The following is a 72,089-nucleotide window of genomic DNA, read 5'->3' on the forward strand; positions in this document are numbered from 1 at the left end:
GTAGTCAACCAAGCATACATCTCAGTAAAAGATTACCTCTAGTCACAATGAACAGGTAGTTCAGTTAATGATTTTGTGCTTTTCTATGCATGGGAAGATACAAGAATCTAGTTTCATTAAAATTCTTCCTCAGATATGCATCTAACTGTCTAAAGGCCTGTTTTTCCAAAGCACATTTCATCCTGTTTTTCATCCTGAATTCCTTCTGGGGTACACTGTTGGTCAGGGACTGCAGTGGCTAAAGACTTGATCCTTGTAGAACTGAAGGGTGGGCAACACTCTTTGTTGTACAGGTCTATACAGCTCTGTTAGGGTGGGGGACAGTGTAACTTTTTTGCATGTGTGAATCCCTCTAATTCAGACTCTCCTAGAATAGAAAGGTTGAGGAACTGATCTTTCACTGGTTCTTTTATCTTTATTTTTTCATCCCCAAATCCCTCACCTTTTCCCCACACACTCAGACACACACACACACACACACACACACACGCACACATGCACACACACACACAATCACACTCACACACAAGCAAGAAAGGTGATTTTTGTCCAAGTAACAAAGACACAATCTCACGGTGCCTTAAAAGAGATAGAAGTAAAAATCTGCTAGAAAAAAATCAGGACAAACCTTCCACCCCGTTAGCACCCTTTACAACTCCATTCCTCAGTGCATCACTCTAGCCACATCACCTGCAGGTTAGTCGGCAGGAAGGTGAGGGCAGAAGGATGGGGAAAGGATGGGGAACGGAGACTCTGTCCTTGAAGGAAGTTTCCTAGAGCTTCCATACAACACTTCAACTTGCATTTCTTTGGTGTGAACCTAATAACATGACCACACTCCACCACAATGAAACCCCAGACACGTTTATATGTCACTATTGAGAACGGAGGGGAGAATAGAGACAGGGAGACAACCAGTAAGCTCCTCCCCCGTAGAATGTGTGGGGTTTCATTCTCTGGAGTGTTCTTGCATGTTCCTTTCCTTCTCCACACACCCTACACTACCATTCTCTCTACCCCTTAATCCACTCAAAAAATATTATTCTTATGTATCCATACATACTTCTCCTGCTCAAAGGAAAGAGGGTGAACAATTAGAAGAAGACAGGCTGACTTTCAGTATTAAAGCTACTGAGTACCATGGATTTGAGTTAGGAGGATCTGAGCCATATTCTAATCCTGTGCCTGCGTGTTTGCTCTCTCAGCTAAGACCACAGTTGGTTTTAATTGAACATAAAATCTCCTATTTGATTCTAAGCAGTGGAATAGGGTTTTTATTTGCTAGTAAGTGGATTTTGAATTTCCTCCCCAAAGAAGCTAAACTTTGCTGATAGTTACAATAGTATCTCATTCACACAAAGGTCTAGAACATTTAAGATTCTCTGGGGAGATACCAACTTCTGTGGGCAGGGGACTCGGTAATTTAAAGACAATTTTAGCTGAAAACATTGCCCTGGTTATCAAGGCAGTTGTTTTCATGCTCCAAAAAGCACCAGAGGTATCTTTGAAATCTCCAGTTTCAGAGTGGTACAAACGAGGCAGAGCCCACCCACCACAGCCCATCCCCATTCCATCCGTATTTTATGAATTCGGCTTCTATATGAGATACTGTTTAAAGAAACATTTTCACTACTTTCAAATTTTTAAATATTTGACCTCATTGTTCCCAGCTCAAAATCTATTTCTTGTGGATTTGTTTCTTGTGGACATTACAGCCTTGAAATTCCTTGGCCTTTTAGGAGCTGGTGATGAAGGGTAGAAAGAGAAGGGACATATGTGAAAACTTCTGCTAACTTGTCATCATGACATATTTTTGTAAAACTTAATTAACTCATTTAGAAGCATCACAATGATGCTTGCAAAATAGACCCTCAGAATGCATTGATGAGTGAGATTATATTAGCGGATATCTTTGTTTTGCTGGCAGTCACAACCTATGTGTATGATTGAAATTACTTTGTTTTTTTTTAGTCATTTAAATTTTGCATTCTAATTCTTAAGTCTTTTTAATTGTGTGAATATATTTGTTGCTCCCACAAAATTGAATATTCCTATCTAGGTCAACATACGCGGAGGCAATGACCACTGAGTGACAAGGTTTGCTGGTTTTCACGTCACAGCTGCACCACAACTTTATTGTTTGTTTCTGAATCAGAATCCTCTCAGCAACCCCACTTCATCTGTCAAATACTCCATGGGGACAAAAAAAAGAGAAAGCATTTGTAGTCTTGTTGTTGTTGCAAAAATCCAATCTTTTCTTTCTGGCAGATCAACTACTTAAGTCAAACTCACATCGTTAAAGGAATAGTTAAGTGTTTCACACTAAATAAAATACTCTAAGAATTTATTTCTCTCAGCATCTGTTTTTTCACTTTCCAACTCATATTTCTTCATGGCAACAAAATATCGAATAAAAGTTTCCCCTAGAGCCTGTCTCAGACATTGATCTTCCTCCAGTGCCATGAGGGCATCTTCTAGTTTCAAAGGGATCTCAGAAAGTTTGGGCTGATGAAGGTCTGTGCTGTCCTCTGGAGCAGCCAAAACACCATCGTTTCTTTGAAGTCCATCCAAGCCTGAAGCCACAGTGGCGGCCAGCACCAGGTAAGGGTTTGCCGTGGCTGAGCCCAGTTTATTTTCTATTCTGGTGCCTTTCTCACCATGGCACTTGATATTAAAAGCACAGCTGTTATCGTTGTATGCCCAGGTTGTCGGCACACTCTCCTTCAGGTCTTTACTCTCCTTGGAATAGCGCTTCCGGCAGCTCTCAGCAGGAGCCATCAAGCAGCTGAGAGCCGCGGAGTGCTTCAAGAGACCTGCCAACCATTTTTTCCCAGTGGTCGTGAGCTGCTCCATTCCAGAACTGCTACAGAACATGTTTTTCTCTCCATCGACATCCCAGAGACTATGAGACAAAATTCCTGAATTGCAGAATCCAGTCTCGATGAAAAAGCTGGTGATGTAATTATATTTCCTTGCCACTTCTTTGACAGCTGTTCTAAAGGTAAATGCGTTATCAGCTGAACTGATGCCAAATTCAGGCAGAAAGCAGATTTCCATCTGGCCAGGCCTGGTAGAGGAGGAAAAGCTCTCAACATTGGCCCCAGTGTGATACAACCCATCCACGAGGTCCTGGATGAAAGGCTGGTCGTGATCATTTAGCAATGCTGAAGCAGGGAGAGATATGGTCTTTGAATTGATAATTTCAGGTATACCAAAAATGCAAAAATCATAGATGAAGGCAGAGAACAGGGAGAAGCCAGAGTCCTGCAGCCGGCTCAGCTGCCTCTTTGCGATGTGCCTTGGGGAAGTCATCAGAGGCTCGCCAGTCACAGTGAACGTGTCACAGATCACCCTTGCAGTCCTCTCGGCCCACGGCAAAACTCTGAAGGTCGATAGCTCTGGCATCAGGACTATGTCACTATTAAAACATGTTGCTCTTATGTGATCCACTTCATTGTCCTTAGGATTTGGTATCAATTCAAGATAACCTCGGGGCATGTAAACACCATGGATCACTTTTTCCTGAAGAATTAAAGGATAGAGCAATCAAGTTTTGAAACTTGAAAACAAACAAACACTTGGGGGGTGGGAGAACGAAAAAAAATATTTAACATTTGTTGGTTAAAGCTAGCTTAGTATCAGACAAATTTTAAATAGTTTAAAATAGACCCCCCAAAGGTAATTTATAAACAAGGCTTAATAGCTTTAGCCTTGGAGACTTTACATGCTCATGTTCATGAAAACAGCACTCATAAAGAAAAGCTATAATGATAAAGAAAATGTCTATAGCAAATGACAAAGGTAAAACCTAACAGAATTATTTGAGCTGATCATAACCAAAAATGTTTTTTAAAGCACTTTTTATCGTGTGGCATAGTGGCTAATACTTCAGATAGGGCTTATTCTATTGTAATCCCCACAGGTAACTGACTCCCCAAAGTCTACAGTAAAGAATCCTCAGTCTTCCTCAGAGAGCTGAGGATTGTCACACCCGGGACACACAGGACAGAAGAGCCGGGACTGCTGACAGCTGCACTCCTCTCTTCACTCACCTTTACAACCCACTAATGAACAAACTACCTCACAGGTGCAGAGTTCCAGAAACCTTGCCCGTGAATGTGGACCTATGTTATAGTTTCCAAAATGTCGCAGCCTTCAAGTCATCAGTCCTAACTCTGTCATTAATTCCTTGTGTGAAGTTAAGCAGGTCACAGAACTATGTTATGTGCCTCATATGTTATGTGCCTCAGCCTCCATATCTGTGAAACAGAAGTGTTAGAGTAGATGGTTGCTAAGGCACTTTCTAGTCAAATACCTCTTGGGTGCAATGGATTTAGCTTTTATTTAACTTTTCTATGTGCCATACAACATGGAAATAATGAAGTTATAATGTTGAACAGACATATAAAAATGTAGAAATTGTGTAGTAGGAATATCAATAAGGTTTCATGTGTTGACGTTTCCATTAATGGGTGGAGAAAAAGCTGACTGTAAAGTTTGGTTCCTATGATGTCAGTGAACACCGTGAGGGTAACAAAACCTACTCACATTCTGCAAGCCAAACTCTTTGTTATATTATTTCCAAATCTCAAACAGGGTGGCTAACAAGGAGGGGCTGATGCTCGCAGAAGCGACTCTTCTGCAGGTGCCGGTGAGCCACTTCCTCCTTCACTTTCCACCATCTCTGCACATTTCCAAGTGCCATTTGACCTGGATGATCTAAATCTGCTTTTGCCAGTAGTAAAGTTGAGTAAGTCAAGCACCGTTTATTCAGTGCCTGCTTAATTTTCAACCTACTCAAGGACCTATGTACATAAACTTCGTGTGTGTGTGTTTGTGTGTGTGTGTGTGTGTGTGTGTGCAGGCAGATCTAAAGAATTTTTGAAGAAACAGATTTGAATCTTTTGGAATTCTTTAACAAGTGTTTTGAAGATGCCCAGTTTTTCCCAATATAAAGCAAATGAGAAAAATTACAATTTGATATTGAAGTAATAAGTAAGATATATTTAAACAATAATCTTAGAGGATGCTTAATTTTTATACTTTTGTATATAATACTGATGTCCCTTCCTAAGAAATGATGTTTCAGTAACACAGTTATTAAAGTAAATACATGACATAAACTGAAAAATACTCAGAAAATCTCAAAACATATCTAAAAATATATTTCTCGATATCACTATTTTTGAGAACTTAATAATATTTATTGTCATCCAACAAAAATAGGATATAGTCTTTTTTTTATTTTTTATTTTTTTTTGCAGTACGCGGGCCTCTCACTGTTATGGCCTCTCCTGTTGCGGAGCACAGGCTCCGGACGTGCAGGCTCAGCGGCCATGGCTCACGGGACCAGCCGCTCCACGGCATCAGCAGGCAGACTCTCAACCACCGCGCCACCAGGGAAGCCCAGGATATATTCTTATCAGAATTAGAAGCTAAAAGGGATATGCTTTTTATCTAGCAAATTCTATTTAATCTTTTTTTTTTCTCTTTGTATTTACTCCTGGGTCTTCTGTTGTAATTTTCTCATATCAAACAAATTATAATCTTCATAATTGCAATAAGAGAAAAAAGGGAGTGAAATTATTCAAGGCAGAAGGATGAAAATTACCAGTCTTAATTAGTTTTATATTTATATTGGGTAAATGAATTGCTGTTTGGTAGCTGAAAGTATACATTCAGCTCTTAGGGGAACAATAATGTGTCTGGGGAGTGGCAAGGGAAGAAGCAAAATGAATGATTGGTTTTCAACTAGAATTTCTGTACAGATTACAATAAAATAAGAAAGAGCAATAAGGACCATGTGCTTGCAAATGAATTGAATGAAATTATATTCAATCATAACTCTACTTGCAAAACTCACTTGGAAAAAGTGTGCAGGGATACTCTTAGACCTGGACACACCATGCAGGTCTGTTGCTTCAAATCGCACAAACTGAAGTTGATTTTTGGCCATTTCTTGTTTAATGTGTTTCATTCTAGAGGAGAGTTGAGGTGCAGTAGGAATTGGACTGCTGTTCCTGGTGTTATCTGTAAAATAAAACATGGTCTAAATCATTAGATCATGATGAACTGCGAGGTAAGATGAGGCTAGAGAATAGTAAATTATTCATTATGATCATTAACAAAAGCATCATATGTTTCCATGTCTTTGGCTTATTCCTGAGAACATTGTTCCTAAACAGTCTAGGAGATTATCACCTGGGACGAGGTGAAGGTTAACTCTATTTGCTTAAGTAAATAGCAATATTATATGTAAGCACTTACTGAAAATGTCTTTGCTTATGGAAATTAGAATATATTTACATCACTGCTTTGGCACCATATAAGGCTGTATATAGATGAGTATCATTGAAAAGAATTTGAGCTTCTTGAACTAACTGGTTTTACCCAAATAAAAAGTTCCTGTATGATTAAAGGTAAAATTATTTGTTTGTTTTTATTTTCTGTGCGTTTGCTTTTTTGTTTCATTTTCTTTGCCAAAAGAGCTTTATATCTTTATAATGGCATCTGAATCTAAGACATCTACATCTCTGTCAAATTTAAAATTTGTATAAATGAGCATATAAAAGTGTTTTTCAAGAATGAGAGTGTAGGAGATAAAAAATCTAGACTGAGTACTCCATTTTAAAAAAAATAGAAAACTTAAAAAAAAAGGTTTTTTCAAGACTTTTAAGATAGTCTACAAATTCGAAAACTCTAGAGTTAGAAAAGACTGGAGATAACATCTAATTCAACCAACTCAGTAGCTTAAGTCCCAGAGAAGTACAACCAGGTTCCCTGAATCACACTCTCAGTCCATCACCAAAATTGAAACTGGAACCCAGACCTTTTGATTCTCGGTGGGTGGCTCAATACCATAAAGTGACTGAATGTATCTAAAGTGTATGGGAGGATCAGGCACACAGTGCGCATCACAGATCTTGGCTACTGTCTGACTTTTAGGAGACGCAGCAGATTGTAGTCATTCAGCACAAACACTGAAGCTCATCTGCCTCCCTACAAATCGTGCCTTTGCCCTGGCAACTTTCCTTATCTTAGCTTTCTTATGTGCCTCAGCTTTCTCACTGACACAATATTACATATTTCATAGGCTTGTTATGATGATTAAACAAGTTATTTAACAGTTCTTGGCAGATAGTAAGCACCATATCAATGTTTCTTAAATGCATCAAGTGAGCACAATTACTCTAACCCTGGTAAATGGTACCATGATCATGTCTGAATCTGAATACCCATCAATCTGTCGCATCACTGATGTTGAACAGATGTAATTTTAAAGTGATGCTTGAGTATCGTTTTTTGAGATATAATTATGCTTTCAAAACATAAAGATTGACAGTTTAAAAACACATATTAAGTAGATTTTAAGTACATGAAGCACGTGTAGTCATTTGATTGGTTCTACCTATGCAATGACTGGTTCTACCTATGCAAATATATTAGGGATGCTGTCCCGTCACTGATAAATTTGGCTGCTCTGATGCTCCATAGGCTTTATAACGACCTTCCATTTAACAGAAACAATTAAGCTGTAGCAGTTACGGTGTTTTATGCCAAATTAGCAGTTGCTGTGTTCCCAAACTTATTCTTAAGTATTGGGTGTTCTGTCCAAGATGAATAATTCTCCTTAAAGAAAATAAAATTTATAGGCATTTTAAAATATGGAAAATTTCATATAATCAGTATTCTAAATGTAATAAACAATTACATGTAAACCATAAATATATTAATAACATAAAAAAATCAGAAGACATCTCCTATTAAAGGAATAGTCATTTTACTGGTTCACCAATAATACAATCACAGGTAATCATTAGTTCTTTGCCTTATCTGTATCTTCTACAGTTACTACAATAAATGTGTGTTATTTTAAAATAAGAAAAAGGTTTATCCACTCAATATAGATATTTTTTGTTACCACATACTATTTATACTGCACATATATTATAGGGGCAACCAGAAAAGGGCTGGGCACCCTTAGAGAGCTTTATATTATTGAGTGAGGAAACTATAGACAATAAACATGCCACCAAATGCAAAGGTGGGATAATTTATCATGGTGAAAGTGCTGGGGAAAAACCCCATAATCATCTGAAATATTAATTCTGTGAGATTTGATCACAATGTGGACAGGTCCAACCACTGATTCTCTCTAATATCACCAAGTTGCACTATGGCTGGACAGTGAGTGTATATATTAGTTTGCTAGGGCTGCCATACAAATACCATAGACCAGGAGGCTTAAACAGAAATTTATTTCCTTACAGTTCTGGAGAGTAGAAGTCCAAGACCAAGGTGTCAGCAGGATTGGTTGTTTTCTTCTGAAGACCTCTCTCCTTGGCTTGTAGATGGCCATCTTCTTCACATGGTCTTCCTCTGTGTGTGTGTTTCCTAATCTCTTCTTATAGGGACACCAGTCATATTGGATTAGGGCCCATTCTACAGAACTCATTCAACATTAATTACCCCTTCTAAAACTCTGTCTTCAAATACAGTCACATTGTGAGGTACTAGGGGTTAGAACTTCAACATATGAATTCTGGGGAGACACAATTCAACCCATAATAATATACTGACCAGTTTCCATTTTCTTCAGGGTCCTAATCACCACCTGCCATGTTGTTGTGTAATACCTGTTTACTGTCTTTCACCACTTGCATGTTAGCTCCAGGAGAGCTTACTTATTATGTATTTACTTACTTGCTATTGTATCCCCAGTACCTCCAAGCAGTACAGACATATCATAGGCACTCACTGGCTATTCCTTTAATAATTTAATAATTAATGTGATTTAATTATTTAGTTAAGCAATTAATACATTGTGTGATTTGACCTTGTCTAATTAAAAAGTAAAGATCAGCATCACATTTTGATATGTATCCTAAGTATCAAATTTTCATTTAAAAGTTTAATTCTTTCACCAAATATGAGAGCCCTATTCAATCAAATTTCATTTTCATGGCATCAACTAATCTGAATTGTCTGACTTTCTTTTCTTCAAATAAATTGTACTTCTTAGTTACAATTAAACCTTTTGGTCAGCCCTTCCCAGATGTGTATGATAGAGAATACATGTGTATGACAGAAGAACAGACAGATATTTGCCAGTTCAGGGGCTCATTTGTTTTTCTTATACTGTGGCTCCTGAGAGGTGCTCTCCTTTCCCATCTCCTCAGAGAGTTAATAAATTAAATCAATGTGCTTTTATAGAGGAAGTTTTATGGCTGTGAGTTTTTAAGGGGAAAAATAAGAAAACATGAAAAACCAAGCAAACCTCAAAGCTCTATAGCAGCTAGAAAGCCTTGGAGAAATGTCCATGTTCCATGACAATGAGGACATGTTTCAGTTATAGAGAACAAGCCATAGTCACTTATAAAAGGCAAATTAAATAGGTGTTTGGGCTTTCAGAAAACTCATTTCAAAAGAGGAAAAGTACATTTGAGAGTACACTCTGTAATACATTCAGCTTAGGGACGGCTGCCATGTTCCTTTCCTTCATCGACCTGGCTACCCTGAGAGCCACACTGTTAATGCAGATGTGACCCCACCTTTGGCCACATCACATTAGCCCAGCAGTATTGGAAAACACGGGTGGCAGAATAACTTGGTATAAAAGCTGGGACAAAAACAAAAACAATAAAAAGTGAGGGTAGGGGGAGCTATTCTTTGAAAAAATACATTTTTAATAAATTCAAAGTAGTTAATACAGAGAAGAAAATACCACATTGAAATTCCTTACACTTATCTTGGAGATTTATTTTTATATTCATTTTGAAATTATTTATTGGTTGTTTGTTTGGAGTTGGATACTTTCTGGTACTTGGGGCCTGTAAAAAATCTAGCCCTGGGCCAAAGAAGAACACTGTGAATTAATAAAGTTGAATCAATCAATGGTTATACCCACACCCCTAGTCATATTTGATTGGTGAGAAGAGAGCTCATGACACAGTTCTTTTCTCAGATATTTTGACTTGAGACTAAATAATGGTAAATTCCATTTCTCCTTTATGCCTGAAACTATATAAAACAAAGGTCACAAACTGTGAAAGAGCCAGCATAATCAGCAGATATTTTCTCATTAGCCTTCCCAGTGTTTGGAAATTTTTAAAATTAGTTGACACTTAAATATCAGAAAATTTCATATAAAAATCTTGAGTTCAACCTTCTCTTGAAAAAAGAGAAAGATTTGGCAACACTGCGTGAACATTTCTCTGCAGCAAGCATTGGCTGGAACTCTGAGGTGGACTTCAAATGGGGTATGTATGCATCCTCTAATTCATGGGTTGGCAAATGTTTTCTGTAAATGACCGGACAGTAAATATTCACAGCTTTGCAAGCCATGTGGTCTCTGAGTGAGTAGCACTCACTACTTTCTCACCAGCACACCTCACTCATTGGCATTATCTGCCTGGCCCCTGTGGCATTTCTATTGATAGTCCCTGATGCTTAGAGGCTGCTGGTGCTCATGTTCTTCACTTCATGGAGAAATTCGTGAAGCCAAACACAGAAAGAGACATTCATGAAGCCACGGAGAAATGCAGACATGAGAGATGGTATGAATTGCCCCCGAGGATGTTGACACCCTAAACCCTGGAACATGTAGAATATGTTAAGCTGCGGGGCAAACAGGACTTTGCAGATGTAGTTAAGGTTATGGACCTTAAAACAGGGACATGGTCTTGTATTATTCACATGAGCCCTTAAAAGCAGAGAACTTTCTCCAGCTGTAGGCAGAAAAGAGGTGTGGAAGACGAGGAATTCATAGAAATTCCAAACATGAGAAACATCTGAGGCACTACTGGCTCAGAGATATAGAACCAAAGGCTTCCAGGAGCTAAGGGCCACCCCAGCTGGCAGCCAGCAAGGAAACAGGAACCTCAGTCCTATGACTGCAAGGACATGGATTCTCCCAACAGTGTGAATGATCTTGGAAGTGTATCATTTCCTAGAATCTCTAGCTAAGAACTAAGACGGCCAGCACCTTGATTTTGGCCTTGACATACTTGAGCAGAGAAAACAGCTGTGCAAACCTAGACTTCCGATGTACAGAACTGTGAGATAATGAATTGTGTTCTTTTAAAATGCTAAATTTGTTATGGTGGCAACAGAAAATTAATATATAAGGAGCCTGACAGTGTTCACTTTCAGCCTCTGTGTCCTTCTTAAGCCCTGTGTGTGGTAAAGAATTTCACCTTGCCCAAAGAGAGCTCTGGCCTTTACCCTTGGCCCTGACTGGTAATCTCTAAGCCCTTAGAATGTCCTGCCTGACAAGAGTGCCTTTGTTTTCCTTGTGTCTCTGGTCACACTAGAAAGTCCAGCAATGTCATTTATTACTGAGTCATGTGGCATCAGCTTGACCCCAGTGGAGCTGGAGACTGAGGTCAGCCGTGTGGCCAGTTGACTGTGGAGCTCCAATAAAGACCTGCACACCAAGACTAAGGTGAGCTTCTCTGGTTGGCAATACTCCATTTACATTGGCACACACCTTTGCCAAGAAAATAGTGTTTGTCCATGACTTCAGTGGCAGAGGACAAGTGGGAGTTCCATGCTTAGAACTTCTTTGGACTCTTCATCATGAAACCTTTCCTTAATTGAATTTAATCTGTATTTTTTCATTGTAATAAACCATAACCTTGAGGATAATAGCCTTCGGTGAGTTCTTATAGCTAATTATCAAAACTAAGGTTAGTCTTAGGGAACTCCCAGTCTTGAAATTGGTTTCAGAAGTGAGAGTAGCCCGGTAGACAGTGTATCTTTAACCTTACACCCTGCTATATTTCTACCTTTCCAAACCTTGTTTGTTCAATCTTTTCATCATGGATTCCTATGTGGAATAAATAATTTTAAAATTAATTTCTATCACTTGGATCCCACAGATTTTTGACCAATACACTCATAGGCCAAAATAGCTATATCACTATTGATAACCCATAAATTTAGAATAACATAATTTTTAGTATCTGGTCTTACATTTAGGTCTTTAATTCATTTTGAATTTATTTTTGTGTATGGTGTTGGAGAATGTGCTAATTTCAGTCTTTTCCATGTAGCTATCCAGTTTTCCCAGCAACACTTATTGAAGAGACTGTCTTTTCTCCATTGTATATTCTTGCCTCCTTTGTCATAGATTAGGTGACCATAGGTGCATGGTTTTATCTCTGGGGTTTCTATCCTCTTGCATTGATCTATATTTCTGTTTTTGTGCCAGTATCATACTGTTTGATTACTGTAGCTTTGTAGTGTAGTCTGAAGTCAGGGAGCCTGATTCTTCCAGCTCCGTTTTTCTTTCTCATGATAGCCTTGGCTTTTCAGGGTCTTTTGTATCTCTATACAATCGTAAAATTTTTCATCTAATTCTGTGAAAAATACTACTGGTAATTTGACAGGGATTGCTTTGAATATATAGATTACTTTGGGTATTATAGTCATTTTGACAATGTTTGTTCTTCTAATCCAAGAACATGGTATATCTCTCCATCTGTTTGTGTCATCTTCAACTTCTTTCATCAGTATCATAGTTTTCTGAGTACAGATCTTTTGCCTCCTTAGGTAGGTTTACTCCTAAGTATTTTATTCTTTTTGATGTAAATGGGATTATTTCCTTAATTTCTCCTGATCTTTCATTGTTAGTGGATAGGAATGAAAGAGATTTGGGCATATTAATTTTGTATCCTGCAACTTTACTGAATTCATTGATGAGTGGTAGTAGTTTTTTGGTAGCATCTTTAGGATTTTCTATATATAGTATCACGTCAACTGCAAACAGTGACAATTTTACTTCTTCATTTCCAATTTGGATTCCTTTTACTTCTTTTTCTTCTCTGATTGCCATGGCTAAGACTTCCAAAACTATGTTGAAAAACTCTTAGAGGAAAACATAGGCAGAACACTCTCTGACATAAATTGCAGCAAGATCCTTTTTGATCCACCTCTGAGAGTGATGAAAATAAAAACAGAAATAAACAAATAGGACCTAATTAAACTTAAAAGTTTTTGAATAGCAACGGAAACCATAAGCAAAATGAAAAAACAAACCCCAGATTAGGAGAAAATATTTGCAAATGAAGCAACCAACAAGTGATTAATCTCCAAAATATACAAACAGCTCATGCAGCTCAATATCAAAAAAACAAATAATCTAATCAAAAATGAGTGGACGATCTAAATAAACATTTCTCCAAAGAAGAAATACAGATGGGCAAGAGGCACATGAAAAGATGTTTAACATCACTAATTATTAGAGAAATACAACTCAAAACTACAATGAGGTATCACCTCACACCAGTTAAAATGACTATCGTCAAAAAAGTCTACAAACAATAAATGCTGGAGAGGGTGTGGAGAAAAGGGAACCCTTTGTTGTTGGGAATGTAAATTGATACAGCCACTATGGAGAACAGCATGGAGATCCCTTTAAATACTAAAATTAAAACCACCATACGACCCAGCAATCCCACTACTGGGCATATACCCTAAGAAAACCATAATTCAAAAAGAGACATGTACCAGAATGTTCATTGCAGCACTGTTTACAATTGCCAGGACATGGAAGCAACCTAAATGTCCATCGACAGATGAATGGATAAAGAAAATGTTGCACACATATACAATGGAATACTACTCAGCCATAAAAAGGAAATAAATTGAGTTATTTCTAATGAGGTGGATGGACCTAGTCTGTCATACAGAGTGAAGTAAGTCAGAAAGAGAAAAACAAATACCATATGCTAATGCACATATATGGAATATTAAAAAATGGTACTGGTGTACCCAATGGCAGGGCAGATATAAAGACACAGACGTAAAGAATGGACTTGAGAACATGGGGGTGGGAAGGGGGAAGCTGGAATGAAGTGAGAGAGTAGCACTGACATATATACACTACCAAATGTAAAATCGATGGCTAGTGGGAAACTGTTGCATAGCCCAGGGAGATCAGCTCGATGCTTTGTGATGACCTAGAGGGCTGGGATAGGGAGAGTGGGAGGGAGGCTCAAGATGGATGGGATATGGGGATATATGTATACTTGTAGCTGATTCACTTTGTTGTACAACAGAAACTAACACAACATTGTAAAGCAACTATACTCCAATAAAGATATAAAAAATAAAATAAAATAAAAATAGAGCTACCATATGATCCAGTAATCCCACTACTGAGCATATATCCAGAGAAGACCATAATTCAAAAGGATACATGCACCCCAGTGTTCACTGCTGCACTATTTACAATAGCCAGGACAAGGAAGCAACCTAAATGTCCATCAAGAGAGGAATGGTTAAAGAAGATGTGGTACATATGTGCAATGGAATGTTACTCAGCCATTTAAAAGAACAAAATAATGCCATTTGTAGCAATGTGGATGGACCTAGAGATTGTCATACTGAGGGAAGTATGAAGGGCAGAGAAAGACAAATATCATCTTATATGTGGAATCTTAAAAAAAAAAAGGTACAAATGAACCTACTAACAAAATTGAGTTACAGGTGTAGAAAACAAACTTACATTTACCAAGGGGGAAAGGGGGGAGAGATAAATTAGGATTAACATATACACACTATATATATAAAATAGATAACTAATAAGAATCTTCTGTATGACACAGTGAATAGTCAACACTCTGTAATGACCTATGGGGGAATAAAATCTAAAATAATAATAATAACAATTTTACTTTTAGAAAAGTCTTGAGAGATCATATATTGCAACCCTCCCATTTTCCAGATGAGCAGCCTAGTGGGGAAAGAAAACTGTAAAGCATTTTATAAATGATAGGTGTATAAATTATTTTAAGTGTTCTGACTTTCAGGCTAGCATCTTCAACCAACAACACAATGTCACTAATTCAAAAACAAATCTGGGATTACCAACTAGACCCATATGCCAGTTTGTCCCAGAGTCCTTACCAGTATAGCTGGAGTTTGGGTGAAATTCACCACCAGGAGCACTAGCTGATATTTTGAGGGCCAATGGCTTTATCACTATTGTCTGATCTTTGGAGTCCTTGTCATCTTCTGGCAAATGAGATTCAGCAGAGTCAGGTCCCATGACTGGTTTGTTGGTATCTCCCAATTTGTGGCACACCATTTGGTTTCTAATCCTTTCTGTAGAAATAAAGAAAAATGTTAAGGTCTTCTGCCCATTTTTGATTAGGTTGTTTGTTTTCTTGATATGGGGTTTTATGAACTGTTTGTGTATTTTTTATATTAACGTCTTCTTGGTCTCATTGTTTGCAAATATTTTCTCTCATTCCATATGTTGTCTTTTCGTTTTGTTGATGGTTTCCTTTGCTGTACAAAAGCTTTTAAATTTGATTAGGTACCAATTTGTTTATTTTTGCTTTTATTTCTTTTGCCTTGGCCTAAAGAAAATATTGACTGATATAAGAAAATATTGCTACAATTCATGTCTTCTAGGAGTTTCATGGCGTCATGTCATATTTTGGTCTTTAAACCATTTTGAGTTTATATTTGTATATGGTGTGAGAGAATGTTTTAATTTCATTGATTTCCATGCAGCTGTCCAACTTTCCCAACACCACTTGCTGAAGAGACTGTTTCTTCTCTATTGTATCTTCTTGCCTTCTTTGTCAAATATTAATTGACCTTAGGTATGTGGATTTATTTCTGGGCCTCTATTCTGTTCCATTGATCTATATGATGCTTTTGTGCCAATACCATGCTGTTTTGATTACTGTAGGTTTGTAGTATTGTCTGAAATCTGGGACAGTTATACCTCCAGCTTTGTTCTTTTTCCTCAGTATTGCTTTGGCAATTCTGGGTCTTTCGTGGTTCCATATAGATATTAGAGTTATTTGTTCTAGTTTTGTGAAAAACGTCATAGGTAATTCGATAGAGATCACATTAAATCTGCAGATTGCTTTGGGTAGTGTGGCCATTTTACCAAAATGAAATAGACATTTCTCCAAAGAAGACATACAGATGGCCAACAGGCACATGAAAGGATGTTCAATATCACTAATTATTAGAGTAGTGCAAATCAAAACCACAGTGAGGTATCACCTCACACCAGTCAGAATGGCTATCACCATAAAGTCTACAAATAAATGCTAGATTTAAAAAGGGAACCCTCCTACACCATTGGTGGAAATGTAAATGGGTGTAGCCACTATGAAAAGCAGTGTGGAGGTTCCTTAAAAAACTAAAAATAGAGCTACCATATGTTCCAGTAATCCCACTCCTGGGCATATATCCAGAAGAGATGAAAACTCTAATTCAAAAAGATACATGTACCCCAATGTTCACAGCAGCACTATTTACAATAACCAAGATATGGGAACAACCCAAGTGTCCATAAACTGATGATTGGTTTAAGAAGGTGTGAGGTGTATATATATACACACACACACATATATATATATACATACATATACACAATGGAATATTACTCAGCCCCAAAAATGAAATATTGCTATTTGCAGCAACATGGATGGACCTAGAGATTATCATACTGGGTGAAGTAAGTCAGACAGAGAAAGAGAAATATATGATAATCACTTATATGTGGAATCTAAAAAAGACAAATCTATATACAAAACAGAAACGGACTTATGGTTTCTGTAGTAGATTTAACGGTTTTCATAGAAACAAACATATGGTTACCAAAGGGGAAAGGGAGAGTGGGGAGGGAAAAAATTAGGAGTATGAGATTGACAGATACACATCACTATATATAAAATACATAAACAACAAGGATTTACTGTATAACACAGGGAACAATATTCAATATCTTGTAATAACCTATAATGGAAATTAATCTGAAAAAAAATGTATATAACTGAATCACTTTGCTCTACACTTGAAACTAACACAATACTATAAATCAACTATACATCAATTTAAAAAAAGAAAGAAAAATGTTTAAAAATATTGGCACTGTTTTCAACTGTCTTTCAATATGATGTAAAGAGGAATACTTGAGAAAATAATTTATTCCTAGGCAGTGACATACCAAATAAAGGGAAGTGGGAGTAGTTCACCCTGGTTTTCAGCCATATGGGGTTGCATTTTCTGAAGAGAATTTTAAAACAATAATAAAGTTTACAAAAGTCTAACTGCATTTTATTGTTGCCATGCACTGGCCATTTGTACTGCCCCTGCCTTGGAACATCACTCCTCCTAGAATTGAGACTGTTGTCCAAATCAACTCCTAGTTTCAGCACTGTTTCAAATCCACTGGAGTCTAGTTGGAATTCCAACATGTGTTATGAAAACTTGATCCACATCTTTATTGTGGCCTCTCTCAGTAATGATCTTTGTACTCATTCTCAGAGCAGAAATATGCTTCTCTTCTTACTCATATGTTCCTTCTGTTCTGTACTCTCTTTTGTTCACACTACTATTTTCCTAGTTCTACTCCCTTTAAATTCTAAATATTTTTATTATTTTTATATATTTATACTGCAAGCCTATATTTTCCATTTTTTATGTTGCCTATGTAGGAATAAATTTTCTTTCTTTCTTTGCTTCTCCCATAGAAGAGAATAAAAATGTTTTATGAAGAAGAGACCAAATAGAGATTGTCTTTGACTACATATTATTGGGGGATCATAGTAGCAAGATACCTTTTGAGTTGGCTATATCCACTTCTCCTATTTCAGTTGAAAACATATGTAGTTTAGTGACTTCCTTTCTTGTCTTTCTTAAGTTACTCATCCTGCTGGCTTTAGTCTCATTACCTTCATCTCTGATGTCCTGTAATAATTAATAAACAAAAAGTCAAATAACAGATCATGCATACAATGAAATTTGGAGGTCAAGAAAGAATGATGGTATAAAAATAACTCTAGGAGATTTTAAAAACAAGGTAAATTTGCTTCCACATCCACTTGAATAATTCAAAATTAAGAGGCTCAACATTCTGCTGACAGGATGGATTTTCTGTATATCTCCTTTTATATGTGGTACAAAAAATATCACCAAATAAATTAAAATCTTGCCCAACTAGTCAAGATTTTCTATATCTTTTACTCTGGGATATTTTGCATTATTTATTCTTAAGTAATTTTACCAAACCCATTTTAGCTTCAAAAATCCCTCTTTTATAATTTTTCTCTCTCTTTTTTTAGGATCTCTGATGTTTTTGACCAGAGATATAAGTATTATACCTAAGGAATTAGATTCTCCTCTTCTTACCCTCATCCTAATTGCATCAATATTTACTTCAAAAAAGCACATGCTTTCATAAAATTCTATTTTGTGACTGTATTTTATGTGTGTGAAACAATGTCATGTTCAAACTGTTTTATAGCTTGGGAAAACCTAAAGAAAAACATATTAAAACAAAATAACCTAACTTCAACACTCTAGTTATAATCTTTGACAGGATCCCTTGACAGAGGTGTCAAGGGCAATTCCCCCGTGGGGAGCTGGACAGTGAGGCAGGGGCTGGGGATGGAGGGCTCTGGTGTCTCTGCCCGATCAGTGGACAGAATCATCCCTGCAGTCCTGAGTCACAACTGAAATAAATAAGAATTCTTTAAAATAAAAAGCTGACATTGATTTTTTTCATTTATCCACTTTTATTTTTAATTCACTGAAATAATTTTTAAAAGAATCAATTATTTTCTACTCAAATGGCTTGATACTTTATACACATCATAATGTACTGACTACAGATTCTATTCTAAGTTTTGTGTAGGTGTCATTACTTCTACCAAGTCAACTTTTCTGATTTTTTTAATGAAGTGTAATTGACTTAAAATATTATATTAGTTTCAGGTGTACAATCTTAAATATTTTTATAGAGTATACTCCATACAAAGTTATTATAAAATATTGACTATATTCCTTGTGCTGCACATTACATCTTTGTAACTTATTTATTATCTGCCTAGTAGTTTGTACCTCTTAATCATCTACTCTTATTTTGCCCATCCCTCCCCACACCTCTCACATTTGGTAGTTTGTTCTCTGTATCTGTAGGTCTGTTTTTGTTATATTTTTTCATTTTTTTAAATTCCACATATAAGTGAAAATATACAGTACTTGTCTTTCTCTGTCTGACTTATTTCACTAAGGATAATATGGCATATATATATATATATATAATGGAATATTATTCAGACATAAAAAATGAAGTTTTGCCATTTGTAACAACTTGGATGAACCTGGATGGAATTATGCTGACACTGGTATTTTTAATTTTTTTTTTTACAAACTCCTCATTGTGGTTTGAGGTCAGAGGGTCAGGGTCAAAAACTATATTCTAAAATGTTTCGAGCTATTTTCTTTTTGAAGAGCTATTTCTGAAGTTTCCATCCCTGGAGACAAGTTATAAATACATGTCCAGAGTGGTTGCTGGGGAACAGCTGTACCATTTGTCAATTAAATCAATTCAATCTCTGAAGACTAAAAGAAGAAACATGAATTTAACTGTTTTGTGTCTATGTGTAGTTATGATACATTGTTCTTATTGTTACCATGTTTTTGAAAAAGATATATTTCATAGGATAAAGTCTTTGTGTGATTTTTTTTCAAGGAACTAATATTTATTAAGCACTTAATGTATACTAAATACCAACATTATACTTTAAAATTTTTTAATTTTATTATGGTAGGAACACTTAACATGAGATCTAGCCTTTTAAATTTTGAAGCAATTTTTAAGTTGGCCATACTGTTTTTTTCTTTTTTTAACATCTTGTGTGATTTCAAATTTCACTTTTTAGAAAATTGTGGTCTTTCACTACAGATAATCTTATATTTGGATCATGTGATATTTATTGTTATAGTCATTTATTTTTTTCTAGTAGTTTATAATTTTATTCAAATATTTGTGTAATTTTTCCCTATGCACTTTGGATAGGATTCTGACAGTGACATACTAGCCTTATTGTATATATTCACAATTTCTAAGATTGCATTGCCAGAAATATACATTATATAGTTGTAATTTGGGTAAATGCTTTTGCATATTTATGTCTCTAGTTATTTTTAAGAAGTCTTCTTTAGAAAATGACGTATTAGGCCAGTTACACGAATTTCAAAGGAAACTGAGCAGACTAATATTTGTGTTAGTTTGATTCATTAGGGATCCTCTCATACACAGATTGATGGAATCAAATGAAACAAATTTTAAGATTTCTTCCAGCTTCAAAGTCTAACTGCAACCAAATAACAATGTGCTACAATTGAGCACTCTGTCAGGCACATTTCTTCAGCATAACCCTCAAGATGTTAGAATCTCCATCTTACAAATGAGAAAAGTGAGACCCTGAGTAACTTGCCCAAGGTCACGAAGGTGAATGGAAAGTAGAGAGTATTGATGCAAACAGGTCCTCTGGTTTCCAAAATGCCATTCTGCTTCCTAAATTTCAGAGACTCAAACACAGAGAATGTTTATTTTAGTAATTTTCACCTGCCTTTATATAAACCAGACCAAAAGGGGAAGTTTATTAAGAAAAACAAGGACAATTTATCGAGTTCCTAAAATGAGAATTTCACCAATAAAAACCCTAGAACTAAGTCACAGTATGTGCCTCTGACTCCAAAATAGATGCTCAATTTTTTTTCAAATGAAGAATACATTTAGTTCAGTCCTTTGATTTTCCTTTATATACTAAAATGATCATTTCTATAATAGCTCAAACAAATTTAGTGGATCTCTGATTTACCTCACCTCCAATAAGTATTTGTATTCTCTTTAATCTCTTAACTACATTTAGTTACAATGTGAATGATGTTTCAGTAAAAAAAAAAATCTACTAGTCAAGATTCATGTGATTTGAGTCCTAATTCTGACTTTTCCACTAAGTAGCAAGTCCTCGGGAGCCTTGGCATTTTCATCTGTAAACACTGCTATAAGTACAATTCCCAAAAGCATATTAACATTTTACAAGTATTTTTATAACCAAAAAATGTTATATATTATTTACTACTCACAACTTTTAGGGAACATTTATTATCACCTAAGTTTTGCCAAGGCAGAAACAGGTTCACCAGGGTTAAATGATTTGTTCAAGGTCATATGACTGCCAAGGAAGAATGGGAATTATCTGGGGAGCTTCCCAAATTACCATAGCAGACAGCTGAACTACATGAAATTCCACTTCTATTTTATAAGATTATCTGTATGACTTCTAAAAATTTGTTCACTCAACTCCCTTATTTACATATTCTTCTACAATTTTATTGTGTTTTAATAACTCTTTCCTGAATAAGGGTTAAAACCATCTTAAGTCACTATCAGCTTAAACTTCATCAGTCCAAACAATGAGGACTATGGATAAGGCAAAATCAAAGACATAAAAATAAACAAAACATGGTCCCTTTCATAAAGAATCTTACAATCTAGTATAGGCAATAAAGTGTTGTTATTGAAGTTGAAGGCTCCCATGTTACAAAGAAAGAGATAGTTAGGCTACCCTAATTCAGAGGCAGCAAACTCAATGCTGAGCTGGTAACAGAGACGCAGTGGGCTGTACGTTGAACACCAAAGCTGACATCCATCCAAGGAAGGAGCCAACGTGTGGATCTAGCCAATAGTTGCCATAACAAAATATGGCCCTAGTGATGACAGTTTTCCAAATTTCCAAGGAATGCCAGAAATCTGGATTTTCATATGAAATTTTATGATTTTTTTAAATGTTGGCAATCAATTTAAAGTATAAAGTAGGAAGTAAAGAAGAAAAGAAAGATATTCAATTCCCATATAGCCAGATCTCAAAAAGACTGGAATGTTGTTCAAAATATTCAGCAGTGCTAGAGGCCCTGGGCACAATGATAACAGCAGAGACCACCTATTTTTCCCCAGCAGTGGTGGCTAGTGCAGATGGTCAAGATATTTAACCATTAGTACAGATAATAAAAATAACAAATACTTTTATTTTACCTACTATGTGTCAGCTCTCTTCTAAATGCTCTGCGTTTCGTCTCAGAACAACCACTTGAGATAGATACATTGTCATCTCCATTTTAGAGATGAGTAAAACTGAGTCAAAGAAAGACTAATTAGCCCACACATCTTGTAAGTGGTAGAGCTAGGACTCGAACCCAGGTAATTGGCTCCAGAGCACAAGTGCTTAATGCATTGTTAATGAATACAGTCAGTCAGAATGCCCCAGAATCATTGCTGGGGTGCTGGGAAGCCAGAGCAGGATTCTAGAGGGTCCCTGCAGGACCAGGTGTTAACTCTTTAGTAGATGGATTATGGAGAGGTCTAAGGGCCCCAGGGAAACAGTAGGAGAGCTAGAGAAGTTCAGAGGGTTGGGGTACCTTTAAGGGACTCTTGTCAGCAGCTGTTTACCAACCAGTTTAGAAAAGTTTTATCAAGTAGTTGACATTACAGGTACAGCTGACAAATTTCCTGGTTACACCATTAAGTCGGACAAGCCGTGCCTGATGCGTAGTAAGTACTAAATAGATGTTAGTCATGATTATCTTAACCCAGGCACTGTGCATTACTGAGGATCTTTGCTTCAAAGATACCTCTTTCTAGGCTACCTCATGGGCCCTGAACTCATGAGAGATGACTCCTATTCAGTCAGGCTCTAATCCCTCCCTTTTCTAAGCATCTCTAGACTCTGAACATAGTAAACTAGTGGAAACTCTCAGAGAGGTGAGGGTATGTCAAGTAGTCTGAGGGTTCTCAGTGGGGAGCCAACATACTCATGCTTGTAATCTACAGCACTGCTATTAAACAGGCAGACTGTTTTATAAATAGGGTCTTCAGAGAGTCTTCAGGGAAACTAGGCCAAGCTTAAACAGCAGAGGGGACACTTGAACTAAAGATAGAAAGAAGTCAATAAACGAAGCTGGAAAAACCATGAGCATAAACACAGATATGTGTGAACATTCAAATCTAATTTATGCTTAATTTGGACAGTCTCAAAATTCTACTACAACAGGTTGACTCTGATTTCTTTTGACATTTCCACCAGAGAAGCTTTTCACACTTCAGATACTTTTCTACTATCATTCTATCAGATGACTTCAGTTCATACACAGGAATGGCCTTTAAAGAATATTTCATATTACAAGATATTTTCATAATTCATGTTTTTCTCATCACAGCATTTCCTTTGAACATTGTTTATATGGCTTAATGTGTTTGTCATTTTGCATTTCCACTCAGTGGCTGATCAAGTTAACTAAAAGATTTAACCTAAAGGGGTACTGCCAAGCATTAAATTTAGGCATAATTTTACCTAATAAGTTTCTTTCCAGTAAAGTAACCAGTGTTATTTAGATTCTGTTCATTTACTTTTAATTTTCTCTGTTACCTTTTCAATGTCAATACTTTAAAAATCCTTGTTTTAACCCCTGTATACTGGCTATAGTCTGTGGTATAGTTATTAACGCATTTACCATACACTCTGATTTTGTTGATGAGGGGAGATGCATGAAACAGCCAGCAAGAAAAATAAATAAATAAATCCCACATCCCTACATCAAGTTGCTTTGGGTTTTTTTTGTTTCTTTTTTAATTTTTGTTTTTGTTTTTGTATTTGCTTGCTTGATTTTTCATGTACATACCCTCATTAATAAAATCAGAGTTTGGGGTTGACATGTACACACTGTTATATTTAAAATGTATAATCAACAAGGACCTACTGTACAGCACAGGGGAAAAAAAGTCAGAACAAGTTTTAACCTGTGTTAGAAATAATGTTAAAAAGGATCAGTGATTATCAAATTTAAAAGAATATATCAAAGAGAAAAAAATTTCAGTTTCCTTAAAATGTATTCTTCAAAGAAAAGGGGAAGAAATGTGTTCAAAATATTTGTAGAAAAGATATTTCAAAGAACACATTCTAAACTTACATCAGCTTATCTAAAAATATCCATACCTATTAAACCCTTTTCCTACTTCCAGCAACTTGGTCTAAGAAAATAATTCAAAATATGTAAAGTTATATGCATGTCCAGTGCCATCTTTGTTATAATAGTGAAAACTTGAAAGCAGCATAAAGTAGGAAGAGTTAAATACAGTGTGGTAATTCTGTTCAATAATTCCCCATTTAAAAGTATGTGCTTCCATTTCCCACATTTTTCTTAGATTACCACAGTCATTACCAACTTTCTCTTTATCTTCAGTGTTACCGTTCTCCTATCCATCCTCCAGACTTCTGCCCATATCACTTCTCTAAATCACAATTTTGGTCTTGTTATTTCTCTGCATAGGATACTTCCACAGTTTACCTTCTCCTTCAGGAAAAATTCAAATTAGTATTCTCTGAGGCCCTGCATAACCCAGCCTTACCAACCTCTCCAAACCCTAAGGCAATGATTAGTTTAGCCCAAGTATAATGATTCCTTAAATGCCAAGTATATACTTAGGTGCCCCTTCTAGGATTAAGAACTTCTGCAGCCATAAACCAAGGAACTACTTAGACCTCCCAATATCCACTTGGGCAATCTAGGGTAGAGATTACAGTGATCTGAACTAGGATAATGGCTGTGGAGATGAGGCAAAAAATGAGCATACTACAGATATATTTGGGAGGTAGGTTTGGAAGGTTGGTGATTGACTGGATATAGGAAATAAAGTAGACAGAAGGATTTAAGATAGCAGTAAGGTTTCTGACCAGGAAACCCAAATGAGGAGGAGACCTGAGAGGAGAGTTTCTGGGTTCTATTTTGGGTATAAAGAATCTAAGATAAGTGTGTCATCTGGAGGTATGCAGCAAATATTAGCCATATGGGTCAGAACCAAAAGATGAAACAAAAGGAAAAAAGCAAAGGCCTGACAGTGGTTGGAATTATTAAGGAAAAAAAGAGCAGAGACTGAAAAAAATAAGGACTAAGATAAAAATGAGAACAACAATATTTAATGATTAAACATAGAAATTGAATCCCTGACAGTAGTCAGAGAACAAAGGATGAGAATGTGAAAGAAAAAACTGGGACAGGATGACTTCATTGACATAAAAAGATAAAAGCTGTATTTAAAAGAAGGGAGCACCAACAGGCCATGTTACTGAAATGATAAATAAAGTTAGTATTAAAACTTGCCCATTGTTTTTTGCAACCAGGTCACTGGAGGCCTTGGTAAGAGCAGTTTCAGTGGAAGAATGTGAGCAGCAGCCAGGCTGCAGTAAACTGAGGAGGACTGAGAAGTGTTCAGTCCTGGGTCCACACACAATAAGTGCACCAGAGATGTCCACCACCATCGAGTGGGGACAGGCAGGACATACAACTCAAAAATACAAGAGAAGAAGACAGAGGATGGCCACTGGAAGAGTGCATAGGGGTCCAAGAAAAGTTTAAGTTGCTTTTAGGAAGAAAAGACTTACATGAATTGTATTTAAATATTAATGAAAGGAGTCTATAAAGAAGGGGGTGTTGAAGAAAGGAGAAAAAGGCTAAAGTGAGATCCCTGAAAGGGCAAAAAGTATGGAAACTAGAGTTGAAATGAAGGAATAACTTTAATATATCTCCTTCCATAAGAGGAAGTAAAGAAGAAAGAAGATAGAAGGTTAGAGGAGGGGAGAAGAGGAAAAATCTGGAGGAAGAGGAGAATTAGGAGTAGGAGAGAAAGAAGGGAATCCTCAAAGTTTAATGAGTGCTTTTCAGATGACATAACTATACCTCAGTAAGATTAATTGCACCTAATGAGTGGCAGAATCTGAATTTAAAACTAATTTTAAACTTTGATCTTTCTTATCCATTCTGGGTGTGCTCAGACAGTAAGTATATGGAAAACTAAAGGTTTAAGAAGAATGGAAGTGGTTTGACATAGACATAGCAGAGAACGAGAAAAAGCCAACTCAGGAAACAAAAATGTCTAGTGTCTAAAAGAACTGAAGACTTTAAAGTTTTAGTGGCACCAATATTCACAGGTAAATTATTTTTCTCCAGAAAACCTCTGTTGGGGTTGTGAAAAACACAGGGTTGAGGTTTTGTGATGATACAAACTCAGGAAGACAATGAGAAAAATAAGTTGAAGATATTGGCAAGTAAGAGGCTAAAATAATGAGACATGAAATCCAAGACAGATGGCATAGGAAGTGAAATCAGGAAAGACTGACAAAGAGAACCTAGTCAAGGGATTGGAGAGTCCTAGAAGGGGCCATTTTAGATATACCCTTGAGCTTAATACATTGACTAGAATAAAATGGAAATTGATTAAGTATTTTCTAATAAAGAATGAATGAATGGCAACCAAGGTCTACCATGTTGAAACACAAGGCCAGAAGGGACATTTGATTCATATCTCTCCTTCATAAATAATACCAAATGAGATTTCTTTGAATGTCCAACAGGACCTGATAGTAATCCAATAGGTTGACATAATCAAAACAGCTTTCCTAGATAAAATATTATGTGGAATCCTTCAAAGTTTTCTCGAGAAGGGCTTAGAGAAAGAGAAACTTCTGCTGGTGACAAGCTGCTCCACAACTCTGTCCCCTCTCCTCACTAATTTCACCTTTCCTTCAGGGTTTTTTTCACCATATTTATCCCCAAAACGGCACCTTATCTCCAGGGTTATGATTACACCCTTTAAAATATAGAATCTTATTTCCAATGCTTCCTTATAGCATAGCTGAAACATGCTAATATTTCAAAAGAATGTTCTAAACATTAAAGAAGTATATGAAAGAAAATAAAGAAAACTCAGAAACATTAAAGAGAACCAAAATATTCACTTTCTGTAGTCCTGGCTGTTAACTATGTTTGTATACTCTGATCTGTTCCATGTCTTATTTAAAACATTGGTCAATTTATTATCCGTTTAAGTTGTCTGGCTCCCCAGATAAATAAACATCATTTGGAGTTTATTTTAAAACCTCAGGGATTTCCCTGGCTGTCCAGTGGTTAAGAATCTGAGCTTCCACTGCAGGGGACACAGGTTCGATCCCTGGTAGAGGAACTAAGATCCCACATGGCAATAAATAATTAAATAGAAAAAGAAAAACTTCAACACCTTTTTATGGCCTAGTGAGTAATTCATTCCTTCCACCAAGCTGTTTCTGCAAAGTCACTTTAGTCTTACACTAAATTAGAGAGTCCCTGAGATCATTATGCACAAGGACCCAACTTATAGAAAATAAGATATTCTTACAAAGACACTATCCACATATCTACTTATTCTAAAAACTAGACCTTCATCTTTACATTTTAAAGAATTTTCATCCTTAAACTGTGTTGCACTTTAGGAGCCTTCATCTGAATACGTGAAAAGCAATAAGAAATTTCAGTCTTTTTTTAAAACTTCACATTCCAACCTAAGAGTGCCATCTCCATCCTTTGAAGTGAAATTATGCATCGACGAAAACTACAAATAAATTTTTGGAAGTTACAGAGAATCCAAATTTTACTTAATATAATGGGCTAAAATGGGATGGGCTATTTGGAAAAGTGTCAAGTTTCTTGTCCTCAAGCTCATTTGTGGAGAGGTTATAGAGTCAAATGTCAGAGATGACCCAGATCATTTCCAGTTCTACCACCATAGATACTCACCACCTTTGCAATAAAATAATCTAAATACTAGTTGGCAGATTAGGTGGAACATAATATATATCCACATCCGCCCAAGAATTATAGAGAAACTGTCATTATAAAAAGCCTCTGTGTGAAGCAATTGTCACAGTGTAAATGATATGGCTGCTCCTCAAGTGAAGAGTTGGGATCTTGCTTCCATTCCCAGCAAGATGGCAAATAGGCAACATCAGCACCAAGCCCAGAGCAAATCGCAACCTTGGGGGCAAAGCAAAATCTGTAACAGTACATTCTATACAAGAAAAGAAAAGCCTAATCAATAGTTTCAGAGAAGGGAAAAAATGCTCTTATAAAGGTCTAACAACATGTTATTTTCATAACATGAAACTAAATAACAAAGGAAGCTGAAATAATAAAGGAAGCAAAACGTTCGGTCAATTCTCTGGGCTTGGTGCTGGTATACCAGTCTTACTTTGCTTTTTCATAGTGAACCAAAAAAGAAATCTCCATGTTTTCCAGAGAAATTAAGATTTTCACCTAAAAATATATTTATCTGTGTAGATAGGATCAAAGTAATTTTTGAAGGCTTTGTGGATGGGCAGAAAAGCAACAAATATACTTCAATAGGAAGAAAAGACTTGTAGAAAAATTTTAATGTACATTTAGCATATAATATAATACATATAATATTTATGATAATGGATTCTTGTAATACAGTTGAAATAAGATCCAAGAACATTATAGAACTGTTGGTGAAAATATCAACTGATAGCCTGCAGTAGATAAAAATACTGGGTCTCATCAAAAATATTTTAAACATGACAGGAGAAGGCATTCTATCTTTGTAAAAATATGATGTGCCTATAACTAGAATACTAAATATAGTTCTCATCACTATACCTTAGGAAAGACTTAATGGGATAGAAGTGAATAGATGTTTGTTTATATAAAAGTATACCACATATATTTTTTTCATTATGACAGAAAAGCAAATGAAGTTCTACCATGTAAAGAAAAAGTGTAAAACTCTTTAAGGCTGTAAAAATGAAAACTTAGGGAAGATATTACTAATCAGTCTAAAATATACTAAAGCATGTATGATAACTAATTCCTGTTTCATGAGTGCTCACTGTGTTGTAAGCACTATTCTAAGCACTTTGCATGTATTAAGACATTTAATCCCTCCACAATACCTCTTCCATTTGGTAATATTAATGCCCAAATGAAGCACAGAGAAGTCCAATAATTTGCCCCATGTGACACCGATAGTAAGTAATAGAGCTGAGATTAAAACAGAGACATTTTGGCTTCAGGGAATGTACTCTTAGCCACTGCATTTGAAACACAAACCTAATTTTTAACATTGAGAAAGGCACTTAATGAACTGGAAGGAGGTACATTTGAGGCAAATGAAAATAAGTATAAAATGAGATAAAAACCTTGAAATCTGAAAACAAGACTTTGAATCCTAAAAGACAAAACACATTTAAAATATAAAAATAGAATCAAGAAGTCTTTACAAACTTGCACACCCAGTAGCATAGAGCAGGAAAAGTAGGGTAAGTTGGGGTAGGTGAATCTCTAGCCTTGAGTGCGGCCTCAGTCAGTTACAGCTTCCCCTGGTGCCACACTTGCTGCCGACATATACAGAGGCTGCAGAGGATGAGAAGCCTCTGGTCTCACCCCACCTGGCACCCATTTCTCTTCCACATTTCAATGTGGAAGGCGCAGCCTTTTGTGTCCACCTGGGTGGATGTTTTCTCTATTGAGCCATAAGCATCTACAGGGCAGCGAGTAGATCTTACCCAGGTCTCTTGGCATATCATACAACTCAGTGCCGCACTCAGGTTTTTGATAGATAGATTTTAATTTTGGTAACTTGATGTGCTGCTATTTTCCTCAATTTCACAATGTCATACACGCATAGGGTGTATTTTGAGGAATAAGAATGTGTTTTTGATCTATATTCTTTTCACCACTGATAAGAATTTGGCTGAACGCATGACTTCATGACATTGGAGTAGGGAATGTCAGTAAAACATTCTTTAGGGACATACCATATCTAAGGTTAATAACAGTTCATTTTTACTGAAGATTCTGACAAAGAATTTGTTCAGATTGGGTACATGATCATCCTGGGGATTTTCTTTATACATCTAATCCACCCTCCTGAATCCATCAGGCCTTTGTTAACCTCGTGCTGCTGCTGCTTACTTCACCAGGGTGTCTGGTACAGCACACAATCACTGTCCTTTTCTAGACATCAGTTAACAGGAAAAAGATATCACACACCATCTCCCCCGCTCCTCCCATATTCATTCTCTCTGAAATATGACCTTAGGCAGGAAAGCACAGAGGAGGTTACTCAATGAAGAGTTGGGTCAAGTGGACACCAAGACTCACCTTTACTACATCTACCACATCTATTAAATATAATGTCCATCCCAGTTACAAAGGAACTTTTTCCCAAAAGGCAGAATATATCTTTTGTTGTAAAAATTGTGTACTTTAAAATCATATTGTTGGTTTTTGTATTCTCCTAAGAGTGAACTATCAACATTTGGTCTAGACTGGTCTTGGGGAGAGTGTGACTCATATATTTTCACAAAATCTGGGTCACCTGGAATCCTTAAAATTGTGGAAGGTGGGGGAGAAAACACAGTTCTGCCATGGGCTCAGGAGTAGTAAAACCTAATCCAAGAAGAAATTAAATAGTTAGAAATCAAAATTTCAAAAAGCTATTATGTGTATACTAATCACTTTCTTTCTCTAAGCCATCATTTGCAGCTACAAGTTTACTTTCAGACTAATTTGTTCTCTTACACATGTCTATCATTTGATGCCTCTGACAATGACAGGACACTACTTGATAAGCCACAGCCACTCCGCAGTGGGTCCCTTCTTCACACAGTGTAAACCAGTTCCCTTGTGGAAAGTACTTGTCTCCATCCCAAAGCACACTGCTAATGCTCATTATACACAGCAGTTACCCTATTTTCCCTCAGGTGTTTTTATCTTTTTCAAAATAAATTTATTTATTCAGTTATTTAGTTTTGGCTGTGTTGGGTCTTCGTTGCTGCGTGCAGGCTTTCTCTAGTTGCGGCGAGTGGGGTCTACTCTTCGCTGTGGTGCGGGGGCTTCTCAGTGGTGGCCTCTTTCGCTGTGGAACATGGGCTCCAGGCACACGGGCCTCAGTAGCTGTGGCACGCAGGCTCAGTAGTTGTGGCACACAGGCCTAGTTGCTCCACGTCATGTGGGATCCTCCCGGACCAGGGCTTGAACCGATGTCCCCCACATCAGCAGGCGGAGTCTCAACCACTGCGCCACCAGGCAAGTCCTGCTTCCTTAGGTTTTAAGCTGTCTTCCCCACCAGATGGAGGAGTCTATTCTCTATTTGCCACTATTTCAAACACAGTGCATTGGTCTACCACTGTACCTCACACAGTGTAGGCATGCTTCTTACACTGTATTTTCTTAACTTCAACCAATGAAAACCCACATACTCCCAGACTTGACCACAACATAACTCCCAGTCTACATTCTAGACTTTCAGAATGGTCTGTGAGAATAACAGGAGTCACAGCTGGGTACATACACATTAAGAAGTAATGAGAAATGCAATATGTTGACAACTGAGTTGTTTAAATATATTCTAAAACGGATGAGTGGCTATCACTATGTAAAATGACGTGCATTTCAAATATAATTTGAAAATGGCTTCTTACCTTTAGTCATTTAAACACAAAGCATTTTTGTTTGAATGAAACAAAAACTTTGAGAAAACAAAGATTGTTCTCTCAATGACAACCAAAATTGGTATAAACATTTTTATATCATACTTATGCTTCAAACTCAGTGCCTAATGAAGTTATTTTAAATGATTCATCAAGCTAAATATGCTTTCCTAATGCTAATTCTGAATTTAGTTTTTATTACATTTATAAACTCAATGTGTAGTAGCGAGTTTCTTCATAAACTTCCTCAGTGTAGACATAAAACTAGTGTAATCACATAGTCCTTATTCATTCTGGCACTCAAACAGTTGACATAGAATAATAAAAACTTTGCTATCAGTATTTTGATAAATAACACGTTAATTATTAACTTCATACCTCCTTCAGAAGGTCCCCTTCATCATTCACCTCACACATTTTTATGTAAGTTGGCTGTGGAAACCACAGTATCCCCAACAAATGCATTCAACATGTATTTATATGTATACCCAAAACAAACACTGCAGATGATGAATTGCATAGAGGCTCTTTCCAGAGGGGTCTGACAGGTAACAAAAGATAAGCACCAGACTGATGTGTCATGCCCAAGGCATAATACACTAGAAATGTACTAGAAAAGTCTAATGACGAATTTTCATTTATGCCTGACTCCCTCCAAACAAAGGATATACAAAGCTTAAAACTGGGTTGATCAACATTTTCTGCAACATACTGGTTTTCTTATATAACAATTGTATTCTGGAATGAAATCTATTGTTAAACTGAGATAATGAAATATTTATTAGACAACTATGCTACCGAAGTCCACAGACAAAAACACAATTGGAAAAACACACCTGTAAGTGACCCAGATTTTTACTGATGGCAAAGATCTACTTATTTGTAATTTCTATTTTTATTTTCCTTTCTAGCATCACTTCTAGTCTCTAAATTAATTCTGGTCCTGTGTTGTATTACTACTGTCATCTTTCTTTAGCCTTTTCAATTCTCCAAATGTCAGTCTCTGAAGAACCCCAGCCATTCCAGCTGTCCACAATGAGCCCAGAAATCATCTACAAGCTGCTCTACATGGTCTCAGAAACAATCCTAACTCAGTCAGAGGAAATAGGAAATGGTTTCTCAAAGGGAGTTCGCTGCCTTCAACCACAACTTCAAGTCCAGTTAATGGGGGATGGTAGGAGGCTTTTTCTGAATCTAGTCAAACCTTCTGTACCCTCCTCCTTGTGTGATGTACAGTCTTCACAGCTGATCACTCCTTTCCAGGGCGTCTAGGCCCAAGAAAGTCCAGGCCCAACTCCAACTGGTCAGCTGAGCCTGACTCTCTTGTTCTGTCTCTGCAATTGCATAGTCATTATTTTATGTTTGTTGTAATCAACTCTACCTTTTCCTTTATTTCTTTGATCATTGTTCCAGTTGTCTCTCTTTCCTACCTTATGAATGTCAATATCTTCTCTGTTTACCCTCTTTGTTTCTTTCTAATCAAACTGCAATATAAAATTCAAACATACTGTGTACAACAGTTGCTATATTGCTGAGAAATTTTTATCTCTGTTCTTAATTACAAAAATGAGTATTTGAAAGTGTTTTCATTTCCCTTTTAAAACTTAAAAAGCTTAAAATTAACCTATTTACCTGTTCACTTGGTTGTTTTTCATCCAATCTAAATGCTGATTCTCTTTATAAAACTTAATAATGCATCTATTTATTTTGTAGAACCAAGATGAAGTAAAAACTTATACCTTAAGTTGCCAGATAATCAATATTATTTACATAAAACACAACAATCTAAATACAGTTTGCATCCACATCCACAACTTTTTCCTAACCCTCCAAATTAATAACTAATCCTAATTCTAATATTTGAGATAAAATGGAAAAATTGTTCTGTCATAAAACACGGAGTTGGTACATTTCTGACAAATAAATCAGATAAACCATTAGATCTTACTAAGTTGTTAGAACTTAGTTATCCTTCATTTATAAGATTTTTCATGTCATGAAGAGCTGTCTTATCTGCCCAATAGAGGCATAAACTGCACATTATTAAGTCAGAGAGATCTTAATTCAGAGATTCTCATTTCTAGTGACAACCTACTCACTGAGCATCCTTCCAACACTGTTTTACTCATTGGGCCTGTACACCATCATCTAACCTACTAATCAAATTATCTTTAGCCCCTCCTCATTATAATTTGATTCTTCCTGCACTAAACCTCAAGATTAACTGTTTTAACAGTCCCCCCCGCCCAGCTTCTCCTCCCACCAGTCTAGCTGTATATTGACTGTGGTTATGTTCACAATTGTTTATCATAGTTGTGCTGGTTATTGCATCCATGCAATTTAATTAAATATTATGCAAACTAATATGAAGAAAGATATTTAACATTTCTTCAAATCTAAGCTGAATGTTTTAGAAAGACTTGAAAATAACATGTCTCAGTTTGGGCTTCTATAACAAAAATACCATAAAATGGGTAGCTTATAAACAATAGAAATTTATTTCTCACAGTTCTGGAGCCTGGAAAGTTCAAGACCAAGAACAGATTCAACGTCTGGGGAAGGCAGCTTCCTGATTCATAGACGGCTGTCTTCTCACTGTGTCCTAACTTTGCAGAAAGGGTGAGGGAGCTCTCTGGAGTCTTTTTCATAAGGGCACTAATCCAATATATGAGAGATCAGTTCATAGCAGTATATGTCAAATACAAATTGTTGAATTCCGTTTGGGTAATACAAATGTAAAAAAAAATTAAGACAATTTGTTAAATTGGAATTCTCTTTCAGATTGTCTTACAATGGGTTTTAAGATCTAGCATCCAAAAAACAAACAAACCCCAAAAATCTTATATTATTCTTATATGATGCACTATGATAATGTTTTTTTGCAAGAAAGACAATATGAGATTCAAACCAATGGATGTATACTCAAAAAAAGGCATTGTTCTAAATTCAATATGTTGGTTAACAAATGTATAATTATACAACTCAATTTAAAATAATATGTTTAAAATATTTGGGCCTCCCTGGTGGCGCAGTGGTTAAGAGTCCGCCTGCCGATGCAGGGGATACGGGTTTGTGCCCCAGTCTGGGAGGATCCCATATGCCGCGGAGCGGCTGGGCCCGTGAGCCATGGCCGCTGGGCCTGCGCGTCCGGAGCCTGTGCTCCGCAACGGGAGAGGCCACAACAGTGAGAGGCCCGCATACCGCAAAAAGAAAAAAAAAAAAAAGATAAAATATTTACTTTTTTTCTTTTTTTTAATTAGTTTCTACTTTATAACAAAGTGAATCAGTCATACATATACATCTGTTCCCACATCCCTTCCCTCCTGCATCTCCCTCCCTCCCACCCTCCCCATCCCACCCCTCCAGGAGGTCACAAAGCACTGAGCTGATCTCCCTGTGCTCTGCGGCTGCTTCCCACTATCTATCTACCTTACGTTTGGTAGTGTATATATGTCCATGCCTCTCTTTCGCTTTGTCACAGCTTACCCTTTCCCCTCCCAGTATCCTCAAGTCCATTCTCAAGTAGGTCTGTGTCTTTATTCCTGTTTTACCCCTAGGTTCTTCATGACATAAAATATTTACTCTTTTTTATGATTCCTTATTTCTGCTGACTTTCTTGATTAACCAACCAATTTTCTTACCTGATTGCTTAGGATAAAATACATCTTTTACCTTTATAAACTTTTCTTAAAAATGTTGATGAGGTCTTTTGGGGAGAAATGTCACACTTAATACATGCACTTACTTACTTTTGCCTCTTTTAAAAAAAAAGTTAACAAAAAACCGTAAGCAAAAAGAGAGAAAAGAAAATGGAAATGGGCACAAAAGAAAAAATATTTGGGTGGAATAAAGCAGTAGGACAAATTGTACCAAATATTTAACAAAACTCAGAAAGCTATTCCCACATAATTAGTGAGGAAAACCAGGAAACAATGCAGTGTACCACATAGAACTTTCCAAAAATAAGAGAAATAAAACAAAGAAATGGAAAATAAGAGAGAAGGGATTAAAAAAGAAGAAGATGACCAATCCAGGAGGTTCAACATATGAATAATAAAAGGTTCAGAAAAAGATGAGAGAAAATAGAGGGAAATAAATCTTCAAAAATATTTATTTCCCAGAATTGAAGGGCAAGAGTTTCCAGAATGAAATGGTACACTGAAAACCTAGCTAAGTAGATTACAATTGATACAAGACTCACTGTCATAAAATTTCAGAATGCTAGCACATACCATGGATGAGGAATCAGAATGAACTCAGACTTCTTTATAGCAATACTGGAACTTAGGAAACAATGGAGACAGAATTTCAGAATCATGTGGGAAATTGTCTAACCCATAATTCTATACTGAGTCAAAACTAACAATCAAGTGAAGAGAAAAATGAAGACATGTTTCACATACCACTCGTATACTTTTCTCAAAAAACTGATGAAAGATATGTTTCTCTGAAATAGGAAACCAATACAGAGGAAAACCATAAAACCAAGTAACAGGAGATCCAAATGGTGGAGAGTAAATGGAATCCCCAGGAAACTGATAAGGTGAAATCTCAGAATGACAGCTGAATGACACATATGATAGTACTTTACTTTTATAAACAGTAAAGTACTATCAGGTATGTTCAGGACAAAAGCCCAAGAAATAATTTACAAGAAGAATAAGTTAATAAAATACCTCTTGTACATGAATGTTGGGAAATAATTGAGATTGAACTTCTAATATATATATGGGATATTAAGCAACTAGGAAAAAAAGACAATTATTAACTCTGAAACCACACACCTTGGATAGGACTTGAAGCTAGCTGCACTTCAGATTGGGACTTGAACCCACAGTCTCTGACATAGAAGGGAACTCAAACCCACAGTCCTTTGATTGAAACTGCACACCTGTTCTCAGGACTTACTGAAGCTCAGGTTCTTTTGTCTCGGCACAGAGAGGATTCAGCAAGAGGAAAAGTGACAGGCAAAAAATGAGTTTATTAGCGAGGGATGCTTGTGAGAGATACAAGCAGGTAGGCAAGGGACTGTAGCCCTAAGAAAAAAGAGCGTTACATTTTCAAAATCAAAGAAAAAGTGGGAGGGGAGAAGACTCCCTTCTTCCTCATTTTTGGGTAGACATCAAGGCTTATGTCATTAGTTCCTCCTTTGACTCTATATCATATAACAGGGACTGTCATGGTGCTATTTAAATCATAGGTATATTAACAAAATGGTGGTAACGTATACTAAAATATGGTGATTCATCCCAGGTTTTGGTATAATGTCTCCTTTCACCTAGTTTCTTTCCCCTTTCACCTGTATTCCTGTCTTGGTTACATGCAGAGATTCTACTCTTCGAGGACCATTAACCCCTGACTTCATGTAACAAGATTCAGACTCCATATCTATTGTCATGTGTTTTAATTATCAGGGTTTGTGGCTTGAGTGTGCCTGGTGCTTAAATGCACCTGGCCTTCCTTCAAGGTAAAAATGTTGCTAGGTTACTGGATTCTTTTCTTAAGTGGTCACTGGCTTGCAACAGTCTTCCAAATTCCCTTAAAATTCCCCTTCTTCTTTTAATCTTCTAGTAGGATTTCTAAGCTATTTAATTATACTACTCTATGCCTATCCACTCTATGGAAAAGAAAAAGTTATATGGGCAAGGAAAAATTATCATATAATAATACTACATGGCTCAACTGTGGATAGCTTTACAATTGTGAATTACATTTACAATGTAAAGACTAAATATTTGTTCTACTAAAATCACAATACTTTATTAGGATGATTAGGAAAATTGAAAGTGTGCATGTGCATTCAGGGAGGAGGGAGGAAAAGAGCTAAATCCTCATTTATCCAATGTGAGAAGTCAGTAGTTAATGCCAAACAATTACAGATGAATAAATAGTAATTTAAGTACAATTTTTAGACATATTGAGTACAAACAAAAGATCTAGCTAAAGAAATTGAGAATGGATGTCTTTGGAGGAGAAAAAGAGGTGGAACAAAGAACTGTTTAACTCTTTAAACCATGGGCATTTATAACTTTAATGATTGGAGACAAGTTGGCAGAGTAGAAGAAATTGAGCTCGCCTCGTCTCATGAAAACACCAAAATCACAACGAACTGCTGAACAGCCACCAACGAAAAAAGACTGGAGCCTACCAAAAAAGATATTCTACATCCAAAGAAAAAGAAGAAGCCACAATGAGACAGTAGGGAGGGGCACTTTTGCAATATAATCAAATCCCATGCCCGCCAGGTGGGTGACCCACAAACTGGAAAATAATTATATTGCAAAGGTTCTCCCACAGGAGTGAGAGTTCTGAGCCCCACATCAGGCTCCCAAGCCTGAGGTCTGGCATCAGGAGGAGGAGCCTCAGAGCATTTGACATTGAAGGCCAGCAGGGTTTCAGTTCAGGAGCTCCACAGGACAGGGGGAAACAGAGACTCCACTGTTGGAGTGTGCACACAAGTTTTCACATGGACTGGGACCCAGGGAAAAGCAGGGACTCCATAGGACCTTGGGCCAGACCTAACTGCAGGTTTTGGAGTGTCACCAGGGAGGAGGGAGTCAGCTATAGCCCACTGTGGGAGGCAAGGGCACTGGTTGTGGAAGCCCCTAGGGAATATTCCTAGGCATGATCACTTCCGTAGGTCACCAGTTTGGCACCAAGACCTGGTCCCACTCAACAGCATGCAAGTTCCAGGGTTGGGACACCTCAGGCCAAACAAGCAACATGGTGGGAACACAGCCCCACCCATCAGGAAGGCTGCATAAAGTCCTCCTGAGACCACAGACACCTCTAGACACAACCCTTGACACAGCCCTGCCCACCAGAGGGACAAGACCCAGCTCCACTCACCAGTGAGAACCAGTCCCTCCTACCAGGAAGCCTGCACAAGCCCTTGGACCAACTTCACCCATGAAGGGGCAGACACCAGAAGCAAGAACTACAATTCAGCAGCCTGGAGAATAGAAACCATGACACAGAAAACTAGACAAAATGAGATAGCAGAGAAATATGTTCCAGATGAAGGAACAAGATAAAACCCCATGGGGCTTCCCTGGTGGTGCAGTGGTTGAGAGTCTGCCTGCTGATGCAGGGGACACGGGTTCGTGCCCTGGTCTGGGAGGATCCCACATGCCATGGAGCGGCTGGGCCCATGATCCATGACTGCTGAGCCTGTGTGTCTGGAGCCTGTGCTCCACAATGGGAGAGGCCACAACAGTGAGAGGCCTGCGTACTGCAAAAAAAAAAAAAAAAAAAAAAAGAAAGAAAGAAAAACCAGAACACCTATGTGAAGTGGAAATAATCAATCTGCCTGAAAAAGAATTCAGAATAATGATAGTAAAGATGATCCAAGATCTCAGAAAAAGAACGGAGGCACAGATGGAGAAGATATAAGAAATGTTTAACAAAGAGCTAGTAGATTTAAAGAACAAACAAACAGAGATGAACAATACAATAACTGAAATGAAAAATATGTTAGAAGGAATCAATAGCAGAATAACTGAGGCAGAACAATGAATAAGTGAGCTGGAAGACAGATTGGTGGAAATCACTGCTGTGGAACAGAATAAAGAAAAAAGAAATGAAGACAGTCTAAGAGACTTCTAGGACAACATTAAACACACCAACATTCACATTATAGGGGTCCCACAAGGAAAAGGGAGAGAGAAAGGACCTGAGAAAATATCTGAAGAGATAATAAATGAAAATTTCCATAACATGGGAAAGTAAACACTCACTCAAGTCCAGGAATCACAGACAGTCCCATACAGGACAAACCCAAGGAGGAACACGCCAAGACACATATTAATCAAATTGACAAAAAACAGAAAATACTAAAAGCAGCACGAGAAAAGCAACAAATAACATACAAGGGATTCCCCATAAGTCTATCAGCTGATTTTTCAGCAGAAACTCTGCAGGCCACAGAGAGTGGCACAATATATTTAAAGTGATGAAAGAGAAAAACCTACAACCAAGAGTACTCCACAGCAAGGCTCTCATTCAGATTTGAGAGAGATATCAAAAGTTTTACAGACAAGCAAAAGCTAAGCAAATTCAGCACCACCAAAGCAGCTTTACAGCAAATGCTAAAGGAACTTCTCTAGACAGAAAAGAAAAGCCCACAACTAGAAACAAGAAAATTATAAATGGTAAAGCTCACCAGTAAAGGCAAACATACAGTAAAGGTAAGAAATCATCCACACATAAATACGATATCAAAACCAGCAATTGTGAGAAGAGGAGCGTGCAAATGAAGGATATTGGAAATGCACTTGAAATTAAGAGACCAGCAACTTAAAACAATGTTGTATGTACATAGACTGCTCTATCAAAACTTCATGGTAACTTTAAACCAAAAATCTACAATAGATACACACACAAAAATGAAAAAGCAACACAAACACAACACTAAAGATAGCCATCAAATCACAAGACAACAGACTAAAAGAGAAAGGGGGAAAACCTACAAAAACAAATCCAAAACAATTAACAAAATGGTAACAAGAACATACATATTGATAATTACCTTAAATGTAAATGGATTAAATGCTCCAACCAAAAGACATAGACAGGCTGAATGGATACAAAAATAAGACCGATCTATACGCTGTCTAGAAGAGAACAACTTCAGCTCTAGGGACACATACAGACTGAAAGTGAGGGGATGGAAAAAGGTATTTTAGGCAAATGGAAATCAAAAGAAAGCTGGAGTAGCAACACTCATATCAGAAAAAAGTAAACTTTAACATAAAGACTGTTATAAGAGGCAAAGAGGGACACCACATAAAGATCAAGGGATCAATCCAAGAAGAAGATATAACAATTGTAAATATATATGCACCCAACATAAGAGGACCTCAAGATATAAGGCAAATGCTAACAGCCATAAAAGGGGAAACTGACAGTAACACAAAAATAGTAGGAGAGTTTACCACCCCACTTTCATCAATGGACAGATCATCAAGACAGAAAATCAATAAGGAAACACAGGCCTTAAATGACACTTTAGATCAGTTGGAATTAATTGATATTTATAGAGCATTCCATCTGAAAGCAACAGAATATACATTCTTTTCAAGTGAATATGGAACCTTCTCCAGGATAGACCAAATCCTGGGCCACAAAGCTAGCTTCAGTAAATTTAAGAAAATTGAAGTCATATCAACCATCTTTCCTGACCACAATGCTATGAGATTAGAAATCTCATACAAGAAAAAACCTGTATAAAACACAAACACGTGTAGGCTAAACAACATGTTACTAAACAACCAATAGATCACTGAAGCAATCAAAGAGGAAATAAAAAATACCTAGAAACAAATGAAAATAAACCACAATGATCCAAAACCTTTAGGACAAAGCAAAAGCAGTTCTAAGAGGGAAGTTTATAGCAATACACTCTTATCTCAAGAAACAAGAAAAATCTCACATAAACAACCTAGCCATACACCTAGAGCAACTAGAGAAAGAAGAACAAACAAAACCCAAAGTTAGTAGAGGAAAGAAATCATAATGATGAGAACAGAAATAAATGAAATAGAGACTAAGAAAACAATAGAAAAGATCAATGAAACTAAAACCTGGTTCTTTGAAAAGATACACAAATTGATAAACCTTTAGCCAGCCTCATCAAAAAAAAAGGAAGAGTGCTCAAATCAATAAAATTAGAAATGAAAAAGGAGAAGTTACAAGACACCCCAGAAATATAAAGGGTCATAAGAGACTACTACAAGCAACTATATGCCAATAAAATGGACAACCTAGAAGAAATGGACAAATACTTACAAAGGTACAATCTTCCGAGACTGAATCAGGAAGAAATAGAAAATATGAACAGACCAATCACAAGTACTGAGATTGAAACTGTGATTTTAAAACGCCCAACAAACAAAAGTCCAGGACCAGATGGCTTCACAGGTGAATTCTATCAAACATTTAGAGAAGAGTTAACACCTATCCTCCTGAGACTATTTCAAAAAATTGCAGAAAAAGGAACGTTTTCAAACTCTTTCTATGAGGCCACCATCACCCTGATACCAAAACCAGACAAAAATACCAAAAAAAAAAGAAGAAAGAAATTTACAGGGCAATATCACTGATGAACAGAGATGCAAAAATCCTCAACAAAATACTAGCAAACCAATCCAACAATATAGTAAAAGGAGCATACACCACGATCAAGTAGGATTTATCCCAGGGATGCAAGGATTTTTCAATATCCACAAATCAATCACATTAACAAATTGAAGAATAAAAACCATATGATCATCCCAATAGATTCAGAAAAAGCTTTTGACAAAATTCAACATGCATTTGATAAAAACTCTCCAGAAAGTGGGCATATGTAAGTTTCCTACCTCAACATAATAAAAGCCATATATGACAAACCCACAGTTAACATCATACTCAATGGTGAAAAGCTGAAAGCTTTCCTCTAAGATCAGGAAAAAGACAAGGATGTCCACACTTACCATTTTATTCAACATAGTTTGGGAAGTCCTAACCATGTCAATCAGAGAAGAGAAAGAAATAAAAGGATTCCAAGCTGGAAAAGAAGTAAAACTGTCACTGTTTACAGATGACATGATACATAGAGAATCCTAAAGATGCTACCAGAAAACTACTAGAGCTCATCAATGAATTCAGTAAAGTTGCAGGATACAAAATTAACACACAAAAATCTCTTGCATTTCTATACATTAACAATGAAAGATCAGAAAGAGAAATTAAGGAAACAAATACCATTTACCACTGAATCAAAAAGAATAAAATACCTATGAATAAACCCATCTAAGGAGGCAAAAGACCTGTACTCTGAAAACTATAAGATGCTGATGAAAAAAATCAAAGATGACACAAACAAATGGAAAGATATACCATGTTCTTGGATTGGAAGAATCAATATAATCAAAATGACTATACTACCCAAGGCAATCTACAGATTCAATGCAATCCCTATCAAATTACCAATAGTATTTTTCATAGAACTAGAACAAAAAATTTTACAATTTGTATGGAAACAAAAAGACCCCGAGTAGACAAAGCAACCCTGAGAAAGAAAAATGGAACTGGAAGAATCAGGCTCCCTGACTTCAGACACTACTATAAAGCTACAGTAATCAAAACAGTATGGTACTGGCACAGGGACAGAAATATCGATTAATGGATGGGGATAAAAAGCCCAGAAATGAACCCACTCACCTATGGTCAATTAATCTACGACAAAGGAGAAAAGAATATACAATGGAGAAAAGACAGTCTCTTCAATAAGTGGTGCTCGGAAAACTGGACAGCTCCATGTAAAAGAATGAAATTAGAGTATTCTCTAACTCCATACACATAAATAAACTCAAAATAGATTAAAGACCTAAATGTGAGACCAGATATTATAAAACTCTTAGAGGAAAATATAGGCAGAACACTTGGACATAAATTGCAGTGAGATCATTTTTTAAAAATTTATATTACATGTTTATTAAGGCAAGGAACTATATAGAAAAAAATTTCTGCTTAAGGCATATTTGGGAATGAGCCATTGTACCAATTATTGCCCAACTGAAACCACAGTGCATAACAGACTCTCTGCATAAAAAGGTTAAAGTAAACCAGGTGTATTTACCTGACTTAGGTCATAAATGTAGACTGGAAGACAAAAATAGATTTTTTTGTCAAAGTATGCAGCAGTTTGAGAAATTTGGCCTCCTTTGGCACCTTTAGAACCAAGACTCACCAAGCACCACTGTTTAGGCTATTAAAACACATTTTCTGTACCTGACTTTCTTCTTCTTCTTCTAAGATTGTAATAATGGCTTTTAGAAGAGAATACAAGGTGATCTTTATGCTTATATTGCATTGAAACAATTCAAGGCTTTCTGGTTTTCCCTCCCCCACACTCACTGATCTAATTTGTACCCTGATACCCACCACTTCCTGTCACCCCCTTGGTGATTTTGAAGTCCAGGAATATATATTCAAATTGGATTTAGAATTGGAATGATAGAAGATCCAGTCACAGACCCCAACTGTCCTTTGTCATTTGGTTTCCTCAGGTCTCCTGATTATCCATTCACAAGTTCACTGGTTGGGAACTTGACCATGATTGTAGTGCTTTCCAGCTGGGTTCCTTCCCTCACTGGGAAGACAGTGTGAAAGGTAAAAAATACTGAATTCTCTTCTGGCAAGGTGGGTCATACCTACTGTTTTGGGATTTAAAAGTGCCTCTTCATGTGTAAGTTGAAGTGGTCCAAACTCACAAATGCTTGGTCGCACTTCTGGCACTGGAAGGGGTGGTGCCTGGTGCATTGGCGGTAGTGCCTGGTCAGTTCATCTGAGAGGGCAGATTTCTACCCATGGCCTTCCCAGTCACTGTGCTAAGGTTTCTCACCTGGGTGGGCTCACAGGTGTGTGTGCCTTGAGGTGAGAACTCTTCCTGTAGGTTTTGCCACAGCCTGCATAATCCCAGGTGTGAGTGGCCAGCCTTTTCCGGGGCTACAATGTTCTTCCCTCTTTGGCTCAGGTTCCTCCCACATGCAGGAACTGCGTGGCATAGGCTCTTGGTAATGGAGCAGTGGGACCTGCGGCTGCACCTGGCAGGGAAGGAAGGGAGGGTAGTTGGGTGGGGATGGAAGCCTGGGGGAGTGGCAGGGCAGGATGACTGCTGCTCAGCAGTTCCTCGGCACCCAGGGTCAGGGTAGTCCTGCTGGGGAGCTGCTGCCCCAGGGGAAAGTTGTGCACTGGCAGCTGTGGTCATTGCTGAGAGGGGGTCCGGTGACCAAGTGGGCCTCTAGGGGCCGACCGACAGGATGCATGAGGAGACAGCTTCCCGTTTGATCTTGGGGCACAAGCAGGGCAGCCCGCCACTGTAAGGCGCTGCCACCACCAACTGGCTGCCGACCAGGCTGCCTTTGCTAACACCAATGATCAGGGGCCCTCAGCAACGCCTTCAACATAAACTTGCCCATCAAGCCACCTGGCGGCTGCGGCTGCTGCCGCGGAGTGTACACTGGGTCCAATTCCGGCCACAGGAGCTCAGCCACACAGCAGCCAGAGGGGCTCACGTGGTTGATGTCTGCAAGGTTGAAGGGAGCTGTCACAGGCGGTGCAGATTCCCAGCCATAGAGCAGGCCACCGCCCCTGCTGCCTGGGGCCAAGCCTGGGTCGCCCCCAGCCTGTCCTGGACAGCTGAAGCTGCAGGTGGAGGGCACACAGGCAGGACCGCTGCTCCAAGGGGAGGACGAGGATGAGGCTGATGCCGACGACACGGTGGAGACCACTGGCTCCTGATGGGACAGCGAGTTGGAGAGGATAAAGTCCAGGCCCAGGAGATCACTGAACTCCTCCGTCTCCCTCCAGGGTAGGAGAGCCGGGTTGCTCTGTCGCAAGACGCTCTGACTCTGCCACTCTGCAGGTCGGTGGCCACGGTCGCCGCTGCCAGGTCATAGGGGCAGCCGGGAAGCCCTGGGGGGAAGTCACTTCACGTGGGAGAGCTCCCCCACCCGCAGTTATTCAGGACACCTGCTAGACGCAGTGTCTTCCCCCTTCCCTGGGGGCCGGATGCAACAGTGGAGAAGGATGGGAGCAGTGCGTCGCTGACAGCCAAGTCAGACTCTCCAGGTGGCTGCCTCATTAATGTGGGTGCCCAGAAGGTCCTCAGGAGTCCGAAGCAGTGGGTGTGCCCGAACACCAAAGTCAACAAAGAGGAAAAAAGTCTTAGAAACGAGGCCAAAACCAAAAACTCCAAATTGCCTGAGATCCTTCTTCTTTGGATTAAATATAAAGGGGAAAATACTTTTAAAAAAAGTTCCTTTGTATACAAAAGTTCTTAGAAAAGTTGTAAACCCATAAAAATAGATAATCAGCAAGACGAGGAAGTAGGTCTGATGGCCAGGCTGTGCTCTCTCCCATTCAGCAGCATCCACACCCCACCCTGTCTCCCACGTGGAGGAGGGATAAATTAGGAGTTGGGGATTGACATCGACACACTACTATCTATAAAATGGAAAATCAACAAAGACCTACTATAGAGCACAGGGAATGCTACTCAATATTCTGTGATAATCTACATGGGGAAAGAATGAATATAGGTATATGTATAACTGAATCACTCTGCTGTGCACCTGAAACTAGCACAACGTTGTAAATCAACTATACTCCAACATAAAATTAAAAATATGAAAATGAGGGCATAGAGAATTGAATAAATTGTTGACATTCTTTCTTCATAAAGCAGTTCTTTCCATTGTATTTATTTGATTTTTCTTTTTTTGATGAGATCTTATTTAATTTATGTACAGTTAGTCACTCTATTCTCTGGCTTTCATATAACTATATAGTGCTCATCAAGTTTTACTGTATTTTACCTGTTTTTATATCTCCCACCTAAGCTGTGAATTCCTAGAGTTTCACATAGCAGAGGGTTCGCATCCTAGAAGTTGGATTCTATTTTGTAACTTGAGCACCTGGAACACTGCCTATTTCATAATAAGAGATCAGTATACATTTGTTGAATGAATGAATGATATATGAGAAAAATGGAATTTATTATCTAGGAAAAAACGTTACATTTCTATTATGAGAATTAAGTATATATTGCCAAAGAACAAATACTCTCTTATGCTGTACCAAATCAAATTTTTATGATGACCTAGTTTCTGGTGATATCCTCTATACTCCTGTCAATCACCATAGCCACAGTGCCTTCTTTCTATTAGATAAAAGACTGAAAACATCTACTGTCAGACATCTTCACCCGTAAGTAACTATTTATATTCATAATTTTTTCTGATAAAGCTAGACCCCTTCACACAATTTACACACCAAACAATTTAGTGTTCTCTAACCACATTCCTGATTTAGAATGTAATCTGTATTATCTACTCCTGTTTCGGGTTTGTTAAGAATCATTCTAGGGGAGTCATTTAAGATTCACAAAATTAACTTGATATTCGTACCACATTGCCTCCTAGATAATAGACAGAATTAAAGGTAAGTTGTACCTTCTACTTGAGTCTAGATGACTTATGAATAATTTTGTCTGCAAAACAGCTATAATTGTAATCTATATACAAATATTTTTTTAAATGATGTTATATTCTCAAATAATAGGGCCCAAGATCATTTGAAAACTTTAGTTTCCATTGTATACTGGCTAATATAAAGGATGATAGATAATAATCTAAATGGTATATATCACCTGTCCATTGGTGTATTTTATGTTACAACACAATAAATAAATTTCTGATGGCATCATAAATTTTAAAGAAATATGTCTTTAATTAAGCAAATATATTTTAGGAAAAGAAATAAAAAATTTTAAAAACGTCTTTCCTCTGCTCATTAACCGAGCTTCTTCAATGAAAGCCCATGTGCCTACACAGCACAGTGTATATCAGTCTCTTTACTTTGGAACAGTGACCTAGATGAAGCTGGAGTATCCACAATGCTTCCTCCACTCCAGTTGTAAAAGTTTGTAATTACAACAAAAGCTTTAAGGATTTAACAAATATTTAGCACTGCTATGTTATTGTAATGAATAAAATAAGATAGACTTACATAGTTCTTAGAGTGAACTTCTAAGTGCTTTACAGATAGTAACTCATTTAATTACCAAAACCAATGAGGTAACACCATTACTACCACCATTTTACAGAGGGGGCAACTGAGGCACCAAAATCTTAAGGGTCTTGTGGAAGCCTCACACAGCTAGTAAGTGGCACAACCAGGATATGAACTCCAATAGCCTGTGCCCAGAGTCCACACCCTCAACCACAAAGGCAAGATGGGAAGGAATCCAGACTTTTAAAAAATTCAGCACCTAAGAAAGCATAAATAGATGCATAAATATAAGGTGAGGAAGCTTCAGTAACCCTTTTCTCTTTTCATTAGTGAGACTGTCAGGAGCCATTCAGATTAAAGAAGCTCTATTTGTATCATTTCTTTGTCTCTAAAATTATCCCATCTGAGTGGGAAATTTATTTGACCACTTACAGCAAAAATCAAATTGTCAATCGATTTTATGAGGGCACAGGTGTTTTAGAGTTTTTAGGAGTGATGTTTGATATCATATTTAGCATTTCTAAATAGTAAAATCTTCAGTTGGAAGTCTACATAGGAAGAAATATAATTCTTCCATTTGTAGAAAGTGAGTGATAGCTGAAAGTTTAAGGATAGGAAAAATTTCAGAATGGCATTTATAGAGAATCTGAAACCAAAATGTATTTCATATACTTTTGTCTCTTCTTTTTCAGAAATTGCCAATTTGATTTTCTTCTCAATTTTTCAGAGAGAAAGAAAATACCTTGAAAGGAAAAGACTGCTTAAAAGGAAATGTTTAAAAGATACTTAGCAAGCACGTGTGAATCTGAAGAATAAACCTGGGGTTTTGTTGTTATTGCTCCTGTAAATTTTATAAAAATTTGATCATATAAGCAACATAATACTCCATAATGGGAAAAATCAAATTCATTTAACTATCTTTCTATGCATGGTAATCTGGTTGCTTTTTTTTTTCTTAAGATGGATTATATTCTTTTTTTTATTGAGGTATAGTTGATTTAAAAAAATATATGTTACAGGTGTACAACATAGTGATTCACAAATTTTAAAGGTTATACTCCATTTATAGTATTATAAAATATTGGCTATGTTCCCTGTGTTGTACAATATATCCTTGTAGCTTATTTATTTTATATATAATAGTTTGTATCTCTTATCCACTACCCCTATCTTGCCCCACCCCCTTTCCCTCTCCCCACTGGTAACCACTAGTTTGTTGTCTGTGAGTCTGTTTCTGTTTTGTTATATCACTAGTTTATTTAACTTTTTAGTTTCCACATTTAAGTGATATCATACAGTATTTGTCTGTCTTTTGACAGACTTATTTCTCTTAACCTAATACCCTCCAAGTCTATTCATGTTGTCTCAAATGGCAAACTTTCATTCTTTTTTGGCTGAGTAATATTCCATTGTATATATATATACCACATCTTCCTTATCCATTCATCTGTTGATGGACACTTAGGTTGCTTCTTATCTGGGAAATTATAAAGAATGCTGCTGTGAACATTGGAGTGTATGTATCTTTTCAAATTAGTGTTTCCATTTTTTTCAAATATACACCCAGGATTGGAATTGCTGGGTCATACAGTAGTTCTAGTTTTAGTTTTTTAAGAAACCGCCATACCATTTTCTACAGTGGCTACACCAATTTATATCCCCAGAAACAGTGTATGACTGTTCCCATTTCTCCACATCCTCACCAACAGTTTTATTTGTGGTCTTTTTGACGATAGTCATGTTAACAGGCGTGAGGTGAAATCTCATTCTGGTTTTAATTTACATTTCTCTGATGATTACTGACGTTTAGCATCTTTTCATGTGCTTGTTGGCCAACTGTATGTCTTCTGTGGAAAAATGTATATTCAGGTCCTCTGCCCATTTTTTAATTGGGTTGTTTGTGTTTTTGATGTTGAGTTGCATGAACTATTTATATATTTTGGGTATTAACCACTTTTCAGTCATATCATTTGCAAATATTTTCTCCCATTCAGTAGCTTGTCTTTTCATTTTGTCCATTGTTTTCTGTGCTGTACAAAAGCTTTTTTGTCTAATTAGGTCACATGTATTTATTTTTGTTTTTATCTCCTTTTCTTTAGGAATCAGATCTAAAAAAAAAATATTGCTACCATTTATGTGAAAAAGTGTTCTGTGTTTTCTTCTAGGAGTTTTATGGTTTCTGGTCTTACATTTAGGTCTTTTAATCCATTTTAAATTTATTTTTGTATATAATGTGACAAATGTTTTGATGTCATTCTTTTACATGTGGCTGTCCAGTTTTCCCAGCACCACTTATTGAAGAGACTGCCTTTTCTCCATTGTATATTCTTGCCTCCTTTGTCATATATTAATTGATCATTCTGTTCCATTGGTCTATGTGTCTATTTTTTGTGCCAGTACCATACTGTTTTGATTATTGTAGCTTTGTGGTTGTTTAAATCAGGGAGCAGGATACCTCCAGCTTTGATCCTTTATCTCGAGATTGTTTTGGCTATTCAGGGTCTTTTGTGTTTCCATACAAATTTTAAAACTATTTGTTTTAGTCCTGTGACAAATGCCATTGTTATTTTGATAGGAATTGGATTGAATCTGTAGATTGTCTTGGGTACCTTGGTCATTTTTTTTTTTTTTTTTTTTTTTTTTTTTTTTTTTGCGGTATGCGGGCCTCTCACTGTTGTGGCCTCCCCCGTTGCGGAGCACAGGCTCCGGACGCGCACGCTCCGGACGCGCAGGCTCAGCGGCCATGGCTCACGGGCCCAGCCGCTCCGCGGCATATGGGATCCTCCCAGACCAGGGCACGAACCCGTATCCCCTGCATCGGCAGGCGGACTCTCAACCACTTGCGCCACCAGGGAGGCCCCTTGGTCATTTTAACAACAGTAAATCTTCCAATTTATGAACACGGTATATCTTTCCATCTGTTTGTGTCATCTTCTGTTTCATTCATCAGTGTTTTACAGTTTTCTGAGTACATATTTTTACCTCCTTAGGTAGGTTTATACATAAGTATTTTATTCTTTTTGATGCAGTGGTAAATGGGATTGTCTCCTTAATTTCTCTTTCTGATAGTTTATTGTTAGTGCATAGAAATGCAACAGATTTCTGTATGTTAATTTTATAACCTGAAACTTTACCAAATTCATTGCTGAACTCTAGTAGTTTTCTGGTAGTGTCTTTAGGATTTTCTATGTATAGTTCACATCATCTGCAAACAGTGATGGTTTTACTTCTTCTTTTCCAATTTGGATTCTTTTTATTCCTTTTTCTTGTCTGATTAATGTGGCTAGGAGTTCCAATACTGTGTTGAATAAATGTGGTGAGTCTGGCTATCCTTGTCTTGTTCCTGATCTTAGAAAAAGTTTTCTGCTTGATAAGTATAATGAGTATGATTGTTAGCTGTGGACCTTTATTATGTGGAAGTATGTTTCCTCTATACCCACTTTCTGAAGAGTTTTTTTTATCATAAATGAGTGTTGAATATTGTCAAAAGCTTTTTCTGCATCTACTGAGATGATCATAGGGTTTTTATTCTTCAGTTTGTTAATGTGGTGATTGACTGACTTGCAGATATTGAAAAGTACTTACATCCTTGGGATAAATCCCACTAGATCATGGTGTATGATCCTTTTAATGTGTTGTTGGTTTAAGTTTGCTAATATAATGTTGAGGATTTTTGCATCTATGTTCATCAGTGATATTGGCCTATAATTTTTTTGTGTCTGTGTGATATCTTAGTCTAGTTTTGGTATCAGGGTGAGGCTGGACTCATAGAATAAGTTCAGAGACATTCCTTCTTCTGCAATTTTTTGGAACAGTTTGAGATGGACAGTTGTTAAATCTTCTCTAAATGTTTAATGGAATTCACTGTGAAGTTATCTGGTCCTGAACGTTTTTTGGGGGGGCAGTTTTTAAATTACTGATTCAATTTTTATTACTGGTAATTGGTCAGTTCATATTTTTTTATTTCTTCCTGCTTCAGTCTTGGGAGATTATACATAATTTGTCTATTTATTCTAGGTTGTCCATTTTATTGGCATATAGTTGTTTGCAGTAGTCTCTTATGATCTTTTGTATTTCTGTGGTGTCAGTCATAACTTCTCCTTTTTCATTTTTGATTTTATTGATTTGGGTCCTCTCTTTTTTTTTTTTTTTCTTGATGAGTCTGGCTAAAGGTTTATCAATTTTGTTTGTCTTTTCAAAGAACCAGCTCTTAGTTTCATTGATCTTTTCTATTGTTTTCTTAGTCTCTCTTTCTGCTCTGATCTTTATGATTTCTTTCCTTCTATTAATTTTAGGATTTGCTTATTCTTCTTTTTCTAGTTCCTTTAGGTCTAAGTTTGGGTTGTTTGAGTTTTTCATGTTTCCTGAGGTAAACTTGTGTTGCTATAAACTTCCCTCTTAGAATTGCTTTTGCTGCATCCCATAGATTTTGGATTGCTGTGTTTTTGTTTTCATTTGTCTCCAGGTATTTTTTTATTTCCTCTTTGATTTCTTCAGTGATCCATTGATTCTTTAGTAGCATATTGTTTAGCCTCCAAGTGTTTGTTTCATAGTTGTTTTCTAGTCTCATAGCAGTGTGTTTTGGAAAAGATGATTGATATGATTTCAATTTTCTTAAATTTACCAAGGCTTATTTTGTGGCCTAGTATGTGATATATCTTGGAGAATGTTCCATGTTCACTTGAAAAGACTATGTATTCTGCTGCTTCCAGATGGAATATTCTATACATATATCTATTAAGTCTATCTGCTCTAAAGTGTCATTTACGGCCTTATTGATTTTTCTGTCTGGATGATCTGTCCATTGATGTAAGTGGAGTGTTGAAGTCCCCTACTATTATTGTGTTACTGTTAATATCTCCCATTATGCTTGTTAATATTTGCTTTAGGAATTTAGTTGTACCTACATTGGATGTTGTATCTTCTTGAATTGAGCCCTTGTTCATTATATAATATCCTTCTTTGTCTCTTATAACAGACTTTAAAGTCTATTTTGTCTAAGTGTTGCTACCCTGGCTTTCTTTTGATTTCCATTTGCATAGAATACCTTTTTCCATCCCTTCCTTTCAGTCTGTGTGCTTTATTTTTTTAAGAATTTATATATTTATTTTATTTTTGACTACATTGGGTCTTTGTTGCTGCACACAGGCTTTCTCTAGTTGCAGCAAGTGGGGGCTACTCTTCGTTGTGGTACACGGGCTTCTCATTGTAGTGGTTTCTGTTGTTGCAGAGCATGGGCTCTAGGCATGCAGGCTCCAGTAGTTGTGGCTCAGGGGCTCAGTAGTTGTGGCTCATGGGCTCTAAAGTGCAGGCTCAGTAGTTGTGGTGCACAGGCTTTGTTGCTCTGTGGCATGTGGGATCTTCCCAGACCAGGGCTCAAACCTGTGTCCCTGCATTGGCAGGTGGATTCTTAACCACTGCACCACCAGGGAATCCCGTCTATGTGATTTTAGATCTGAAGTGAGTCTCTTGTAGGCAGCACATATACGGGTCTTGTTTTATATCTATTCAACCACTCTATGTCTTTTGATTGGAGCATTTACCCCATTTACATTTATGGATATATTTATTGATATTTAGGTTCTTATTACCATCTTGTGTTAATTGTTTTGGGGTGTTTTCATAAGTATGTTTTATTCCTTTCATCTTCTTTTGTTCTCTTCTTTTGTGATTTGATGACCATCTTTGGTGTTATGTTCAGATTCCTTTTTCTTTTTTGTGTGTTCATCTATTATAGACTTTTTGTTTTGTGGGTACCATGAGGTTTTTACATAGTAATCTATATGTATACATGATTGTTTTAAGTTACTGATATTAGTTTCAAATTCATTTTAACCATACTGCATTTGTACTCTCTTCCCCTCACAAGTACTGTTTTTGATATCATATTTTACATCTAATTATTTTATATATCCCTTAACTGCTTGTTGTGGATATAGATGATTTTACTACTTTGTCTTTTAACCTTCCTAGTAGCTTTGTGTGTGGATGATTTCCTACCTTTATTATATGTTTGCCTTTACCAATGAGCTTTTTCATTTTATAATTTTCATCTTTCTAGTTGTGACCTTTTCTTTTTTGCTTAAAGAAGTTCCTTTAACATTTCTTGTTAAGCCAGTTTTGTGGTACTTTTTTGGTTTTGCTTGTCTGCTAAGCTTTTGATCTCTCCATCAAATCTGAAGTAGAACCATGCTGGGTAGAGTAATCTTGGTTGTAGGTTTTTCCCTTTTATTACTTTAAATATATCATGCCACTCCCTTCTTGCCTGCCGAATTTCTGCTGAAGGTTCAGCTGATAGACTTATGACAGTTCTCTTGTATATAATCTGTTGGTTTTCCCTTGTTGCTTTTAATATTCTCCCTTTATCTTTAAATTTTTGCCATTTTAATTACAACGTGTCTTGATGTGTTCATCTTTGGGTTAGTCCTGTATGGGACTCTCTGTACTTCCTGGAGTTCTTGGGTATCTGTTTCCTTTCCCAGGTTAGGAAAGTTTTCAGCTATTATATCTTCAAATATGCTCTCAACAACTTTCTCTCTCTCTCTTCTTTCAGGATCCATTGTATTATGAATATTAGTGCACTTGATAGTGTCCCAGAGGTCTCTTAAAATGTCCTCATTTTTTTTTCTTTTTTCTGTTCAGCAGTAGTGATTTCCACTACTCTGTCTTCTAGCTCTCTGATCCATTCTTATGTATTATTTAATCTACCGTTGATTCCTTCTAGTGTATTTTTCATTTCAGTTACTGTATTCATCTCTGGTTCTTCTTTACAATTTTAACTCTTTGTTAAAAACATGTAACTTCTAGTTCTGTGTACCCATTCTTCGCCAGAGTCCTTTGATCATCTTTACAATCACTACCCTGAATTTCTTCTTGAGTAAATTGCTCATCTACACTTCACTTAGTTCATCTTCTGGGGTTTTATCTTGTTCCTTTGTCTGGAACATGTTCTTCTATTGCTTCATTTTGCCTAAGTTGCTGTTTTTATTTTTATGTATCTGTTAGATTGGTTATGTTTCCCAATCTTGGAGAAGTGACGTTTTGTAGGAGATGTCCCATGCATCCCAGCAGTGTACCCCCCTCTCGTCTCCCAAGCTATTTGCTCTAGGGATTCCTGCTATGAGGGCTGCATGGGTCTTTCTGTTGTGGGGGACTGATTATGTGGGTGGTCTCATTGACTTTGTTGCTCCCAGTCTGGCTGGTTTCCAGGTCATGCCTTGTGTAGAGGCTGCTGCTGGTGGCACTGCATCTTGAACGGCTGACTGCAGAACTCCAGGGGTCTCCAGGGCTTATGTTAGTTCACTAGTGGGTTGAGTTGGGGTCAAGAAGACTCCAGTGCTATTGCCTACCCACTGGTAGGTGAAGCTAAGTGCTGCACTACTGACAGACAGAGCTGGGTCCTGGAGTCTGCTTGTAGGACCCAGGGTTCTCAGAGTTGGTGTCAGATCAATTGGGGGAAGGGGTGGTTTCTGACACAGTTGGGTATGGGCCCAGGGTGTCCCAAAACTTGTGTTGGCCTTCTAGTGGGCAGTACCAGGGCCCAGGTGATCCGAGCGAAGGGTCTGTCCTGCTGATGGGTAGGCTGGATCTGCAGGCTGTGGGACTGTGGTTTTCTTGAGTCTGGTGTCAGCCCCCTGGTGGGTGAGGCTTGTCCAGAGGCTAGAGGAGGCTCCCTGGAGGTCAGGGCCAGGGACCAGGGGATTCTGGAACTCGTGTCTGCCCAATGTAGTGTACAGCTGCATCCTGGGCCCTCTGGTGGGCAGGGTCATGTCCAGAGGAGGCTCAGGGGGTGTTAAGGCAGCCTGTCTGTTGATGGGTGATGTGTCCCTACCAAGTTAGTTGCTTGGCCTGAAGAGTCTTAGAACTGGTGCCTACAAGCTGTTGGATGGGGCCAGGTCTTGGCCTAATGAGCTAGAGGGAGGATGCCGCAATGGCACTTGCCAACTCTAGTGTCCACGTGGTAAAAGGAGCTCCCAAAAATGGCTGTTACCAGTGTCTATGTCCCCAGGGTGAGCTGCAGTTGCTTTCTGCCTTGCTAAGTTCAGCAAATAGGTTTGACACAGGCTCCTCTCAAATTATTGCTTCTGCCCTGAGTCCTGGAGTGTGTGATATTTTGTGTGCACCCTTTAAGAGTAAAATCTCTATTTTCCCCAGCCCTCTGGGATTCCTAAACGTAAGCTCCACTCTCCTTCAAAATCAAATACTCTGGAAGCTCATCTTCCCATTGCAGGAGCCCTGGGCTGGGGAGCCCAACATGGGGCTCAGGCCTCTCACTCCTTTAAAAGAACCTCTGTAATGTAATTATTCCCCAATTTGTAGGTTGCCCGCCCAGGGGTATGGGATTGACCATATTGTGAGTCTACTCCTCCTACCCATCTCGTTGTGGTTCCTTTTTTATATCTTTAGCTGTAGAAGATCTTTATTCGTAGGTCTCAGTCTTTTTCATTGATGGTTTTTCTGCAGATAGCTGTGATTTTGGTGTGCATGTGAAAGAAGGTGAGCTCAGGGTCTTTCTACTCTGCCATATTGGCCAATTTCTGTCTTGAATATTTTTAAACATTTTAAAATTATTCACTCAATAAGAAAAAGTTGAAAGAAGTTAATTACCTATATGTAAATTAATTAAACTAACTCATAAGGAACAATAAATGTTACAAACAATGAATAAGCTTTGGAGTTAAGAAAACTAGATTTATAGTTCTTTTGGCCATGTAATAGTCAACAAATACCTTGATTTCTTTCAGTATTACTGTAATATGGAGAAAAATTACTATAGTAATGAACTTGGATCAAGATGGCAGAGTAGGAAGACGCAGAACTCACCTTTTCCAAAGAACACATCAAAGATACATCTACACATGGAATACTTCTCCCTGAAAATGAACTGGAGACTAGCAGAAAGACTCCTGTACAGCCAAGGCTTTGCAAATGATATGTCTGATAAGGGATTAATATCCAAATATATAAACTGTTCATACAATCCAAAATCACAAAAACCAACAACCCAATCAATAAATGGACAGAAGACATGCATAGACATTTTCCCAAGGAAGATACACAGATGGCCAACAGACACATGAAAAAGTGCTCAACATTGCTAATCATCAGAGACAGCAAGTCAATACCATAATGAGATATCACCTCACACCTGTCAAAATGGCTGTCATCAAAAAGTCCATAAATAACAAATGTTGGTGAGGATGTGAAGAAAAGGGAACCCTTGTACACTGTAGGTGGGATTGTTGCAGCTACTATGAAAAGCAGTATGGAAATTCCTCAAAACTAAAAATAGATGTACCATATGATACCAGTTCCACTTCTGGTATATATCCAAAGAAAATGAAAACACTAATTCAAAAAGAGACAAACACCCCAATTTTCACAGCAGCTTATTTACCATAACCAATATATGGAAGCAACCCAAGTGTCCATAAACAGATAAATGGATAAAGAAGATGTGAGATATATATATATATATATATATATATATATATATATATATATATATATATATATATATATATATATATTACTCAGCCACACAAAAAAGAATGAAATTCTGCCATTTGCAGCAATGTGATTGGACCTAGAGAATATTATGCTTAGTGAAATAAGTCAGACAGAAAGACAATACTGTATGTTATCAGTTATACGAACAATCTAAAAAACTGAAGCAAAAGATTGTATGTAACAAAATGGAAACAAAGTCACAGACAGAGGGAACAAAGAAGTGGTTACCAATGGGGAGAGGTAAGGTGTGAGGAGTGAGATAAGGGTATGAGATTAATAGATACAAACTATTATGTATAAAATAGAGAAGAAACACAGGGAAACATAGTCAATATTTTAATATAACTTTAAATAGAGTATAATTTATAAAACTATTGAATCACTACACTGTACATCTGAACCTAAAAATAATAATAATAAAAAAGAGTATCATGGGGCTTCCCTGATGGTGCAGTGGTTGAGAGTCCTCCTGCCAATGCAGGGGACATGGGTTCATGCCCCGGTCCGGGAAGATCCCACATGCCGCTGAGCAGCTGGGCCTGTGAGCCATGGCCGCTGAGCCTGCACATCCAGAGCCTGTGCTCCGCAATGGGAGAGGCCACAACAGTGAGAGGCCCGTGTACCGCAAAAAAAAAAAGAGTATCATGGAACAATTCTATATAAAAGATTATTGGCCTGCATTAAACACAATGCTTCTATTCCCACTTAGGGTCCTTGTGCAAATTCAGCATCTAAATACTAGCTTACATGTGTTCACGGCTTTTCTTTCCCAGTCATTAGCTCATTGAAAAAATGATAATGGTTTCTTTCTTTGGATATTCTCCTGAAAAAAAGGATTAGTTTCTGTAAAAGTATCAACAGATTTTATAGTATTTAATGGAGTCAGAAAAATTATTTCTGTTTTCAAAAAAAGCATTATTTTCTGTAAAAGGAGTAATGGTTTTTATAGTATTTAATGGAGACAGAAAAAAATTTCTGTTTCCCCCTAATATTTCAATATGTTTTCTTCATAAAGCTGAATATACCTATAAAAAACCAACTACTGTACTAATTACTTCACAGTATTATTACTAGCACCAAATTAACTAAAATATTTGAAGAAATTTATAAACTGTAAAACAGGTCACAGATTTTACTTATGATTGTTATTGGGTCTAGTCATAGTTATATGTTTGAAGACCATAGGTTATCTCAGAGCACTAAAATTAGTCTGAACTGTAAGTGCACAGATTTTTAAAATTTTACTTTATTCCCAGATTGAATCAACAGCATACTTAAAAAGTGCTACATACACATCAAAAAACTACAAAGTAAACAATTCAAAAATCCAATTGTTAAGTAAACTAATTGGTATTTTATCCTAATAAAAAGAATCTGACACAATCACTGACAACTAAATGTATTTACAGAAAAAAAACAGATATTTATTTTATTTTTATATTTTTATATTTTATATTTATTTATTTTATTTTATACATCTTGAATTTGAATCTGAAAATAAAACTAACAGCAATCCAGTAATCTTAACCTCTTTAAATTAGATTAGAGACTAAAGCATTATTAAAGTGGGATTTCAATTATAGATATTGCATCTCTTTTCCAACTTCAAAATGATGTCAACATATTGGAGAAGATTTAAGGAATATTAGGTCACTTTCACAGGATTTTTCCAATATATCAGTGGAAGAATTTCTTGTAATGACCCTTTGGGTAGAGTACTTAAAAGTAAGTAAGTAAATAAATCACTTCAAAAGAAGAAGGCATTGAGGTTAAAATGATCTTTGCAGAAAAAGAAATGCAGTTAGAGGGAAGAATATTGTTATATAAAGTGAATTATATGTACTAGTATGTATCTAGGCAAACAGTAGATGGCAACATCTACACAGTCTTGTTTTTGAAAGGATTATATAACATCAATATAAATCAGGCTAATGATTCATGAAATTTGGGACTTTCCAAAACTCATGTATTAGAAAGGATATTTATGCACATACATATTTTGTTTTTATGCTTCCTATTTTACAATATCGTGCTTCTACCTTATTAGAAGGACCTCACTAAGATCATTAACCTAAAAAATGTTTTATTTGTGAGTCACATTAGATTGCCTACCTAAACAAAGGGACAGTATTGTTTTTCCTCATATGAGTTGGCCAGATGAGGTGGTTGAATCAGATAAGGATGAGGATTAATGGAAGCACGGATACTTTCTTTAATGAAAACTAACAAATAAATAAATCTCTGACGTGACCTCAATAATTGGAGTTGCAGCAAACTGCGGCAGGAGGCACATCTGGTGGTCAAGGGAAGGTGCAAGATGCGTATATCAAGTTTTCTTTTCTCTTTTGAGCTCATACAGCCCCCACCTGCCTCTATCAGTAATGCTGAAGTCTGAAGACATTCTCACAAACCACTTTCAAACCTAAGAAAAGCAAGGAAGTCACTGTGGACTTTGATGCCTGGGGATATTTTTATTTTCCAGAATGATGAGATTTATTATTGACGGGTTTCCTGGTCAGAAATCAGAGAGCAGCTCTGCTGGCGAGCAGCAGTGTTGCTTTACAACAGCAGAGGTCACTAAAAGCAAAAGGGAAGGAGATGGAGCCGTCCAGCCAGAACCTGCTCCCACTTTCTTTGACAATCAGCAGGCAAGAGGCTGACACACACGAAGGATAACCTAATCCTAAGTGCCCAATAGGATCTCCTGGGCAAGCAATGGCTCTATCCTGGTCACAGTGCTTTCCTGGACATGCTCAGAGATGTTTAAGACCCTCCACACAGAGAATTATTTCCTACCAAAGAGTATATTTTTAGGGAACCATAATAAATTATAGAGTGAAAATTTCCACTATATGCTTTTACAATTATTGAAATTTTTCCTACCTCTCCAATACTGGATGTGGATCAATCTTTAGAAAGAACAAATAACAGCCACCCTCCCCCAACAACAACAAAAGAATGGGAAAAATAAAATAGTTTAGCTCTACATTCTTTCAGCAAAAATTTTTTTGAGTGTCAGGCACTGTTCTAAGTACTCGGGTACAAAGGTAAACAAAATACATTACATCCTTTTCCTCATGGAACTTAAAGATCCTGGTAGGAGCAGGCAGAAACTGAACAAAGAAATGGTATATCACACGTCAAGTGGTGTATTTGTTCTCTAGAGCTGCCGCAACAAAGTGCCACAAACTGTGTGGCATAAAACAACAGAAATTTGGGCTTCCCTGGTGGCGCGGTGGTTGAGAGTCCGCCTTCCAATGCAGGGGACACGGGTTCGTGCCCCGGTCCGGGAAGATCCCACATGCCGCGGAGCAGCTGTGCCCGTGAGCCATGGCCGCTGGGCCTGCGCATCCGGAGCCTGTGCTCCACAACGGGAGAGTCCACAACAGTGAGAGGCCCGCATACCGAAAAAAACAAAAACAAAACAAAACAGAAATTCATTGTCTCATAGTTGTGGAGGCTAGAAATCCAAAATTGAGGTATCTGCAGGGCCATGATCCCTCTGAAACCTGCAGGGAAATCTCCCTTGCCTTTTCTTAGCTTCTGGGAGTTTGCCAGGAATGCTTGGCTTGTATTGATAGATGTGTCACTCCAATCCTCCATCTTCACATGCCACACATGGCATTCTCCCTGTGTCTCTTCACAGACTCCTTTATATATGTCTATGTTTGTGTCCAAATTTCTCCTTTTTATAAGGACACCAGTCATACTGGACTAGGACCCACCCCAATAAACTCATCTTAACTTAGCTACGTCTGCAAAGAACCTATTTACAAATAAGGTCACAGTCTGAAGTACTGAAGGTTAGAGCTTCAGCATATATTTTGGGGGGGGGGCAAAATTTAACTCATAACCCATATTATGAAAAACTGAAGCAGAGTAAAGGAAATAGTAACAGGCAAGGGGAGGGAAGGCACACGGAGATAAGGTGGTCAAGGAAAATGACACTTGAATAGAGAAAGTAAAATCTGAGGAATTGGGACATGCAGATAACTGAGAGAAGAGGTATTTGCTCCTGAAAATACATGACTTTTAAGTGCCAAGATTGTAATACGACCAATTGTCTTCACTCTTTAAAATAGTTTCATGATTATAAAGAAAGGCGTATTAACATCACAACACCAAATCATTCTTTTTAACTCTAAACAAATTGATTCATTTTCCTTTAACTCATCCTTAGCAAGAAGAGAGGGGATACTGATTGATTGTAAGCTTAAATGATGATGCTCTAAACAAATATTCATTTTGTAGCAAATATTCATTTTGCACACTTGTAGCTCCTGGGGGAAAAGGGAATAAAAAATGTAAAACTCTTTGCCTTCATGGAGTTTATATTTCAATAAGGGGGAACTGAATTTGACTTTTCACTGTTTCTCCCCCACTGGTTTGGAAATGGAAGACACCTGCCCAGTAAGAGTAAAGTGTGTCTTTGCAGCTATCAAGAATCATGAGCTCTCATGAGGACCCATAAACTTTATCTGTTCCAAGTATTCATTGGATGCGGAACACTTTATAGACTCTCCTTCAGATGGCACTAACATGTTTGGCAATACCATCAGCAACAGAAGTTCACAATCCCCCCAACCTCACCGTCCACAGGAGCTTCTTTCACCCTTGCTGCCTCTGTTCCAAAAACACAGTCCTGAGCCGGAGGGGAAGATGGCGGAAGAGTAAGACGCGGAGATCACCTTCCTCCCCACAGATACACCAGAAATACATCTACACGTGGAACAATTCCTACAGAACACCTACTGAATGCTGGCAGAAGACCTCAGACCTCCCAAAAGGCAAGAAACTCCCCCACGTACCTGGGTCGGGCAAAAGAAAAAAGAAAAAACAGAGACAAAAGGATAGGGTCGGGACCTGCACCAGTGTGAGGGAGCCGTGAAGGAGGAAAGGTTTCCACACACTAGGAGCCCCTTCGTGGGCGGAGACTGCGGGTGGCGGCGGGGGGAAGCTTCGGAGCCGCGGAGAAGAGCGCAGCCACAGGGGTGCGGAGGGCAAAGCACAGAGATTCCCGCACAGAGGATTGGTGCCGACTGGCACTCACCAGCCTGAGAGGCTTGTCTGCTCACCTGCCTGGGCGGGCGGGGCTGGGAGCTGAGGCTCGGGCTTCAGTCAGAGCGCGCTGGCGGCGTGAACACAGCCTGAAGGGGTTACTGCGCCACGGCTGGCCGGGAGGGAGTCCGGGGAAAAGTCTGGACCTGCCGAAGAGGTTAGAGACTTTTTCTTCCCTCTTTGTTTCCTGGTGCGCGAGGAGAGGGGATTAAGAGTGCCGCTTAAAGGAGCTCCAGAGACGGGCGCGAGCCGCGGCTAAAAGCGCGGACCCCGGAGACGGGCGTGGGACGCTGGGGCTGCTGCTGCCACCAGCAAGAGGCCTGTGTGCGAGCGCAACTCACTGTCCACACCTCCCCTCCCAGGAGCCTGTGAAGCCCGCCACTGCCAGGGTCCCGGGATCCAGGGACAACTTCCCTGGGAGAACGCACGGGCACGCCTCGTGCTGGTGCAACGTCACGCCAGCGTCTGCAGCCGCACGCTCGCCCCGCCTCCACGCCCCTCCCTCCCCCCGCCCCGGCCTGAGTGAGCCAGAGCCCCTGAATCAGTGGCTCCTTTAACCCCTTCCTGTCTGAGAGAAGAACAGACGCCCTCAGGCGACCTACATGCAGAGATGGGGCCAAATCCAAAGCTGAGCCCCGGGAGCTGTGCGAACAAAGAAGAGAGAGGGAAATCTCTCCCAGCAGCCTCAGGAGCAGCGGATTAAATCTCCACAATCAACTTGATGTACCTGCATCTGTGGAATACCTGAATAGGCAACCAATCATCGCAAATCGAGGAGGTAGACTTTGAAAGCAAGATATATGATTTTTTCCCCTTTTCCTCTTTTGTGAGTGTGTATGTGTATGCTTCTGTGTGAGATTTTGTCTCTATAGCTTTGCTTCCACCATTTGTCATAGGGTTCTATCCGTATGTTTTGTTTGTTTGTTTTTTCTTAATAATTTTTTTTAATTTTAATAATTATTTTATTTTATCTTGCTTTATTTTATTGAATTTATCTTCTTTCTTTCTTTCTTCCTTCCCTCCTTCCTCCCTCCCTCCCTCCTCCTTCCCTCCTTTCTTTCTCTCATCCTTTCTTTCTTTTTTCTTCCTTTCTTTCTTTCTCTCTTTCTACTTCTACCAATTCTTTTTTTCTACTTTTTCTCCCTTTTATTCTGAGCTGTGTGGATGAAACGCTCTTGGTGCTCCCGCGAGGAGTCAGTGATGTGCCTCAGATGTGGGAGAGCCAAGTTCAGAAAACTGGTCCACAAGAGACCTCCCACCTCCACATAATATCAAATGGATAAAATATCCCAGAGATCTCCATCTCAACACCAGCACCCAGCTTCACTCAACGACCAGCAAGCTACAGTGCTGGACACCCTATGCCAAACAACTAGAAAGACAGGAACACATCCCCACCCATTAGCAGAGAGGCTGCCTAAAATCATAATAAGTCCACAGACACCTCAAAATACACCACCAGACGTGGACCTGCACACCAGAAAAGCAAGATCCAGGCTCATTCAGCAGACCATAGGCACTAGTGCCCTCCACAAGGAAGCCTACACAACCCACTGAACCAACCCTAGACACTGCAGACAGACACCAAAAACAACGGGAACTACAAAACTGCAGCCTGCAAAAAATAGACCCCAAACACAGTAAGATAAGCAAAATGAGAAGAGAGAAAAACACACAGCAGATGAAGGGGCAAGATAAAAACCCACCACACCTAATAAATGAAGAGGAAATAGGCAATCTACCTGAAACAGAATTCAGAATAATGATAATAAAGATGATCCAAAATCTTGGAAATACAATAGACAAAATGCAAGAAACATTTAACAAGGACCTAGAAGAACTAAAGATGAAACAAGCAATGATGAACAACACAATAAGTGAAATTAAAAATACTCTAGATGGGATCAATAGCAGAATAACTGAGGCAGAAGAACGGATAAGTGACCTGGAAGATAAAATAGTGGAAATAACTACTGCAGAGCAGAATAAAGAAAAAAGAATGAAAAGAACTGAGAACAGTCTCAGAGACCACTGGGACAACATTAAATGCACCAACATTAGAATTATAGGGGTTCCAGAAGAAGAAGAGAAAAAGAAAGGGACTGAGAAAATATTTGAAGAGATTATAGTTGAAAACTTCCCTAATATGGGAAAGGAAATAGTTAATCAACTCCAGGAAGCACAGAGAGTCCCATACAGGCTAAATCCAAGGAGAAATATGCCAAGACACATATTAATCAAACTGTCAAAAATTAAATACAAAGAAAACATATTAAAAGCAGCAAGGGGGAAACAACAAATAACACACAAGGGAATCCCCATAAGGTTAACAGCTGATCTTTCATCAGAAAGTCTGCAACCCAGAAGGGACTGACAGGACATATTTAAAGTGGTGAAGGAGAAAAACCTGCAACCAAGATTATCCAGCAAGGATCTCATTCAGATTTGATGGAGAAATTAAAACCTTTACAGACAAGCAAAAGATGAGAGAGTTCAGCACCACCAAACCAGCTTTACAACAAATGCTAAAGGAACTTCTCTAGGCAAAAAAAACACAAGAGAAGGAAAAGAACTACAATAATGAACCCAAAACAATTAAGAAAATGGGAATAGGAACATACATATTGATAATTACCTTAAATGTAAATAGATTAACTGCTCCCAACAAAAGACACAGTTTGGCTGACTGGATACAAAAACAGCACCCACATATATGCTGTCTACAAGACACCCAACTCAGACCTAGAGACACATACAGACTGAAAGTAAGGGGATGGAAAAGATATTGCATGCAAATGGAAACCAAAAGAAAGCTGGAGTAGCAATTCACATATCACACAAAATAGACTTTAAAATAAAGACTACTAGAAGAGACAAAGAAGGACACTACATAATGATCAAGGGATCAATCCAAGGAGAAGGTAAAACAACTGTAAATATTTATGCACCCAACGTAGGAGCACCTAAATACATAAGGCAAATACTAACAGCCATAAAAGGGGTAATCGACAGCAACACATTCATTGTAGGGGACTTTAACACCCCACTTTCACCAATGGACAGATCATCAAAAATTAAAATAAATAAGGGAACAAAAGCTTTAAATGATACATTAAACAAGATGGACTTAATTGATATTTATAGGACACTCCATCAAAAACAAGAGAATACACATTTTTCTCAAGTGCTCATGGAACATTCTCCAGGATAGATCATATCTTGGGTCACAACTCAAGCCTTGGTAAATTTAGGATAATTGAAATTGTATCAAGTATCTTTTCTGACCACTATGCTATGAGACTAGATATCAATTACAGGAAAAGATCCGTAAAAAATACAAACACATGGATGCTAAACAATACACTATTTAATAAAGAAGTTATCCCTGAAGAAATCAAAGAGGAAATAAAAAAAAATACCTAGAAACAAATGACAATGGAGACACGATGACCCAAAACATATGGGATACAGCAAAAGCACTTCAAAGAGTGAAGTTTATAGCAATACAATCCTACCTTAAGAAACAGGAAACATCTCGAATAAACAACCTAACCTTGCACCTAAAGCAATTAGAGAAAGAAGAACAAAAAACCCCCAAAGTTAGCAGAAGGAAAGGAATCATAAAAATCAGATCAGAAATAAATGTAAAAGAAATGAAGGAAACGATAGCAAAGATCAATAAAACTAAAATCTGGTTCTTTGAGAAGATAAACAAAATTGATAAACCATTAGCCAGACTCATCAAGGAAAAAAGGGAGAAGACTCAAATCAATAGAATTAGAAATGAAAAAGGAGAAGGAACAACTGACACTGCAGAAATACAAAGGATCATGAGAGATGACTACAAGCTACTCTATGCCAATAAAATGGACAACCTGGAAGAAATGGACAAATTCTTAGAAATGCACAACCTGCCAAGTCTGAATCAGGAAGAAATAGAAAATATAAACAGACCAATCACAAGCACTGAAATTGAAACTGTCGTTAAAACTCTTCCAACAAACAAAAGCCCAGGACCAGATGGTTTCAGAGGCGAATTCTATCAAACATTTAGAGAAGAGCTAACACCTATCCTTCTCAAACTCTTCCAAAATATAGCAGAGGGTGGAACATGCCCAAACTCATTCTACGAGGCCACCATTACCCTCATACCAAAACGAGACAAGGAGGTCACGAAGAAAGAAAACTAAAAGCAAATATCACTGATGAACATAGATACAAAAATCCTCAACAAAATACTAACAAACAGAATCCAACAGCACATTAAAAGGATCATATACCATGATCAAGTGGGGTTTATTGCAGGTATGCAAGGATTCTTCAATGTATGCAAATCAATCAATGTGATGCACCATATTAACAAATTGAAGGAGAAAACCACATGATCATCTCAATCGATGCAGAGAAAGCTTTCAACAAAATTCAACACCCATTTATGATAGAAACCCTGCAGAAAGTAGGCATAGAGGGAACTTTCCTCAACATAATAAAGGCCATATATGACAAACCCACAGCCATCATCGTCCTCAGTGGTGAAAAACTGAATCCATTTCCACTAAGATCAGGAACAACACAAGGTTGCCCATTCTCACCACTCTTATTCAACCTAGTTTTGGAAGTTTTAGCCACAGCAATCAGAGAAGAAAAGGAAATAAAAGGAATCCAAATCATAAAAGAAGAAGTAAAGCTGTCACTGTTTGCAGATGACATGATACTATACATAGAGAATCCTAAAGATGCTACCAGAAAACTACTAGAGCTAATCAATGAATTTGGTAAAGTAGCAGGATACAAAATTAATGCACAGAAATCTCTGGCATTCCTATACACTAATGATGAAAAATCTGAAAGTGAAATCAAGAAAACACTCCCATTTACCATTGCAACAAAAAGAATAAAATATCTAGGAATAAACCTACCTAAGGAGACAAAAGAACTGTATGCAGAAAATTATAAGACATTGATGAAAGAAATTAAAGATCATACAAATAGATGGAGAGATATAACATGTTCTTGGATTGGAAGAATCAACATTGTGAAAACGACTCTCCAAAGCAATCTACAGATTCAGTGCAATCCCTATCAAACTACCACTGACATTTTTCACAGAACTAGAACCAAAAATTTCACAATTTGTATGGAAACACAATAGAACCCGAATAGCCAAAGCAATCTTGAGAACGAAAAACAGAGCTGGAGGAGTCAGGCTCCCTGACTTCAGACTATACTGCAAAGCTACAGTAATCAAGACAGTATGGTGCTGCCACAAAAACAGAAATATAGATCAATGGAACAGGATAGAAATCCCAGAGATAAACCCAAGCACATATGGTCACTTTATCTTTGATAAAGGAGGCAGGAATGTACAGTGGAGAAAGGACAGCCTTTTCAATAAGTGGTCCTTGGAACACTGGACAGGTACATATAAAAGTATGAGATTAGATCACTCCCTAAGAACAAACACAAAAATAAGCTCGAAATGGATTAAAGACCTCAATGTAAAGCCGGACAGTATGAAACTCTTAGAGGAAAACATAGGCAGAACACTCTATGACATAAATCACAGCAAGATCCTTTTTGACCCACCTCCTAGAGAAATGGAAATAAAAACAAAAATAAACAAATGTGACCTAATGAAACTTAAATGCTCTTGCACAGCAAAGGAAATAAATAAGACCAAAAGACAACCCTCAGAATGGAAGAAAATATTTGCAAATGAAGCAACTGACAAAGGATTAATCTCCAAAATTTATAATCAGCTCATTCAGCTCAATAACAAAAAAACAAACAACCCAATCCAAAAGTGGGCCGAAGACGTAAATAGACATTTATCCAAGGAGGACATACAGATTGCCAACAAACACATGAAACAATGCTCAACATCATTAATCATGAGAGAAAATCAAGTCAAAACTACAATGAGATATCATCTCACACCAGTCAGAATGACCATCAATAAAAAATCTAGAAACAATAAATGCTGGAGAGGGTGTGGGGAAAAGGGAACCCTCTTGCACTGCTGTTGGGAATATGAATTGGTACAGCCACTATGCAGAACAGTATGGAGCTTCCTTAAAAAACTACAAATAGAACTACCATACAACCCAGCAATCCCACTACTGGCCATATACCCTGAGAAAACCATAATTCAAAAAGAGTCATATACCAAAATGTCCATTGTAGCTCTATTTACAATAGCCAGGAGGTGGAAACAACCTAAGTGTCCATCATCGGATGAATGGATAAAGAAGATATGGCACGTATATACAATGGAATATTACTCAACCATAAAAAGAAACGAAACTGAGCTATTTGTAATGAGGTGGAGAGACCTAGAATCTGTCATACAGAGTGAAGTAAGTCAGAAAAAGAAAGACAAATACCGTATGCTAACACATATATATGGAATTTAAGGGAAAAAATGTCATGAAGAACCTAGGGGTAAGACAGAAATAAAGACACAGACCTACTAGAGAATGGACTTGAGGATATGGGGAGGGGGAAGGGTAAGCTGTGACAAAGCGAGAGAGAGGCATGGACATATATACACTACCAAATATAAGGTAGATAGCTAGTGGGAAGCAGCCGCATAGCACAGGGAAATCAGCTCGATGTTTTGTGACCACCTGGAGGGCTGGGATAGGGAGGGTGGGTGGGAGGGAGAGATATGGGAACATATGTATATGTATAACTGTTTCACTTTGTTATAAAGCAGAAACTAACACACCATAGTAAAGCAATTATATTCTAATAAAGATGTAAAAAAAAAGGTCTGACAACTGGGAATTTATAGACATTTCTTTTTTTCCATAGTTACTTCTTTTCCTTTCTTTTCCAAGAAACTAAATACCATGGCCATTGTTCTGCTGCAAATTTACATTATTTTCTTACCTCAAGTTTGGAAACCTAAAAATATAAGCAGAGGCAAATTGTAGGGTGAAAAATAGGCTATTCCTCACCTACCTTCACAATTTAGTGTCTCAAGGGGATCAAGATGGAGTAAGAGGAAATGGAGGTCACCTTCTCCCACAAACACATCAAAAATACTTCTACATGTGGAACAATTCTCACTGAAGACTAACCGGAGACTGGGGGAATCACTCTTGTACAACCAAGGCTGCAAAAGGACACACATGCAATCACATGGGAAGGGAAGAAAAGTGATCAGGTCTGGACCTGTGCCCCTGAGATGGGTCCTAAGTATGGGGGTGGGGGTGTAGAACAGAAGCCCCCTTGGCATAGTGGAGGACCAGTGGGATAAACATAGTGCTGTGGGTAGCCTGGATTCTGCTCATGAGGCACTTATGCTGGTTAGCACCCAAGGCAGGATGGAGACAGGTCTGCACTGGCTGCTGCGGGATTTCCCCTGACCACCTCACTGTGCATCCCAGCCTGAGCCGGACAGATGCTCTGTCCCTGCTCAGCACAGCACTGGACCTGGAGCAGCCACAACCAGGGAAATGACTCGACTGTGGGAAGCAGAGCAGACCCAGTTCTGGGGTGGAGTTTGGGTGGGGTTGTGGCAGCCATGGTTGGTGCTTGCTCAAGAGGTGCTCCAGAAGCAGCCAAAAATTCTGATGGCAACCAATGGCCACAGCTCATTTCCCCACACATGCCAAGAGTCCACATGGCCCCACCTGCCCTGACGAGCAGTTCCATAAAAGGGTGTGGGGAGCAGAGGCTGGGGGCAGTAATCTGCTGTGAGGGACAGAGGGGGCTTGCACCTGAGTCTGCATCTAAGCGGAGCCGTGGACACCTGCACAGGCAGCACATCACACCTCGGTCTACACACCAAACCCATCTTGCTCCAGCACTCTCCTCCTCTGGGGCAAGGGTCCTGGTGCAGGAAGAGGGGAAAACACACACTTAAAGGGAATAGAACCTGCTAGAACTGACCGTCAGGGCTTCTGCTCCGGTAACTTGGGATCAGACCCTGTCCCTGACAGGGTGATGATAGCTGCTGAGCAGAGGGCAAGTCCTGCCCCAGCTGGAGTCCTGGATCCAGCTCTAGCTCCTCCATCTCCAGCCACAGCCCCTACCAACGTGATAGCTGCCAGCACACCCTAAGGGAAGACATGACTTGCAAATCCAGCTCTCCCACCAAAGACATGGGTCCAATGACCCACATAGTCTGCATAGGGATGCTCCCACATAAGAACACCCCTTCAAGACTTCAGTAGATAAATGTTTCACCTAAATTCATAGAGGCAGAGAAAGTTAAGTAAAATGAGAAGACAGAGGAACTGCTCCCAATTGAAAGAGCAGGAGAAAACCCCTGAAAGAGTAAATAATGAAACAGAATAAACAATTTAAAAGATAAAGAATTCAAAGCATCGATAGTAAAAATGTTAACTGAATCAGGGAAAAGAATTGATCTAAACATGTAACATTTTGACAAGGAACTAGAAAATATTAACAAGATCCAATCAGAAATGAAGAATTCAATAGCTGAAATTAAAACACACACACACACACACACACACACACACACATTAGAAGGAATGAATAGCAGAAAAGTGGATCAGAATGCATAAGTGATAAGTGATCTGGAAGATAAAATAATGGAAATCACACAATTAAAACAGAAAAAAGAAAAATGAATTTTTTTAAATGTAAGCAATATAAGAGATCTCCTCTTCCGGGTAAGATGGCAGAAGAGTAAGATGCGGAGATCACCTTCCTCCCCACGGATACACCAGAAATACAGCTACACGTGGAACAACTCCTACAGAACACCTACTGAACACTGGCAGAAGACCCCAGACCTCCCAAAAGGCAAGAAACTCCCCACATACCTGGGTAGGGCAAAGCGGAGAGATTCCCGCACAGAGGATCGGTGCCGAGCGGCACTCACCAGCCCGAGAGGCTTGTCTGCTCGCCCGCTGGGGCAGGCGGCGCTGGAAGCTGAGGCTCGGGCTTCGGTCAGAGCGCAGGGAGAGGACTGGGGCTGGCGGCGAGAACTCAGCCTTAAGGGGGCTAATGCACCACAGCTAGCCGGGAGGGAGTCCGGGAAAACTCTGGAGCTGCCGAAGAGGCAAGAGACTTTTTCTTCCCTCTTGGTTTCCTGGTGCGCGAGGAGAGGGGATTAAGAGCGCTGCTTAAAGGGGCCCCACAGACGGGCGCGAGTCACGACTGAAAGCGCGGAGCCCAGTGACGGGCGTGGGACGCTGGGGCTGCTGCTGCCACCGCCAAGAAGCCTGTGTGCGAGCACAGGTCACTGTCCACACCGCCCTTCCGGGAGCCTGTGCAGCCCGCCACTGCCGGGGTCCCGGGATCCAGGGGCGGCTTCCCTGGGAGAACGCACGGCGCGCCTCGGGCTGGTGCAACGTCACGCCGACCTCTGCCGCTCCAGGCTCGCCCCGCACTCCGTGCCCCTCCCTCCCGCCCGGCCTGAGTGAGCCAGAGTCCCCGAAGAGGCTGCTCCTTTAACCCTGTCCTGTCTGAGCGAAGAACAGACACCCTCCGGCGACCTACATGCAGAGGCGGGGCCAAATCCAAAGCTGAGACCCAGGAGCTGTAAGAACAAAGAAGAGAAAGGGAAACCTCTCCCAGCAGCCTCAGAAGCAGCGGATTAAAGCTCCACAATCAACTTGATGTACCCTGCATCTGTGGAATACATGAATAGACAACACATCATCCCAAATTGAGGAGCCAGGAGTCAGTGCTGTGCCTCTGAGGTGGGAGAGCCAACTTCAGGACACTGGTCCACAAGAGACCTCCCAGCTCCACATAATATCAAATGGCGACAATCTTCCAGAGATCTCCATCTCAACACCAGCACCCAGCTTCACTCAACGACCAGCAAGCTACAGTGCTGGACACCCTAAGTCAAACAACTAGGAAGACAGGAACACAACGCCACCCATTAGCAGAGAGGTGGACTAAAATCATAAAAAGTCCACAGACACCCCAAAACACACCACCAGACGTGGACCTGCCAAACAGAAAGACAAGATCCAGCCTCATCCACCAGAACACAGGCACTAGTCCCCTCCACCAGGAAGTCTACAAAACCCACTAAACCAACCTTAGCCACTGGGGACAGACACCAAAAGCAACAGGAACTACAAACCTACAGCCTGCAAAAAGGAGACCCCAAACACAGTAAGATAAGCAAAATGAGAAGACAGAAAAACACACAGCAGGAGAAGGAGCAAGATAAAAACCCACCAGACCTAACAAATGAAGAGGTAATAGGCAGTCTACCTGAAAAAGAATTCAGAATAATGATGGTAAAGATGATCCAAGATTCTATTTCCCAGATCCAAAATCTTGGAAATAGAATAGACAAAATGCAAGAAACAGTTAACAAGGACCTAGAAGAACTAAAGATGAATCAAGCATCGATTAAAAACACAATAAATGAAATGAAAAATACTCTAGATGGGATCAATAGCAGAATAACTGAGGCAGAAGAAAGGATAAGTGAGGTGGAAGATAAAATAGTGGAAATAACTGCTGCAGAGCAAAATAAAGAAAAAAGAATGAAAAGAACACAGGACAGTCTCAGAGACCTCTGGGACAACATTAAACGCACCAACGTTCGAATTATAGGGGTTCCAGAAGAAGAAGAGAAAAAGAAAGGGACTGAGAAAATACTTGAAGAGATTATAGTTGAAAACTTCCCTAATATGGGAAAGGAAATAGTTAATCAAGTCCAGGAGGCACAGAGAGTCCCATACAGAATAAATCCAAGGAGAAATACGCCAAGACACATATTAATCAAACTGTCAAAAATTAAACACAAAGAAATCATATTAAAAGCAGCAAGGCAAAAACAACAAATAACACACAAGGGGATCCCCATCAGGATAACAGCTGATCTCT

General features: G+C 38.3%; 1 protein-coding gene and 1 pseudogene across 1 annotated transcript; both read right to left on the reverse strand.

The window, feature by feature from the left end:
• Positions 1-2,322: 2,322 nt before the first annotated feature.
• Positions 2,323-22,398, reverse strand: LGSN (lengsin, lens protein with glutamine synthetase domain). Its single transcript, XM_060114553.1, has 6 exons — positions 22,311-22,398; positions 20,768-20,823; positions 17,589-17,718; positions 14,911-15,108; positions 5,864-6,030; positions 2,323-3,522 (listed from the first exon to the last, which is right to left on the reverse strand). Exons 1-6 carry the CDS (start codon positions 22,396-22,398, stop codon positions 2,323-2,325), a joined length of 1,839 nt encoding a protein of 612 aa, XP_059970536.1.
• Positions 22,399-43,348: 20,950 nt separating this feature from the next.
• LOC132500130 (Krueppel-like factor 4) lies at positions 43,349-44,766 on the reverse strand (annotated as a pseudogene).
• Positions 44,767-72,089: the final 27,323 nt, after the last annotated feature.

Source organism: Mesoplodon densirostris, chromosome 12 (genome assembly GCF_025265405.1).
Source record: "Mesoplodon densirostris isolate mMesDen1 chromosome 12, mMesDen1 primary haplotype, whole genome shotgun sequence".
NCBI classification, from domain to species: Eukaryota; Metazoa; Chordata; class Mammalia; order Artiodactyla; family Ziphiidae; genus Mesoplodon; species Mesoplodon densirostris.

Coding starts and splice junctions, on each gene's coding strand:
- LGSN (XM_060114553.1), bottom strand. CDS start 22,398: ATGACTAACATCTATTTAGTACTTACTACGCATCAGGCACGGCTTGTC. Junction 17,719..20,767: donor ACTTGCTACTTAGTGGAAAA/GTCAGAATTAGG, acceptor TAATTATTACAG/GACATCAGAGATGAAGGTAA. Junction 3,523..5,863: donor TCCCTGCACACTTTTTCCAA/GTGAGTTTTGCA, acceptor TTAATTCTTCAG/GAAAAAGTGATCCATGGTGT.